The sequence below is a fragment of the Cibotium barometz genome, chromosome 56 (assembly GCF_041138505.1).
Source record: "Cibotium barometz isolate CiBa-2024 chromosome 56, ASM4113850v1, whole genome shotgun sequence".
Classification (NCBI taxonomy): domain Eukaryota; kingdom Viridiplantae; phylum Streptophyta; class Polypodiopsida; order Cyatheales; family Cibotiaceae; genus Cibotium; species Cibotium barometz.
This window is the reverse complement of record NC_141101.1, coordinates 1,100,088-1,172,176: the sequence shown is the minus strand read 5'-3', so window position 1 is coordinate 1,172,176 and position 72,089 is coordinate 1,100,088. Positions and strand designations below refer to the sequence as shown.

General features: G+C 39.3%; 1 protein-coding gene across 1 annotated transcript; it reads right to left on the bottom strand.

The window, feature by feature from the left end:
- Window positions 1-17,184: 17,184 nt before the first annotated feature.
- On the bottom strand, window positions 17,185-28,684 carry LOC147606775 (GDSL esterase/lipase At4g01130-like). Its single transcript, XM_086791440.1, has 5 exons — window positions 28,198-28,684; window positions 27,891-28,100; window positions 19,260-19,426; window positions 17,673-17,943; window positions 17,185-17,552 (listed from the first exon to the last, which is right to left on the bottom strand). Exons 1-5 carry the CDS (start codon window positions 28,592-28,594, stop codon window positions 17,287-17,289), a joined length of 1,311 nt encoding a protein of 436 aa, XP_086647566.1. The 5' UTR covers window positions 28,595-28,684; the 3' UTR covers window positions 17,185-17,286.
- Window positions 28,685-72,089: the final 43,405 nt, after the last annotated feature.

Here is a 72,089-nt window from a genome sequence, read left to right as displayed (position 1 = left end):
AAGTTCTTGGCATATTGAATTAATGGATATTTTTATTAAAGAAAAGAGGAATTTTAGATAAATTTATTTGATGATAAAAGAGGAATTTCCATGACATTTAGAATTCAAGCAATTAAATGTAAAAAGAGGAATTCCCGTGATATTTGAGATCCAAGAAATTAAATGGAAAAAAGAGAAATTTTTAGAATAATTCAATTTATGAATATTTATCAAAAGTGAAAATATGGGTAGAATTAATTTTTATAAATCCCATGAATTCTTTTATTCAAAGAAGGAATATTGAATATAATTCATGTGAGAAATTGAGAAAGAATATGGAAATAGTCGTTGAGAAAAAGAACCTTTATCTAAGCCAAACAATTGGCAGAAATTTAGAAAAAGTCCCACTATCTATCGAAGTAGAAAAATCTACTAAATGGGAATAAGATGTGAATGGGATGCGATAGGATGTGAATGGATGCGATAAGATGTGAATAGATGTGATAAGATGTAAATGGGATATGATGGGATGTGAATGGATGCGATAAGATGTGAATGGGATGTGAATAGATGTGATAAGATGTAAATGGGATGTGATAGGATGTGAATAGATGTAAATGGGATGCGATAGGATGTGAATGGATGTGATAAGATGTGAATGGGATGTGATAAGATGTGGTGTGATGAAAAAGAATGTGGATGAGATGTGAAGTAAATGGATGTGGATATGAATGATGAGATGAGAATGAGATGAGAGGATATGTGAAAGGGTGAGATGGAAAGTAAATGGATGTGGATGTGTATGTGAAAGAATGTGATGTAAATAGATGTGGATGTGTATGTGAAAGAATGTAATGTAAAGGGATGTGGATGAGAAAGTCATGTGGATGTGGATGAGATGTGATGTGATGTAAGGGAATGTGGATGTGGATGTGGATGAGATGTGATGTGATGTGATGTAAGGAAATGTGGATGTGGATGTGATGTGGATGTGAATGAGATGTGATGTAATGTAAAGAGATGTGGATGTGGATGAGATGTGATGTGATGTAAAGAGATGTGGATGAAATGTGATGTGATGTGAATATATGTGGATGTGAAGTGATAGATGTGAATGTATGGATAGATGTGGATAGTCATGCATGTGAATGATTGGATGGATGTGGATGAATGAGATGGGATGTGTATGAATGAGATATGATGTGGATGTGATGTAAAGTGGATGGAATGAATGAGATATGATGTGGATAGATGTGGATGTGATGTAATATGGATAGAACGTATGTGATGGAATGGGGATACAATGAATGTGATGAATGTGAATGGATGTGATGTGATGAATGTGAATGGATGTGATGTGATGTGAGTCGGGATAAGTGTGAATGGGTGAGATGTGATGTGAAATGAATGTGATGTGAAATGAATGTGATGTGATATGATGTAAATTGGGATATATATGAATGGATGATATGTGATGTGAATGGATGTGATGTGATGTGAATCGAGATAGATGTAAATGAATGAGATGTGATGTGAAATGGATGTGATGTGATATGATGTTAATTGGGATAGATGTGAATGGATGATATGTGATGTGATGTGAATTGGGATAAATGTGAATGAATGAGATGTGAGGTGAAATGGATGAGATGTGAGGTGAAATGGATGTGATGTGATGTGGATCGGGATAGATATGAATGAATGAGATGTGAATGAATGTGATGTGATGAGATGTGGATATGGGTAGATGCGAGTGGATGAGATGTGATGAGTATAAATGTGGAAAGATGTGATGAGATGAAAAATGATGTGATTGGATGAGAATTGATGAAGGACGATGGGAATACATATGATTGGACTTGGATTAAGTAATGTGGATTGATGTGGAACAATGTGGAAAGACGAGAGTTCGTTATAGAAACTGTATTTATGACTTGTTTTTAAATGATTGTTTTATGTCAAGAATGCTGGGGAAGCATTTTGACCGTCTTGTAAATGAGGTCATGGAGACCTAAGTGATAAAGTTGCAACAGCTGACGGAGAGTCAATGGAGGACATCTCGGATAGCACAGTCGGCCGAGGTCTTGACCAGCCTCGATTCAATTTAAATGGTGAGCTTCTGGTCCGGTGGATGAGGGACCAAGGAAGCGGCCTATGAGTGAAGCACAAGGTGACCTGCGAAGGATCCTAGAGGGTGCTGACCATACGGTGCTCGGGGTCGCCGAAGATACCCACGTGTGCGTCGAGGAAGATATTGGAATAAGGAGTAAGAGTTATTCTCTGAATTCAGGCATGGATCTGGTTGATTGACCTTGCTAGTCCTCAACGAATGAGTCCATGGCTCTTTTATATGGATCTGTTGGTTGATCTTGCTATAAGTGAATATATTTCCGGGTACTATGAGCTAGGAACTATTGAAAAGTCCCCTAAGTGGACAGGTGGTGAGCGTTCTGGTTGCCAATGATGCCATAGGTACACCGATGAAGGAATGATTGGAAATTAGAATTCAATCGGATATTTTGGAGGAATTGCCCGTGCTTTCTGGCCGAGGGAAGTTTTTCCGGGTTCGGTTTTGGAAGAACCGAGGGATTAGTCTCTTGTCCAGATATCCATGGGCAAGGCCCTGAGTGAGAGGCTCTGCGCCCTGCGCAAGAAGTGCTACTTCCGCTGCTAGCACCCCTGAATTCGTTGCACGGAGCAGGCAGGGATCTCGGGAAGAGGCAAAAGGGACTTTCAACCTGATTCACTGCCTACGTGCCCTTTACGCCTAGTACCGCTCACAGTTTGATGAGTTTGATCTCGAGAATGAATTATCATTTTGTTCTGATAATTCATTTGTTGGCCAGAATTGACTAAAAGTGAAATGAAAGATTGACGTCTTTGTATCCATCCCTTTAAATGATTCAAATGCATGATTTTGAGATGCATGCATGCATTCATGTTGGAACTGTTGCACTAACAAGGCCCATGTGTAGCCTTGGGATTATCATCGTATGGTGCCATTGTCTGATAATGGTGAGGTCCCTTTAGATGAGGTCGTTTGGATATGTCAAATTCACTTATTAGGGCCACTATGATGTGTTAAGAGGCACTTTGTGTATTGGTGACACTTTTGCGATAAATCCAGATATGCGACAACCAATGATGTGGATGCAGATTTTTACCTTGTTAAGTGCATTATAGTAAAGGAGAAGGTAGACAAGGGGTGCATTGATGAATGGAAGAATGTAATTGACAAAGGTTCTTATTTTGTGCAAGGATTTTATTACAAGCAAATAGATTCCTACTTCTTCAAACTAGATAACAAGCAACCCACTGTCCACATACTTTCAAATCTTGTACGTTGTATCAAGATACCCATGGAGCACATGCCCAAAAAGGAGGCAAGTGTACACAATCACTCTAGAAAGTTATGAAGCAATTTATAGCAACATGCCCTTTGGGATTTAACATGTAACCTACTAGTTGTAAATATTCTTTTGTTGATGCCTTGTTTGTCAGTTAGTGGTATACTAGTTAGCAGTTTGGGGTTATGTTAATAGTTTTCTTGTTGACAATATGTAAGTAGCATACCTATGACTGCTATAACTAGCACCTATGTGACTGTTAACTAGCATATGTTCCAGAGAGCTATTTCCAGACAGATTGCTAACTAGAATATATTCCAGAGAGCTGTTTCTAGACAGACAGCTAACTAGCACAATTAGCAATAACTAGTACTTCTCGACTGTAAACTAGCACATGTTTTCAGCACCTATAGACTGCTAATTAGAAATTGTGTGATTGTTAACTAGCATATGTTCTAGAGAGTTATTTCTAGACAGACTGCTAACTAGCATATGTTCCAGAGAGCTGTTTCTAGACAGACTGCTATAACTAGCACATGTGTGACTATTAACTAGCATATGTTCCAAATAGTTGTTTCTACACACACTGCTAACTAGCATCTATTCTAGAGAGCTGTTTCTAGAGAGACTACTAACTAGCATAGTTAGCAATTGCTAATTAGCACCTGTAGACTACTAATTAGCACATGTTGTCAGCACTTGTAGATTGCTCATTAGCACCTGTAGACTGCTAATTAGCACATGCTATTAGAGATGATGACAATAAAAGACTTGTAATAAAAATAGATAAGTAACCATGTATACTATTTATAGAAAAAATATGTTCCATTTAAAACAATGCTTCAAATTACAAAAAGTTGTATCATTACAAACAAGTTCCTTCAATTACAAGGGTCCTACCTTTGTAGCTTTTATTTCATAATAGGATGTTTATACTTTTGTGGTTTCATTTCCTCTTTGTTTCTCTGAGATCTTTCTCTCTCCTCTTTGTTTCTCTGCTCACTCCCACTCTCCTGTAACTCTTGTTCGTGCATTCACCTTTCCCTATCCACCCTTTCCGCTTCCATTTGCCTTCAACGATTTTTTTCTCTCCACCTTTCTTCATCTCGTACTCTTGTTTCATATTCCACATGACTGAGCACCACACCTGAGAATTTGTCTTCTCCTCGTATACTCTTAACGATCCATGTTTTGTAGCCGCAAAAATAGCCAATCTTTTAATGTTTCTTCCAATAAGTGTTCTCGTTTGAAAGGCAATTTGGTACTCCATATGTGTAGCAATCGTCCAAGTCCCTTATAAGTTTTGACACACCTTGTATTTATTGTCATCCACTATCAGAGAGTTTTCATGCCCAAATCTTGGGTTAAGATTCCAAAATCTATTCAGTGTTTTGAAGAACACCGGTTTATTTTGAACCTGCCAATTGCTACCACGACAATCCTCTTGTGATAAAACACCTGCTAACCAAGATTTTTTGGGATGAAAACACCATTTCGAGTATGGCATTGGCTTTGGTGAATTGTCTTGTACTTCATATGAACACATGGAAAAAGAAAAGGCACCAATCTAAAAATCGGTGAGCATATTTTTGGTAGAACACGTAACACCTGCCATTAATGGGTTGCTTTACCAAGTCCTGGCTCTAGGGAGGCGATTGTTGACCAAAACAGCTCTCAACGACCTTGACCAGTAACCCATTAAGGTCAAGGATTAGAGACCATCTTTCATCTTCCAAGCTCTTGGGCACCATATTGGGTTGAGTAGAGGGTGCCAAGAAAGGATAATTATCTCCCCATATGGGTACACATATTGCAAATAAGCATAAAGTCTACGAAGGCGCACAATTAAATGGTCAAGCCGCCTTTCGAATTGAAGACGTTGTCTTTGGAATTGCCTAGCCTTCTTTATTCACCACTTTTAGCATCTAAGTATTTGGTTTACAAAGAGTAAGTCCAACAATTGTTGCAAATTGTCTGACCCTGTACAAGAAAGTTACTTATTCAACAAATTAAAAAGGACATAAGATAAAAACAAAGAGTAACATGCCAACAGTATGAGATGAAAATATTTTCTATTAAAAATATTGGATGCATTACATCATTGCGCGTTCAAGGCACAACGAGATACATTCAGTAAAACAAGGCATAAGACACAAATTAAGTAAATGAGGGCATAAGAGAAAGGATGCACAAAACAAGGCACAAAAGGACATAACAGAGTTGGGTTCATCATAATTTTTTACATGCACGGGAGTGAGTGGCTTTCTGTGCACCTTGAGTCCCCAGCCTCAGGGACTTTCCTCTTTAGCATAATCCTTTTCACAAGCCTTGCCACCAGAGGGCTATTATCACCAACATCCTCAACTAGATGTTCATCCGCACTAGTGAGGAAGCTCCACATTCTGCTTCTTCAGCATCATGACCTCCACCCACATTTAGAACATCCCCCCTTCAGCACATTTGGCATTCCCTCCACCTCCTCTCTCTCCACCATGCCCTCCCTTTCCTTATACTCAGTCTGCATTTCATTGGGAAATTTGGCTTCTGCACTCCCTCCCTTGCCATGCTTGTCAGGTTGGAAAATTTTGTCTACAATGCTCTGTTTTGACATACTTGTCCATGGAGATGTGGACTCGTGCACGATTTTAGCATCCGTAGACAAATGCATACAAGATGCTGGTCAGCATACATAAGTGCTAGTTAATTAAACAACAGTGTGAGTTGTGCACACAAGAGTACCTATAATGCTAAAAGGAATGCTATTCAACAAACGTCATTGTTAATAAGCATACACACGTGCTAGTTATCATATAGAAGTGCGAGGCAGCATACGAGTATCACACTAGTGTATAAGTTAGAAAATCTGGATGCTAGTTTAGCATAGATAAAATACAAGAGTAACAACTATTCGTATGAGATGTCTAGTAAGCATAAGAGATTGCTAGATACCATAGAAGGGTAAGCATACTAGAGTGGTTGTTAGCATACAAGATAGCTACTTAGCATATAACAATGTTACTTAGCATTCTAGATATGCTAGTTCGCAATCGGATATGTTAGTTAACATACAAAAGTGCTTGTTAGTGTACAAGATATTTAGTTACCATAATATAGTGCGAGTCAACACTCTAGATATGCTAATTAGCATACTAGATATGCTAGTTAGCAAACAAGATATCCTCGTAAGTATACTAGATATGCTAGTTAGTATACTTGATATGCTAACTAGCCAGCTTTTTTATATGCCAACTAACAATCTAGTTTGCTAAATTTTCTATGCTATGGTATGCTAGCTAGCATATTTGGTATGCTAACTAGTATATATAGTATGCTAGTTATCATACTAGATATGCTAGCTAGCATATTAGACATGCTAGTTAAGCATACTAGAAATGCTAGCTAGTATACTAGATATGCTAGCCAGCATACTAGATATTCTAGTAAGCATACTAGATATGCTAGCTAGAATAGCAAATATTCTTGTTAGCATAGAACATTTAGCAAACTATATTGTTATTCAGCATATAACAAAGCTGGCTAGCATATCAACTATACTAACAACCATATTTAGTATGCTTTACGAGCATATCTTGTTTGCTAACTAGCATATCTAGTATGCTAGTTAGCATACCACCAAGTGTGCTAGCATAGAAAATTTAACATACTACATTTCTAGTTGGCATATAACAAAGCTAGTTAGCATATTGAAGTGCTAGTCATTGTACTAGATATGAGAAATAGCATAATAGATATCTAGTATGCTAGTTAGCATACCACCAAGTGTGCTAGCATAGAAAATTTAACATACTACATTTCTAGTTAGCATATTGAAGTGCTAGTCATTGTACTAGATATGAGAAATAGCATAATAGATATGCTAATTAGGATAATATATATATGCTAATTAGCATACTAATAGTGCTTAGTAGCATATATAATTATACTAGTTTGCATTGTTAGCACACAAGAAACTTGCTTCATTAGCATATCTTGATCTACTACTCCAGTAACACTTACCTGAGTTTGGTGTGACTGGATCCCTTTGTCTGACAACCTTACACAATCAGTTAGAGGGTATCATTTTCCCACATCTTGTAGCCCTATATATCCAGGCCGCCTAAGCCAGTATGCACTTGCAAAGCATAGCGAGTGATACCTATGCTTACAAGGCAGCATGACCATGGCAATAAGTTGTTCAACTTCAAGAGACAATCCACAACCAGCACATTGGTTGTGGTCTATCCCTTTTGCTGAATCTGTCATGGTTTCTTTTGTTGAGATATCGAGCTCAACTAGTTCTACACACGACGGACATTGATGACCCGCCTAGGTGGACCCGCCTAGGTGATAGCTTTCGCATCTATATCATTGGCATGGTTGGTGAGATTATGGGTAATATGTGGCCAGTGGGATGACAGGCTGTGTGATAGCCATTTTGGATTACTAGAGACTGGCATAGTTAAAGCATTAGCTCATTTAGTCAGGTTTACATTATGGACCGACCCTTGTATGTTGTAGTTGAGTACTAACCTACATAGTGTGTACTCTTATCTTTATGTTAGGTTGGTTGAGTAGAGAAGAGGAAGATAGAAGAAAATTCAGCTATCCATCTCTCTCTTGTGACTTGCTCTCTCTTGTGTGTGTGTGTTTGCTTGCTAGGGCTTGAAGCTCTCCCTCTCCCCCACATTCTCTTTACGGTATTAGAGCCTAGTTCGTGTGAGAGCTAAGGAGGCAAGTAAGAGGCAAGAACAAGCAAGGAAGGACGTGGTACTACATGGGTAAGAGCACCACCATCTCTTTCCCCTTCTTGGTTTAGGTACAACACCCCCTCAGTAGCTCTAGGAGCTACACATCTCTGATTGAGGAGCTATCTTCGCAGTGGGAGCAGAGCTACAAGGAAGGTATGTTGTCCTATTAGACAACGGTTTTTCAACCAGATTCGCATTTTGGGCGCGTTACGGGCCTCGATTCATCACTGCAGGGTATTTTATTTTCTGGAAGTTCTAGTAGAGAACTATTTCTGCTCAAAATCTGGTTATTGCAGTGCAAGAGTGCATTTTGGAAGTGCAGATAGGGTTTGCACATGTATTGTTGATATACTGGGTGTATGTACATGTACTCTGGTCACATTTGGTGACACAAAGGCTATGCTTAAGTACCGCTGCTACAACTGCTTTGCAGCAGTTACATGAGATACTGTTGTATTACAAGTTACATACATAATTTGTGTGTTTGTAGGTTGCTGCAAGAAAACATGTCTGACGGAATTAATCAGATTGTTAGTGAGAAGCTGGATAAGAATAAATTCCATGCTTGGAAGTTCAGAATGACCAATTTCCTAATGGGTAAAGGATTTTGGGATTATGTAGAAGGTGACAGTGAGGAGCCTCCAGAGTTATCTGAGGAGAATGCCACTCCTGCAAATATAAAGGCATTCAAGGATTGGAATCGGGTGCAAGAAAAGTCATGTACTCTCTTTCAATTAGTGTCACAGACACTATGATAGGACACATGGTGATCAGTCTCGCTTAGACATAAAATAAATATCCATCTATTAACCCAATTCTAGGGTTAACAAGAGCTACCGCCATTATCTTACATCAAGGAGTCACGGTAGATATACCAAGGGTCGTACATTCAAGATATGAAGCAATAGTGTCCAAAGCTACAACTTGGACGGGTGCCCGTAATGGTGTGATGAAGTATTGATGGTGATTCCCACTTCAAGAGCATGTGGAAGCAAGTTAGGATGAAGTCCTAAGTGATGTACTTCATGGATATATTATGAGATTAGTCATTGTAATAGCATTAGGCTTCTTATGAGCCTAAAGTGCTCGGCCAGCCACAGTTTAAGTGACTGTGAACAATTATGGCCTTGTATATAAGTGAATTTCTCTCATAATACAACATACTCTCCCATTGTGAAATTGAGTCTTGCTCTTGCTAATCCTCTTGCTAATCTCTCTCCCCAATGCATGCTAGTGAGTGTGTGTGTGAAGTGAGGTGAGAGGAGGGACGAGTACCCGTAGTGCAACGCGGCGGTGTGACAATGCTGGTGGGAGCACGGTGGAATTGCTTCTCAAGGAGTTGTAGAGCTTGGAGACCTCAAGGGTTACGAACTCGGCCATTAGAAAGACCCTCCAAGAGTTGCGGTTCACCAAGTAATCTCTTTTTGGACGTGTTTCAAGGAGGGTTAGGGTGAGCCATAACATTTTTGGCACCGCTATCCGGAGAACCATTCCTTGACTTTTTCCATCATTTTTTCTCTAATCTCCGCATTACCCATTGCCCATAATCTGAATTAATGGTTTCCCATGAAAAAGATATGGATTTGATGGTAATTTGTGTGAGATTTGGTGTAGAATATCTCTCCTTTTTGTTCTTTTCACGGAAACATCATTTCATAGGATTAACTCTCAGGGATTAGGCCATCTCACGGATCTACTTCGTCTATCGTACCATAACAGAATTGAGTCTTATTTTAGGGATCCATCAGTCCAGCCTAACCCCATCCAGTCCCATGGGTTATAGCCAACTGCCCAACCACTGTAGTGATAGAATCCGTTTAGGAATTTGGTTATGTTTTGTCTCGGGTGTACCACGGAAAAGAGTTCCTAGGCCCCCTAGCCGACGCTTCATGCAAACTTCAAGATAGTCACACCACTTAAACACCCAATATGAAATTGCCTATTTCACAGATTCAGCTAACTTTAAAACAATCTTTTAATGAAATCATAGTATCACTGATCATAATCCTCCAAAATATCCAGTTGAATTCTACTTTCCAATCATTCCTTCATCGGTGTACCTATGGCATCATTGGCAACCAGAACGGTCACCACCTGTCCACTCAGGGGCCTTTTCAATAGTTCTTAGCTTCTCATAGTACCCAGAAATATATTCACTTATAAAAATCTAGATGGACTCTCCGTTGAAGATCAGCAAGATCAACCAACAGATCCATGCTCGAATTCAGAAAACAACTCTTACTCCTTGTTCCAATATCTTCCTCGATGCACACGTGGGTAGCTTCGACGACCCAGAGCCATGGACTCATTCGTTGTTGTTGAGGACCAGCAAGGTCAATCAACCAGATCCATGCCCGAATTCAGAAAACAACTCTTACTCCTTGTTCCAATATCTTCCTCAACGCACGCGTGGGTAGCTTCGGCGACCCAGAGCCCAGCACCGTATGGTTAGCACCCTCTAGATCCTTCATAGGTCACCTAGCACTTCACTCATAGGCTGCTTCCTTGGTCCCTCATCCACCATATCCGAACTGTTGTAACTTTATCACACTTAGGTCTCCACGACCTCATTCACAAGACGGTCAAATGCTTCCCCAGCATTCTTGATATAAAACAGTCATTTAAAAATAGGTCATAAATACAGTTTCTATAATGAACTCTCGTCTTTCCACATTGTTCCATATCAATCCACATTACTTAATCCAAGTCCAATCATATGTATTCCCATCGTCCTTCATCCATTCTCATCCAATCACATCATTTTCCATCTCATCACATCTTTCCACATTTATACTCATCACATCTCATCCACTCGCATCTACCCATATCCATATCCATATCCATATCCACATCTCATCCACTCGCATCTACCCATATCCACATCTCATATCCACATCTCATATCCATATCCATATCCATATCCACATCTCATCACATCACATTCATTCACATCTCATCCATTCAGATCTACCCCGATCCACATCACATCACATCCATTTCACCTCACATCTCATTCATTCACATCTATCCCGATTCACATCACATCACATCCATTCACATCACATCCATTCACATCTATCCCAATTTACATCATATCACATCACATCCATTTCACATCACATCTCACCCATTCACACTTATCCCAACTCACATCACATCACATCCATTCATATTCATCACTTTCATTGTATCCCCATTCCATCACATACATTCTATCCACATTACATCACGTCCACATCTATCCACATCATATCTCATTTATTCCATCAACTTTACATCACATCCACATCATATCTCATTCATCCACATCCATCCAATCATTCACATGCATGACTATCCACATCTATCCATGCATTCAAATCCACATATATTCACATCACATTACATTTCATCCACATCTCTTTACATCACATCACATCTCATCCACAACCACATCACATTCACATCCACATCTCTTTACATTACATCACATCTCATCCACATCCACATCACATTCACATCCACATCTCCTTACATCACATCACATCTCATCCACATCCACATCACATTCACATCCACATCTCATCCACATCCACATCCATTTACATCACATTCTTTCACTTTCACATCCACATCCATTTACATCACATTCTTTCACATACACATCCACATCCATTTACTTCACATCTCATCCACATTCATTTTCATCACACCACATCCTATCACATCCCATTCACATCTTATCACATCCATTCATATCCTATCGCATCCCATTCACATCTTATCACATCCATTCACATCCTATCGCATCCCATTTACATCTTATCACATCTATTCACATCCTATCACATCCCATTTACATCTTATCACATCCTATCACATCCCATTCACATCTTATCACATCCATTCACATCCTATCGCATATCCCATTTACATCTTATCACATCTATACATCTTATCACATCTATTCACATCCTATCACATATCATTTACATCTTATCACATCCCATTCACATCTTATTCCCATTTAGTAGCTTTTCCTACTTCGATACCGATAATGGGACTTTTTCTAAATTTCTGCCAATTGTTTGGCTTAGATAAAGGTTCTTTTTCTCGCCGACTAATTTCATATTCTTTCTCAATTTCTCAAAGGAATTATATTCAATATTCCTCTTTTGAATAAAAGAATTCATGGGATTTACAAAAATCAATTCTACCCATATTTTCATTTTTTATAAATATTCATAAATTGAATTATACTAAAAATTTCTCTTTTTCCCATTTAATTTCTTAGATCTCAAATATCATGGGAATTCCTCTTTTTACATTTAATTACCTGAATTCTAAATGTCATGGGAATTTCTCTTTTATCATCAAATAAATTTATCTAAAATTCCTCTTTTCTTTAATAAAAATATCCATTAATTCAATATGCCAAGAATTTCACTGTTACTATTTAAATGGTTGAATTTCAAATGTCATGGAAATTTCTCTTTTATCATTTAAATATTTCTCATGCATAAAATAATTTTATCTAAAATAAAATATCTATTAATTCCAATATGCTAAGAATTCCACTCTTCCTATTTAAATGATTGAATTCCAAATGTCATGGAAATTCCTCTTTTATCATTTAAATAAGATTACCATAATTTTCTTGTTTCTTAATTATTTAATTATACATAAACCTTAAAAATTCGTTTTCCATTGAATGTGATGAAAATCATTCTTTTAGCCAAGGATATTCAATCCTAGAATATGGTAGGAAGTCCTCTTTTCACGTTATGCATAAGAATGAATTATGTATCAATTTCTTAAAAATTTTACCATAGCTCCGCTATTACTATAATTTTCAATATTTTTGAAAAGAATAAGACTTAGTAATGTGATTATGATAGTATAACTATCTTTTAACCTTAAATCCAATTTATGGATTTAACTCATTAGATTACCATAATTTACTAGCATATAAGTATAAAAAATCATTTTCTTAACCTCTAGCCTCACAAGCGTAGAGTTTGATTTGTGAATTGAGAATTTCTCCATGAGAAGCATCAATTGAATAGAGAATTGGTCATAGGAATAACCATTCTTTGGGGGAGAGAGAGATAAACATAAAAAGCATCCTAATTAAGCATAAATGTAAACTTTTCTTAATTATTCATTACAACTCTTAAGAAAAGCTTGATTTGCATTATAAACACTTAATTTAGAAACTTCTCAAGCTTGAGAGGGATTGAGAAGTGAAAACATTGAGAATAGTAGAGAAAAACCATAAAATTACACTTAACCTCTTATTTTTTCTTGCTTCTCTATCTTAGAAGAAGCCCCCAACCAATCAATTGGTTAGTGTGTTGAAAGGAAAGCTCCAAGGATGGTTGAAGAGAGAGAGAGAGAGAGGCTCCACTCTCTCCAAAAGTAGAGGATTTTTAAGGGATAATAAAAAATATCATTATTTTAATGTAATACTGGCATGGTATAGTTCACAAATTTTTTTACAAAAGGCTAAGGATCTATTTATAGGTGAGAGAGGCCTCTAACCAAGTCCAACACGTTGCAGAATTTTCCAGGTTCAGTTTTCTAAATTTGAACCTAGTTTGTCTCCCTTTTGATTTGGTTTGTCTCAGGAGAGAGGAGAGATAAAAATATCACAATTTTATTAAAATAAAAACTCCACCACATGTGTGAAATAGGCGCCTCCTTGAAGTCCCCCCTTCTCCTTACCAAGGTGTCAAAAATGTATCATTATACCAAAATATCTCATTTTTTTAGTAATATCTCATAGTTTTTAACTAATAAAACTTGTACTCAGTCAACTCTTCATCTTATGTGGGCATTTACTCATTTTTGGGTATTTTCTTTTTTTCATTGGATTGATCTCCTCCCCACACTTGGATTGATCCTATTGGCCCATAGAAACCTTAATTGGACCATAATCCAAAAATTTCTGAAAATCTAGACCCTTAGGCTAAGGTCCTTTATACACATTTCAAATGCACATTGGAAAGTTCTTTTTGAAATTTTGTTTCAGGGGAAACCATTTTAGACACTAGGAGGATTTTTATATCCAAAAATATCTCAATTTTGGATTACCTCTCGCTAGACATTTTCTCTCTCCAGGTCAAAAAATAGGGTAAAACAAGATCTTTCTTTTATTCCAGAGAGGGGAATAATTTCAAGAACAGGAGGGGAGGTTCTTACACCTGTATACCTCAAAAGCTGGAGGGAGGAATCTTACAAACGGCCTGCACTTTCACGGAAACATCATTTCATGGGATTAACTTTCAGGGATTAGGCCATCTCACGGAATAACCCTTCACGACCAAAAAAACTACAATCTCACGCGTTCAAGTTTCTCACGAATTATAGTCTCACGACTTAAGAACCTACACTTTCACAATTTAAGCCTCTCACGGATTAAGCCATATCATGCATTAACACTTTCCCAATGATCTTCAATAGCCATTATATATTTGTTAAGATTATTGCTTACTATTATTTTGGCTAAATTAATGTAGCAGTTGCTCAATGAGTGCATATCCATACTCATGCACTGGAGAACATTTGCACTAAAGCCTCACCATCAACAACTTCCAAGTACATTCTTGGATGGGGGAGGCATGGTGGGCGAAAGCCTGGTCAATGGTACAACCCATTGCCTTAAATTTCCCTTCAAATTACAAACCTCTCCAAACGACACTACCATCTTCACAAATCAATGATCTTCAATCCTTCGTGAAGATATCTATATTAGTCTCGCAAGTCGACGTAATTATTTCAATCCTCACCAAACAAGTGGCTAATTCAACACAGAGCAGTTAAATAAGAGTCTATCTGACTCAATTCTTGTACTTCATGTAAATCTGCTTCATAAGAACACTTAAATATAAATAAAGACATAAAAAGCACATGGGTAGAAGAAGATAGGAACAGGTCCTACTCAACAACATTTGACAAGAATCCTTCCACACAAAGGGACATCATCTGTTTAAAAAATATGGCATGTGATCAAGTGCAGACCATGAACTGGAATTCTGTGAGATGTAATTCCGTGAAAGTGTAGGCCGTGAACTGAAATTTCGTGAGATGGAATTCTGTGAAAGTGCAGGTTTTGACCCCGTGAAAGTTGCAGGTTTTGACCTTGATGGTTTTTTTTATTTTAATTGATTTTATGGGACAACTAGGTTCTGACTTGCAAGCAACAGGTCCTTGTGCAGTTATTTCTCACATCCAGAGGGGTGATAAGAGCATTGTTATTTTTTCCTTGATACACTCATAAGTCTCCATTGCAGTCGTGGGTATTGATTCTTGAATTTGTTGCTCAGATGTTGTCAAGGCAATATGGAATACTGCTGATTATTTGCTCTTGAACACACAAGCTCTTGTGTTGGTGCTGAATGCACAAGAGTGGTTGAGTGATTTGCTTGTTGTTGCTTGGGCATCCATTCTTGTACCCACAATATTGAGAATAAATACAATACTGTTCATCAAGGGGTAATACAATCCCAAGGGTAGCCTTCTTCAATTAGCAAAATTATACAATTTGGAACCACCACTGAGCTAAATATTACATATTTTCCTACAACTTAAACCAAAGGTTGGATGTAATTAAGAAAAGAATCCAAGGGTCAATAATAATTATCTTGTCCAAATCTACTTATCACCATTGCTTCACCACATGTAATTCTTAATACTTACATTTACATAATTTAGTTTACTCTTGTGTCTCAGTTGCTTATTCTCACATAGAAGCTAATTTTCTAGCATAATGGAAAACACTTTTCCATTTGCATATTTCAGCCTCTTCTCTTGTGTCTCTATTGCTTTATCTCGCATAGAAGCTAAGAGAGTGAGAGGTGGATGCATGAGCTCTCATTGTTGTCTTCTGCTCTTGTTTCTCTTCTCTTGCGTGCGAATAAGTGAGATAGGCAATTCATGATTTGTGAGAGAGCTACACAACTCTTGTGGAACCATTTTCCACCATCTATTGTGATTGAGAATGGTACAAGCTAAGATTGGATTACTGACATGATCTCCATGACACATAGAGATAATGATTAGAAAATGGTGGAGTGCTTACTTTAAATCTCCAAGTCCTCAGGCCTCAAGGACCTCTAAATCTTGGATGATAGAAAGAACTTTCATTCACACATAAGATGCATAAACGTAGGGATAAAACAATCAGTATGAGGAACATATCATGAGTTGGATGTATCAAAGGATCATCTTCAAATCTAAGAACCGATTAATCACACAATTGTGATGAAGGGATATCCACTTGATATTGTTTCGACAGCTTTCAAAAGGTAAGTTCCATTGATTTGAAGGGGAAAAAATCTCCAAAGAGGTAATGAAAATGGTCCAAATTTGGTTGCAAAATGCCTACCAAAAGTACCTTCATCAAGACACAAAGAAAATCTCACTTTTTGGCTAACAATTTTGGTGTTCTGTATACACCTAGAGAAGACAAGGTCCATTGGTTGTGAATACATTAATAGCACTTGAGAAGGGAGCCTTTTTATATATTGAGAAGGCAAGGTTCATTGAATGTGAACACAAGATAAATGCTAAAGAAAACATTACAGGATTGTAGTGCCAAATGCCCACTTTTTGTGGGATTGCTCCTTCAGCCCTGAAATAGAGTCCGAAAATCGCGAGGCTTTTCTGCAATTCATGGGTGGGTATGAAGAATATGGATAGAGGAGACTCCCCATCCATGAACTTGGAGGGGGGAGATATCCCTCACTATCTATTCGGGATTCTTGCCACTTTTTTCCAAATTTTATGCAGGTGAGAAAAGTGTGTAAAGTTCCCCATTAATGTAAATCTCTATGTAACTTTGATTTCTTTGATGATAGATACAGTTTACACTTTCTTGGAGGAATGAATCGGAGCGTAATTTTTATTCACATGCCCTTAGTGTAAATCTCTATAGTGAGTAACTTTTATTTCATTTGATTGGCAAAAATACATGCACTCTCTTGGAGGCAGTATTCAGGAAAAACCAAGGTTTAGTGTTAGGTGAAAATTTTGAAAAATAACTTTTAAATTTTAAAATAACAATTTATAAAAAAACTACAAATTTTAAGGGATTTTAGTTATAATTTTGCTTAAAACCTTTAGAATTTAGGAAAAAACCTAGAAGAAATTTGAGGTTGAAGGTTTTTTGAATTGTTGGGAAAAATGTTTTGTGTGCGAACACTACTTGGAGGAATAATTGTGAAGGTTATTGCCTAGAAGTGGTGTACATGGCACATTTGCTTCAGGGCGAACGGAGGTTGAAAGAAGTTGCCGGACAAGATCTCAGCAGCTATGAATCGGTTGGCGCTCTGAGTGAAATGGACCCCGTCCCAGCTCACGTGCGCAGAAGGATCCGAGCAAGACGAGGCGACAACGATCTGTCCGTTCTCCACTTTGCTGTTGGTACAGGTAACGCTGGAATCGTAGTTGTAAGGAGGGCCTCCGACGCCGCAGCAAGCCGTGGTGGTGTAGGTGAAGCCTGAGAATTAATGCATGATAATCAAATTATATCTAATTAAGCTAGTCAAGAAGGCGGATATCCATGATCAGCTAATTAAGGCGCACAAAGGCAGCTGCGTGAGAGGAGTAGTAGTAGTACCGTTTGAGGTAGCATTAGCCCACAGGTCGTACTTTATGGCGTTGGAATCGACGTAGACGACGGAAGCGCCGTAGAGCTCCGTCTGGAGTAAAAAGGACTTGTTTCTCAGCAGCTCGTTGAAATTGCCCACCGCTCGGTTGAAGGAAAGCAAGCACCCGTTGGCGTCCACGTCGGATGCATTGTGCGGGTTATTTGCCAGGGTGGCAGGGTAGCAACCCAGTGGCCCAAGGTTGGTGATAAGGAAGAATCGCGCACCGTCGGTGTAAAGGCTCTGCCGTCGACATTGGTGACCCTCTATATGTAAATTTTGAGAAATTCTTGAAGAAAAAAAAAGCAATATTCTTTAAAAATAATCTTTATATATAGGTAATACTATATACACCTATCTATTTCCCAAAAAAAAAATCTTTCAATTTGAAATGAAGGTTCATTAATTTTATTATATTTTAATAACACAAGGATCAACTTCGTGTAATCAAGCACATACAAACCCTGCCTAGTTTACGTGACAAGCTCCAGCATGAAGTAGTTTACTTCCACAATGTTCAGTCTATAGACATATTCATTAATTAGTCTTACACGCACTTTTCTTGGGATCAATAATAATTATATATTATTAACTAAGAAACTGTTCAAAAACTGCACTACAACCAAGTCAGTACTACACTATCCATATTTACAGATCCTTCTTAACTTCATTCAGAATTTTACACAAAAATTCGCATCTCTCTTCCTCCATCAAAAAGCAGGACTGCTCCCAAGATATTTGGTATCCCAAAAGTATGCTAGCCTCCATCTAGCTTCTGTAGTGCATCCACGAGGGGATTGTTTTTCCCACATTCTCCCTTACAGGCACTAATTAATGAATATGTTAAGGTTAAACCCAAGCCTCCGTCTCCATGATACGCCACGTGAGAAAGCCTTTGAACGTGAGAGAGACCCTGCTATGTCCATGATATGCCACACACGAGAGAGGGCCTACTCTCTACATGAAACAACGCGCAAAAAACAAAGCCTACTCTCTCTATGATACGTCGCATGAGAGAGACACAGACGTAGAAAAAAAAAAGCCCACAAAAGGGAGAGAGAGACGATGAAGCCACGAAACCTCTTGAAAAATCCCATCGCCTTTTGAAAGTATCGTAAGTTTTTTTTTGGGATCAATAATAATTATATATATTAATTGAAACTGTTTATTAAAAACTGCAGTACAACCAAGTCAGAGCTACAGTATCTATCCATAATTACAGCTCCTCAACTTCATTCAGAGTTTTACACAAAAATTTCGTGTGAGAACCAGACCCACTGTGAAAATATGGTCCAAGAAAGGGGGAATGTTGGAAAAACAATCTCCTCGTGGATTCGTGGATGCACTATAGAAGCTATGATGGAGGCTAGCATACTTTTGGGATATCACATATCTTGGGAACAATCCTACTTTTTGATGGGGTTTAAAAAATAATAATTAATCAACCTTCATCTCAAAGTTTGGAGCCCTTATCATGAATTAATTAATAGCCAAAACAAATTTACACCGAATGAATATATATAGTGAAAAGAAATTTGGCACCCAATATGTATATGTACCTCCACGATGTTACCAATTGCATCGACCACCTCTGAGAAGACCCCAGATACTTGACTCAAAGGAGTGCCAGATGACAATTGTGCCGTGAAATCGTTCTGGCCTATATCAAAAGTGTATAGCGCATTGTCGAAAGACGATGGAAGCGGTAGAAAGTCCAAGAATTTCCCTGCAATTTGTTGTGGCAAAACATATTCAATGTGCGCAAATAACCATTACATAACCATAGTTAATAACTAATTAATTATATTAATTAAAATTATAATTATTTAACTTGATTAATGCAAATTAATGGACGCAATCCCTCAAGGGGTGCAACTCTCCAAGCGTACAGGCTCTTCTTTATCTTTGTAATTCAACACAATCAATATGATCAATTGTTCATCTTGAGTCCTCTAGGCATCATCAATATCTTTTGTAATCTCTGTGTTGCTGAGATATATGTGATAACATAATTATGGTTTAATATATGATTATAACTAATCATCATTGATACTAATTATAGTTAATTACAAGATTCATAGCCTTATCATCAACTAGACAATATTTGAGTTTGTCTATCTGATTCTCTTCTGTGCACATTGTCTTATTTTTCCTCTCTTGAGTCTCCATCGTTGTGAATATGAGTTGGTCACGGTCTCTAAAATCCTCACATGTTATCACAGCCTCGCATAGCCTCACAAGGCTCCCAATAGTTTTCGTATTCTCCTCCTTAACTTTTACTTGCATTGCATGGAGCGGAGCCCTTTGTCTAGTTTTCATATTCTACCCCTTTGACAATTGCTCTAGTCACTTCGGAGGTAGTGCTGGAGAAAATGTGGACACCTAACTTCAACGCATGCAAATAATCTACTGTGGACAGATTTGCCATCATGCACTGGACTCAATGCGACAGCCCTTCAAGTATCACAAGTGTTGGCATCTCTTTTTAGACAAAGGTCGCAAAATAAGTCACCAAGTCACTTTCCTATGCTGACACTCTGTCCTTTACCTCTGTGGTGGATACTACTACCATGCAAAGCCTCCAAGAAGCAATGGATGCTAACCTCAAACCCATAAAGACATGGCAAATCGATGAGCCATAGTCCTTGGCTATATCAAGAAAGGCTTTCAGTCTTAGGTCTCTTTCCCCATGGACAAAGCGCCTTCCTCGAGTTCAAGAAAACGACTGACTCGGAGTCTATCTGTACTTCACGAGGCACATACCCTCATAGGATGGCTTCAAAAGATGGTTTGCAAGGTAAAGCCTCTCTTGTCTGCTTCTACTTTTGCCAGCAAGGGAATTTTCCATGTCCTTGTCGAATCGTCTACTCGGAGAGACGCTATTTGCGCTCTGGTCCCTACGGGTCATCTCATCCCCTGGTTACCCTGCTTTCAAGCCATAACATATTCTGCAAACAATGGCCAGGTATGGATTAGCTTCCCGGGCTTCCCATACTACCTATGGGCATAAGTGCCCATGAAGGCTAGTGTTCTTGGAAAGGTTATGTATATTGTCCCTCCATTGGAGCTTGATGAAGGACAAGGGTCGCATGATGCTACATCTTCTAGGATAGGTGGAATTACACCCTGGACATCCTCTCCCTCTCGACTCTAGAAGAGCTCCGTAAGGTATTAAATTCAATGTCTCTATCAAATTTGAGACCTTCCGGGATTCTTGTTTCAAGTGTAAGCAATCGGGACACTTCGCCAAAGATTGCCCGCAAACAACTTCCACACCTCTAGCTCTATTGGGTCGGTGTCAAAGTTCCTTGCAAGGCCTCCTGAAGCCGCTCAAAAATTCTCTCTATCCCCTCGAACCTATCACTACACCCATCCCACAAACAATGGATGTTGACTCCTCCTGAAAGAGAGAGCGTGAAGCTAACATAGAGTAGGGTTGTGCTTCAGAAGGTAAGCTCCCACTCCACCACACCCTTTTATAGCCCAAAGATACAAAAGTCTCCCCCCCCCCCCCCCCCCCCCCCCCCCCTCCCCCCTCCCAAAAAGGCCAAGGTAAGGGAAGCCCGAGCCAAGGGATAAGTGCTCACATCTTGGGCAACAAGTATGAAGCTTTGGTAGCTCTTGACCCCATTAATTTGGATATGTCTCAGGATACCATCAATGTTGGTTAATATGTCTCTCTATGCCAAGATTAAAGTTCTTTCCTGGAATATCAGGGGACTATGTGTAGCCAAAAGGTGAAGAGAGACTTTAGCTCTTTTTCAAAACTTACAAAATGAAATTTTATGTTTGTAGGAGCTGAATACCTAAGGATATTGCCCTATCAATCTCAAGAAGGGTAGAACTTCTTTCTTCATTAATGCACCACAGAGCAGGTCTGGAGGAACTACCATCCTGCTCAAAGCTAGGTGGAAATGCATGCATGCAACAGTACACTAAGGAAAATAGGCATGCCCTTATCCTCAAGGTAAGCAACTGATCTGTCAATCTGACTATATTCCTCATGACTCCGTTGAGAGAGCTACGCTTTAGGATCACTAAGCTCAATTCTGGAGGTAAGAGAAGAAGCTATCTTTTTGGGGATTTCAACGTGGCAGAGTTTCTTGAAGATCACTCCCACGGACATGAGTCAGGTGGAAAGAGTTGCATGGCAGAAATTCACCTAACTATGCTCGTGGTGGGTAGATGTCAAACAAGTGTGTGAGTACAACACTGCATGCACTTACACGTAGTCCAACAAACAAGTGGACAAGAATGGCAAGTGGAAAGACTTGAGGGAGGGTACATTTCTAAAGAAGGTTGGTCGATAGCCCTGCCATAGGCCATTTGGAGCCTCCCGGACCAGGGGTGCTCATATCATTAGTCTATCCTCCTTTCCTTTGCCATGCCCGGTCTTGCACCTCGAAAGACTTCCTCCCTCCCCCTTTCAACCTTAATGTATCCCACTTAGGGAAGGAAGACTTTGATGCAAAAATTGTTGTTGTTACGTTGGGTGGTGCTGCAAAGGCCCTTAGTGTGCTCCCCATTGAATGCTAGGATAAAAGCATAAGGTATGCCACAAACTTTTGTAAGAAGTTTGGATGACAGGAAAAGGCCCCCCATCAAAGAAAGAAGTATTGTATGACAACGAAAAAATTGAGAGAGACTATGATGCAAATGATGTAAATGATTACAGGAGGGGTCGAACCCCATAGACACCACACTTGTCAACAACATAGACACCCAGCTACTCCCTAGCTACATACCCAGGCCCAAGCCAAAGAAGAAGCACTAAGGGTCCATGTGCATACCAAATGGCTCTCCAAAGGAGATGACCTACCAGCTTTTTTCGACGGGTGAAAGAGCAACACCAGCAAGAGCATATTAGCAAGCTACAAATGCTGTTGATGACTCTGTAACAAAAGATGAGAGGGAGATAGATTGTGACACAGTTCACGACACATCTCTCCTTGATCAACAAGTCTATCCCGCTGGTGGAAGTCAGATACCTTGATCAACAAGTCTATCCCGCTGGTGGAAGTCAGATACCTTGAGAGGCTGGGCAATTTCCTTTCTCTTGGATTACTATAAAGGTGCAGGATCCCTCCATCCCTGTTTTGAGTAGAGCTTATATAGTGGATGTTGTTTTGAGTAGAGCTCATACAATGGATAAACTCAAATTTGTTGCTGGCAGTGGGTGAGTAGAGCTCATACATTGGATGAACTCAGATTTGTTGCTGGCAGTGGGTGAGTAGAACTTATACAATGGATGAGTAGAGCTTATACAATGGATAAGTAGAGCTTATATGGTGGATGAACTCGAATTTGTTGCTCGCAAGATAGGCAAGGACAAAACCCTAAGACTTGACTATCTCCCTATTTAATTTTACTGGCACTTTTGGCCTCTTATCTACCAAGATTGGTGCTCTATGTAGTCTAATATAGTTGTGAACTCACTCATGAAGTGAATAGAGGCCACATGAAGCTAATCATGAAGAAAGCTAGGGGATTGGCACCCCGTCATGATGCTTAGCACCTCATACAAGATATTTGGCAAGGCCATCTCTCTTTATATAAAGTACATTCTACCAAGGTGTTGTAGACTCCAACCAATTTGGGTTCATACATGGCAGACCAATTTTTGAGGTTGTGCTCAACATACAATGTGGTATGGATTATGCACTTTCCCTTAACAAACCCACCCTACATACTTCCTAACTTGGACTTAGAAAAAGCATATTAAGGGTCATATGTGATCTTATGCTTGCAGGTGCTTGCTAGAAATGGGGTCGGAAGAGGCTTGATATGGATGGTTAGAGCCATGCTCGGGAGCCTTGCTCAGGAATGCTAACTTAGAGGTCATTATAAATGCTAACTTAGAGGTCATTATAAATAGTGTTGTAGGTGGGGGATTCTCTTTGCAAAGATTGGTTTTGCCAAGGATGCCCTTTGGCACCTTTGCTCTTCTTAGTGGTAATAGAATTTACCTTTGCTAATGTGCGATACTTCCACGAGCAAGGGCTCCTCAAAGGCCTTCTGCTTTTGATAAATGATCAAATGACCACATAGTTTTTTGCTGATGATAATAGATGGATCCTCACCTATGAAGAGACTAATGTGGATACTTTCTTAGGTTGTAGATGAGTTTTGTCTGCTATCTAGGTCATTCAATAGCACTGAGAAAGTAGAAGGCCTTTTATTGTACTGAGGAGATCATGAACACTAGGATCTCAAGTATGGTTTTAAGTGCATACCTCATGAAACAACCCTCAGGTTGTTAGGCTACCCCATTGGGCAAAGATGTAAGCAATAAGCAAAGATTCAACAGTTGGTTCTACCCAAAGCTCCAAGTTAAGATAGTCTACTGGGATAAGACCTAGCTTTCATTTTCTGGGATACTGGTGATTATTAAACATGTACGCACATCCTAGTCTTCATAGCATCCCTCTTCACCTTCAACAATACTGACTGGAAAAAAGCAGAAAAGCTCTTCAAAGATTTCTTGTGGAGAAATTCTGAAGGGAAGAGTTGGCATGCCATCGCATGGGATCAAGTTTGTGCACCCAGATATAGAAGGGAGGGATTGGAACCAAGAAAAAAAGCTCTTCACATGTGTGAATTCTTATGGAGCAATTCTAAAGGAAAGAGCTGGCATGCGGTCACATGGGATCATGTCTTTATAGCATCCCTTTGTACCTTGAGCAATACCAACTATAACAAAGTGGAAAATTTCTTTAGAGATTTTTTGTGGAGAAATTCTGAAGGGAAGAGTTAGCATGCCATCGCATGGGATCAAGCTTGTGCACCCATACAGAAGGGGGGATTGAAGATTACCAACTTGATTACTCATGCTAAATTCCTCATGCTGAAGTGGCTACAGAAGATTGAGATAGATTGACCTTGGGGGGTAAAACCCTTGGGAGGGTCACTAAAAAATATTTAAGATAGCACATGAGTCCAATAAAAGGGCTTTTTCTCTCCTATGGAGTTATATAAAATTTACATACATAAGGGGATTTTTAATAGAAATGGTGAACTTTTTGGTACATAAGGGGTACTTTTATTGTAAAAAGTGTTACAGAAGGGGTGTTTTTAAAAGTCAAAAATCCGTAGATAGGGGGGGTTTTAAATATCCCAAGAACGCACGTGCTACATTGGGTGTTAACGAGTGACCCCCCGAGGTAATAACCCGAGTCTTTCTACAACAAGCTAAGGGCCTACCAAGAAAATGGCTATGCCTAACATGGAGACACTGTTTAGCCACAAGTTGTCAATGTCATATCAACAAATCACCTCTAATCACTGGGTGGCAAGAAATCTTCCCATGTCTCTAATGGGGCATCGGCCAATGCCCGCTTTACCAAAGATGGCGCCCTTAGGGAAAGTGTTTGGTGGTCTTTTTGCAATGCTTCAACTAAGCCTGGCTCGCAAGCTCTACAAAAGAGGAGTCTACATGTGGCATGATCTATGGGACGCCAGGACTGCTTAGTGGTGTGACTGGGAGGACATCATTCTATAATTTGGTCTGAACCCTACATCACTTACCATCTTCCAAGGTGCTATTGAGGCACTCCCACTAGGTTGGCCCATAGAAACATCCCTAAGTCTAGCCAACTAGTTGGAGAATTGGGCCTCTTACATAGGGAGACCCTGACTGGGATAAGGTACTACACTTGCAAGTGTAGTAAACTAACTAGTCGGACAACTCTCACAATGTTGGAGCACTCAGGACTCGGTGGCAATGTGGACATTTCACACAACTGAGGTGTGGAATTCTATCCATGCTTCAAGATCAATGTTTTCCGCTACATTAAAAGCTTGCCACAAATGATAGACTAGCTAATTGGATCGCTGTTTCACACCTATGTCTACTCTGTAAGACACATAAAGAATCTATCTTTCATCCAAGGAAAAATTAGGAGCTATTTTTATCCCAAGTTCTATTTTGGAGGGGTCTTTAATATTGTCAGGCTATTTCACTAGAAACCTTCTTTAAAAAATCACCGAAAATTTTCTAGTTTTTTAGTGGGTTATGGAGACAAAGTCGCCAAAATTACCCTATATACTGCCATATAAGATAGAAAATTTTAAAGATTCACCCAATTCTCTAAAGTTTTAAGCTCAACATTCGCCAACCCATTTGTACTTTTACTTTTTTATTAGTGTCTTATTTTTTTACCTTGCTTTCACTTATCCTCATGCCCAAACCATGTGGAATGGAGTCAGACTGTGGCTCAAGTTGGTAGGCATATTGCAACATCAATTCACATGGAAGCAAGCATTACTTGGGGATTTTAAGAAATTGAACCTTGCTAGCATATGGCCTTGGATTCGCTTCTTTCACATCATGGCTCACACGAAATCAAATAGTATTTCATCTCACTATGCCAGTACCCATCACTTGGAGTGGAAGCTTGACTAATTTCTTGTTGAGATCAGAATTCTCACGGAGCCCTATAGTTCTTAGCTTTTGGATGGCACTAAGAAACAACTTCTGATGGTTGGCCTGTGGTTGATAAGCACTTTTTTCCCTTTTTTGTAACAAAACTTCTCTATATAATATAAAGTTAACTTTCTCTCATTTGAAAAATAATAATAATAATAATTGTATTGTGTGGATGGCCTCGATTCCTTTCTCTAGTTCAACTCCACACATTGTTTGGAAATGCCAAGGCAAGGGTTGTAGACCATGGTCTACTCTTTGATCCATGCAAGATGTCTAAGCAAGGTGTTTCCACCTAGGGAGATATATGGGATTATCAAAGGCACAAATAGATGTCTAGAGCTAAACTCAGAGAAGCATTTAGGCTAAATGAGCATGACCTAAACCTCCTTATCCTCAAAATTTCCCGTCAGGATAGGAACTTAGAATCTGTCATTCAAAGGGGTCTCTGCATGTTAGAGTTTTTGTTTGGGAAGGGAAAGAGTCTATTACCAGTCTCTTATTTAAAAAGGTGGATCCCCCTCTTCACACTAAGCTCAAATCCAAATGGAATCTCTCTATGCCCCCTAAAATATCACGTCACAAAGCTCTTTGGACCAATGAGGAGAGGGCTCCCAAAATTGGCATAGGGGATTGTATATGCCCAAGGTGTAGGGATGAGCTGGAATCAATTCCCCACCTCTTTATAAATTGTCCCTATAACTAAAGAAGCACTAGAATCTATGTCAATGATTAGCTCATGTGGTTACTCTTCAGATTTGAACTAGAAAGAAATCCTTTAAGAGAGGCAAAAGGGTATTCAGCAGGATTGTGGAATTTGATTAGATCTTCATATTTGTGGACAATATGGATAAAAAAGAACTTGTATGTCTTTTAGGGTAAACGGTCTGAGTCTAGTGCAAGGACTGAGATTGCTTTTGAATGTGCAGATGAGAGTTTCTCTCAAGGATGGCTCTCAAAAGGATGCCAAGGCCAAACCGATGGCTAAATTTTGGATTTATAGACCATTAAAATGAAAAAAATGGAAACTAACCTACTTAATCTCACAAATGAAGCTGGAGAAGCTGAGAAACCAATAGAGCTCAAGAAAAAAGAAATCAACCTAGATAATGGGACTTTTTGCTAGAGAATGTTCAATGCAACAAAACAAGTCCTCCATGCATCAACCAAACTAGATAATGGGGCTTTTTGCTGGAGAATATTTTTGAAAAGAAAGTCTTCAATGATAAACAATAAAGGAGTTGGGGAAGAATGCAATCCAATTATTTGGATGCAAACTATAATATGATTCAAATGTCCCGATGTTTGTTTACTACTCGCGTGAACTCAAAAGGTGTGCAAAATCTCAATAAAAGGTGGTGCTAGCAAAAGGTGCATAGTCATAGATGAACATGACAAATAAATTAGATAATGATCAAATTGTTAATTACATTAAAAAGCACAATAAACAATAAAATAAAACACAAAAAAGAACAAACAAAAGACAAAATTAAATAGAAAAGAAAAACAAAAAAAGTTTTCCTTTGTGAAAAAGAAAATGGGAATGTTCACGTAACCATAATAATAATACTTGATTAACTAATTACACTAATCATAATTAACAATTAACTAACTTAATCTTACCTAATGCGAGAGATTCTACAAGTAATTCAATCAATAGAATCAGCTCTCATCTCCATGTATGTATCAACTGTGTATGAGTTCGAGGGGTCTGAAAACTCTTCAATCAAACAATTACTTACAAATTGATTAATTTCCGGCAATTCACCTTGGCTGTAGAGCTCGAGAGCCTTTGATTTGAGCTGGTTGAATTGGTTGAGCTGCACTTGGAGGTAGAAGGGGCTGAGCCAGCCATTGGGGAGGGAGGTGTTCGGCAGCAACACGGAGGCGCCGGCAGTGGCAAAGTTGGCACCGCCCGTGAAGTTGGATCCGACTGCTTGCAGATACGGGCTCAGCAGAGGCAATCCCAAGCCCTCAGCTAATCAAACAAAACAAATCAAGTTTATAATCACCATCAAAACAGTAATCATGATCTCTCTAATCGAATTTTAGGGGTTCTATATGATATTTAGTACCCAGAAAGTCGATCACCACCCTGCCGTCGCTGAAGCGGCCGGCTGGCTCTTTGAAGAAGGTCTCGCCGTTCGGGCGAGCTTCGGACGGAAACGCCGCCACCAGACCGCCCGTGTCGGAGTTGGAATCACCGAAGTTGAAGATAGCGGGGAAAGGGCAACGTGCTGCTGCTGCTGCTGGTCGACATATCATAAGCATAAGGCAGCTGCAGAAGATGTGATACCAGCTCCTCCTTGACCATTTTGCGAGACTAATCTGCATATTGTTGCTTAATCTCTGATCATAAAACAAATCAACCTGTTTCGACTCACCCTGTCGTTTAACTCTACCAAGTATACATGTACTGTGCCATGAATGTGGGTTATCTCCATCCGTGTGATTTGTATTGCAGGAACGCATCGCGAGTAGGTACCCTCTCTACATCGACTGGACTCTTCTCCTTGCTCTTTCTTCTCTGTCTTTTCCAGTACAACCAACACATCATTGACTGTTTCTATGGGCTACGATCTTCCACAGAGATTGTCAACTAACCTTATATCACGACCTTCTGTCCAACAATGATTGAGACAAGCCCCTTCGGATAACCATCATATATACTTAAGTTTGCATCCTCGCCAATGTATGGCAACGATAATCTACTTTACTTAATCACTTAGATAATCTATTCTAATCACTTACTTTCCTTAATCATTGCATTATGTACTCAAAGACAATGCGCAGGGAGACTGTTTAATACTAAGTGACTTCAAGGCTCAAACACAAGGAACTTATGGCAAATTTCGTGGGATTTCCCATTTACCTTAATGCTTATTTCGTATATATAACTAGACAATTGTATTCTGCACGTATCCTAATTTCTATGTAGGAAATAAAGGCTATCAATTAAAAAATTACAAACTTCCTATATAGGGATTGAGCTTCTTACTTAGGAAATTTTGATTTCCTATGTAGAGAATGTAATGTGTGTTTTGGAAAATAGGAAATTACAAACTTCTTATATAGGAATATAGCTTCCTTCTATACAACTTTTCAATTTCCTAAGTAGAGAACCTATTGCTTAATTTATTATTGAAAGAAACACACTAACCACCTTTATACCTTATAAACAAGTAATAGTATAAGGTGAAATGTTTAAATCCTCAACAAGTAATATTATAAGTTGAAATGTTCAAATCCTCTCTCTCTCTCTCTCTCTCTCTCTCTCTCTCTCTCTCTCTCTCACACACACACACACACACACATTTGTATACATAAATGCATTCATGCATGTGAATGTGTCCACATGCACGCGCACACACACAAAAGCATATGTGCATGGACTTCTAACATTATGAAATAATTTTGACAGTTAATTAATCTTTTTTTGAAGAGATGGGTACAAAAATTATGTTGTATAGACACATGTAGGTGCACCACCTATTACATCATACTATTTTTAAAACTTGTTGACACACTTATGATCATTTATGTTGTATAGACACATGTAGGTGCACCACCTATTACATCATACTATTTTTAAAACTTGTTGACACACTTATGATCATTTTTTTGAGTGAACTGTTTATTATTAATATAAGAAGGCATGATTTATATAGTGCTCTTATGCGACATAATTACACTTAACTATTTGAGCTAGCTAAAGCTCTTATTATCCAAGAAGGACCAATTTAGGATCCTACAAGATTCAAATAAAATCTCGTCTCCATCCAGGATAAATGACCATGATGGGGCCTTGTTGATGATAAGCCGGCATAGAGTTGTCCATGTTGAGCCTTAATTATCTCAAGTAGTAAATCAATGGATCAATGTAATTCAAAATGCACTAAACTGATCTAGATTAAAAAGCAAAGAAACTTTCATTTTTTACTGTAAGAATAAGAGCATTTGTCTCTCAATGTGCACATGCACACACACAAATGAACATCCACATCTATTAGTGTATAGAGCGCGCATGCACTTACACACACACAAATGAACACCCACGTCTATTAGTGAATAGAGCGTGCACACATGTACACACACACATGTGCATACATATTGCACATACACATATATAGCATGCATACATACAAACACATACACACATGCTTATACCTGTGATGGTGCCAAGCATATACATCAACCGTATGCATGCATGCACACAAAATGGGCACCTGCATGTACATATGTACAGATACACACATGTACACGCACGCGCGGGCATGCGCACACACACACGCGTGCGTGCGTTCATGGGCATACACATGCGCATGGCACATACACACATGTTGCACATTGCACAATTACACATGTGCATTTGCTCTCTCTCTCTCTCTCTCTCTCTCTCTCTCTCTCTCTCTCTCTCTCTCTCTCTCTCTCTCTCTCTCATTTGTAAGATTTGTCATGAATATATTATCATAGTCATATTTCAACAAACTTTGGTAGGAAGATATTATGTAAGTAGCTAGGTTGATTTAATACACTCTATAATAGAATTATTATTCATGAACAAATTTGTTAGTGTGAATTGAATTATAAATCTTTAGTTCTTCTTTTATCATATCCTTCTCTACAAGCCATACCATTTTTCTTTATAGAATAAGGTGTTCACACACACACACACACACACACGTTCATGGGCATACACATGCACATGGCACAATTACACATGTGCATTTGCTCTCTCTCTCTCTCCCTCTCTCTCTCTCTCTCTCTCTCTCTCTCTCTCTCTCATTTGTAAGATTTGTCACGAATATATTATCATAGTCATATTTCAACAAACTTTGGTAGGAAGATATTATGTAAGTAGCTAGGTTGATTTACTACACTATATAATACAATTATTATTCATCACGAATAAATTTGTTAGTGTGAGTTTAATTATAAATATTTACTTCTTCTTTTATCATAGCCTTCTCTATAAGCCATACCATTTTTCTTTATAGAATAAGGTGTTGACGCTAGATTTGGAGATATGTATGTCATACATGATATTTATTTAGCAACTTGTATGCATGAATCCTTGAAATAGAAAAATATCTAGTTGAACATGATGTAATAGAATATATTAACAAATCTTTTGTTTCTCCTTAATAAACTTCGTAGTCCTCAACCTATTTGAAGAATTATTGGATCTTTTAAATCATTTTGCAAAGTTTAGTTGATCAAAATTGCACATGCCAAGCCTTTCATCTTGGTGTTTCACTATCAGTAATGATGATAGATTCAAGGATTATTTTCTTTACACTATGAAAGAATACGTATTAAAGAACCTTACATTCCTAGATGTATCATTGACCATTTATGGAGCATAAAGTTTTACCCACATGTACATGTGGCTTATAAAGATCTTGCCACCATCATATAATACCATTGTGCACATGAAAGGTACATTATGAAAGGATTTTCTTTATGTTATATGAATGAATATGTCACTTGAAGAACCTTACATTCCTAGATGTATCATTTGTTGAGATGTCAAGCTCAATATATGAGCTAACGCTCACAAGGTGCATGCATGATTGTTCGACATTTACATCATTGGCAGGTTTGGTACATATCTTCACGAGAGATTCTACAACTGGACTAAATCAACTAGTCCACATCTACCCACTCCAATTAGCGTGTTCACATTATGGATTGCATGTACATAGTAATTTAGTACTTATGTTGTATTTTTCTTATCTTTTCTATGAACCCTTATTTTGTTGTGGAGGAGAAGAATAATAAATTTTTAGCCTCTCACTTTGTGTGTTCTCTTCTAGGGTTTGTGTGAGTGTGTGTGTGCTTGCAAGAGCTCAAGCTCTCATCTCCCTTGCATCTTTTCATGGTATCAGAGCCTGGTTCATGCCAAGAGCTGAGCAGCATGCAAGAGAAGAATAGGAAGTTGTACGAGGGTAAGAGCTTCATCTACTCTTTCCTCTTTATGTTGGCTACTACACCCTTGTCGGGAGCTCTTCGGGAGGCACCGGTAAACGAACTCCAATTGAGGAGCTTTCTTCGCAAGAGCAGAGCTATAGGGAAACTTTATTATCCTATGGATAAAATTTTTTGGGCCGAAAATGTGTTTCGAGCGCATCTAGACCTCCGTTTTTCAGTTCACAAGCGCTCACGAGCACTGCGGGTAAGTTTTGATTCTCTGTGCAGAACTCTATTTTGGAGCTGTGTAGAACAACGGGCGATTGGTTGTGCAAACACTGTGTGTACTGCAAAGAGATCTTAAAGTTGCCATTGGGTGTATGTATGCAAAATTTGGGTCACTTCTTGTGACAATTTGGGTTCAATATAGTACTGCAGAGAATATAACAATTGTGTAGGTCAAACAAGAGTGTTGTTTTTGGTGAGTTTGTGTTGAAAACAAGATGTCAAATGACGGAATTAACAAGATTGTTACAGAGAATCTTGACAAAAATAACTTCCATGCTTTGAGTTTTAGATTGACAAATGTTTTGATGGGTAAAGGCTATTGGGACTACATTGAAGGTGAACATGCGAAGGCACCAAAGATACCAGAGATTAATCCAACTGTTACATATATAAAAGAATACAAGGACTAGAATCAAGGAGCAAGGAAAGTCATGTATTGGCTTTCTATTAGCATACAGGACTCCATGATTGGGCATATACAAGATGCCAAGTCACCCAAGGAGGCATGTGACACCTTATGAAACTAACACCAAGGCATGAAGGATTCAATCGAAGAATGAGCTTCATACTGTGGAGAAGAAAAATATATTTGTGAATGATTATGCCTTGAAGATCAAGGGCATTGTGGAATTCCTTGCATCTATTGGTGTTTCTGTTGATGATGATAAGGTGGAAGTATGTCTACGTGGTCTCGAGCCATAATACAAGGCATTCAAAACCTCTATTCAAATGCATGAACACAGTCCCAAATTCATAGATTTGGTGTCGATGCTGATTATTGAAGAGAAGAAGTTGGGTGAAGATCAATAGTCTTCACAAAACAAAAACAGTTCAGAGAACCAGGCCTTCTACACAAGTTCAGGTAGTAGAGGCCCGGTTGTGGATGTGGACAAGGTGGTGACTGAACATGTAATCGGAATTATGGTCACCAGTAGCAACAGTCCCAGGATTCACAACAACAACACACAAGTGGAAGAGATCAGTTTAGAGACAGGGGAAGTCAAAGAGGTCGTGGTAATTGGCAAAGGAAGCACAATGATACACGAGGTTGTTTTTATTATGGTAAGCATAGACATGTGCAGGTTGATTGCTATAAGAAGCAAAATGACATGTGAAATGGAAAAGTGCAGCAAAATAACTATGCATTCTCTAGCAAAAATAATGAGGATAATGAGAGCTTCTTTGTTATGCAACATGTAGTTAATGATGTGTCTGGAAATGATGTAGTACATGTAAGGATGATGTATGGTATGTTTATTCAGGTGCTTTGAACCACATGAAAAGTCATGGTGAGTGGTTCAAGGAAATGAAGGGTCTTGAAAGACCAGGTTTTGTTGAAACAGGGGATGACACTGCTCATCCAATTGCCCATGTTGGAGATATGCCATTGTCTATACAGGATGGTAAGGTGAAGTACCTTGTAGATGTACTTCATGTTCTGAACATTATAAAGAATATGGTTTCTGTTGGCTAGATGATTGAGCAGGGTTTGCAGGTGCGGTTCAACCCCAATTGTTGTTTTGTAGAAGACTTTGAAGATAAGTACAGGTTGGTTGCAAAAGGCAAAAGAGTGGGCAGAATGTTACATTGAATGTAAATATGCCTAGAGTGAGTGCTGCAATGTTTGCAAATTGTTCAAGAGTTGTTGCATATACATACATTTGGCATAAGAGAATTGGGCATATAAATATGCAAAGAATAAAGTCTATGCAAACTAAAGAAATTGTGATAGGGTTGCCTAAGTTTAAGGTTAAAGGTATGCAGAAAGTATGTGAAGCATATCAATTTGGAAAGTAAACAAAGAATGTATTTTCATATGACAGAAATGTGAGCAGGAATGTGATAGGGTTGCCTAAGTTTAAGGTTAAAGGTATGCAGAAAGTATGTGAAGCATATCAATTTGGAAAGTAAACAAAGAATGTATTTTTATATGACAAAAATGTGAGTAGGAATGTACTATCTAGATGTTGTGCATTTAGATGTATAGGGTCCTACGCGAAGACTATGTCTATGGGTGGGTCCAAGTAGTATGTAACATTCATTGGGATAACCACACGAGGTAAGTGTGGGTGTATTTCATGAAGGAGAAGAGTGAAGTTTTCACTCATTTTTAGAATTTCAGAGTGATGGTGTGAAGTGCCTAAAGTTAGATGGAGGAGGAGAATACTTCTCCAATGAGTTCTCTGATTTCTTGTAGAAGAATGGCATTCAGAGATAGTTTACATATAGATACACTATGCAGCAAAATCGAGTTACTGCAGCAAAAAAATAGGCACATTGCAGAGATAGCAGGAGCATTAATGGTAGAGAAAAATATGACGCATAGCTATTGGGTTAAGGCTGTGTCTACAGTAGTTTATAACATGAAGCCCTACTACAGCCATACATGATGTAACATGAGAGGAAAAGTTTACTGGCAAGAAACCTGATTTGTCTCACTTGAAAGTTTTTAGATGTATTGCATATGTGCATGTGCCAGATGAGTTGCGTACTAAGCTGGATCCAAAGGCAAAAAAATGTATGTTTATTAGGTATTCCCTTGAGCAAAAGGGATATATATATTATAATCCTACTACATGTGAATCGAGAGTAAGCACGGATGTTATATTTGATGAGATGAGTAGCTCGTATGCTGCTGAAGAAGATGTTGTTGGGCTGATGAAATTTACTGACAAGAAACTTGATTTGTCTTACTTGAAAGTTTTTGAATGTATTGCATATGTGCATGTGCCATATGAGTTGCGTACTAAGCTAGATCCAAAGGCAGAAAAATGTGTGTTTTTTGGGTATTCCCTTGAGAAAAAGGGATATAGATGTTATAATCCTGCTACACGTGAATTAAGGGTAAGCGGGGATGTCATATTTAATGAGATGAGTAACTAGTACGCTACTGAAAAAGATGTTGTTGGGGCTAATGTAAGTGGAAATATGGTTGCACAAAATGCAGGTTCGCAACCAATCACAGTTATTGAGTGGACTAGAAGAGTCCTTGTTAATCCCATTTTGGATTAACAATTATGCTCCTCCATTTGAGGACATTATAAGCGTCATGCAAAGGCACTAAAAAGTTATAGCATCATGCGATACTAGCCACACAAGGCCTTAGTTAGTAAGTTTTAGACGCCCAAGTGTGAATAAGAGCCAGTTGTATATAAGGCATTTTCTCATAGTGAATGGACACAATGTCCCTTTTTGTGCTATGAGAGCTCTTGTCTTGTCTTATGAGAGAGTGTGAGAGTGTACTCTAGTGCATGTGCCTTCTCTATTATTCTTGTGTAGAGGAGTGAGAGAGAGAGATTGCCTTGTGTAGTGGTATGAACGACTCTACGGTGACAGCATGGAGGATTAGAGCTTTCGGAAGCGAGCTTGGAGACCTCAAGGGATGTGAGCTCGAAGCATTAGTGAGTACCCAATGATAGTTGTTGTCTGCTACTTCTTTCAATGGTGGTGAATGCTTAGAGTTCTCTCTTGGGAGAGGTGTGGTAGCCCATAACATTTTTAGCACCACTGCCAGGGAAACACCATTGTTTCTTTCGTTCTCTTTAAGTTTCAAAAGTTTCATCATTGCCCTTGCATTAAGGAAGTGCATTGTGTAAAGAATGAATGCACGAGGTTTGAGTGGAAGTGAAGATTTGTTAGAAATTGTTTGTTTTTGGTGTGTGGGTGAATACTTGGGTGATCCTAGAGGAAAGCTACACTATTTTTTCTTTTAATTTTGATGTTTGTACCACAAAACTTGCTAGTGTGAACGAGAAAGTGTGATACTCTATTTTTTGTTTTTTCAAAAAATCCACAATAACCACAAAAATAAGGAGCCATTAGTTGTGCTTTGAACTTCACTACAACACATCGGAGGAACACATCGGAGGCGTAGCAGCATTTTTTGCAATGTTTTTGGAATGAAAATATCGGGGGTTTTCATGATGCTCAACAACGATATATCGCTCCTCTGCAATGCTTTTTCACTCTACTAGGCAGTGCTTTTTTGTTACTCAGCAACGCAATATCGTTGCTTAGCAGCAGCGAGAAAACGCTGCTATTCTGTAAAAATATCTCGCTTTTTTTGCTGCTTCTTTTGCCGCCGCGTAGTTTTATCTTTTTTGAATACAATAAACTTGTACTCTGAGTTTTATTTTACATGTTTTTGCCTTGTCCATCACTTCTACCTCTCTAACCCTATCCTCCTCAAGCTCAAGCAAGATATGTCTATTGTTTTCCTTCATTTCCTATGCAAACAAGCTTTCCATTAAAGCTTTCTTATGAGTATTTCCCTTCTCTTTCTTCTCTTTTAAGTTTTTCTTTTCTTCTTTTTTCCTTCTCATTGAAGCTTGACCCTAACCCTAGCTTCTACATAGAAACCCTAATAAAGAGTTTTGATGGAGAGCTCTCTATCAAAGCTCTCTATTATGTTTTCTATTTAGAAGCTAGGGTTAGGGTTAAGCTATAATGAGAAGAGAAAAAGAAAGATTTAATAAGTTAGGGCAAAATCTTTCATTAAGATTTCTGTTAAGATTAGGGTTTTGTATATGCTTTCTATTAGGGTTAAGATTAGGATTACTAATACATTTTTTCTTTATTTGGTTTGATTTTGTAGGTTATTCACACATACAAGTCCCATAAGGTAAGAGATCTCTCCCTTTTATGTTTCCTCTCTTATGCTTTTACATGTTTTATAGGGTTTGTAAGTTTTAGGATTTGTTATTTTTTCTTCCCTACATGGATAGCATAGCTCCTCTCTAGAGGTTTCCATATGCCTTAGCCTCATGTATGAGGCTAGTGCATAAAGATAATGCATTAGCCTTATGCATAAGCCTCATACATAAGGGTACTGCATAAACTTCATGCATAAGACTTATGCATTACCAAATGTATAAGCCTCATGCATGAGGCTTATACATAAGGTTTATGCATGAGACTTTTGCATAAAGCCTCATGTATAAAGCTTATGCATAAGCCTCATACATAAGGGTAGTGCATAAACCTCAGGCATAAGACTTATGCATTACCAAATGTATAAGCCTCATGCATGAGGCTTATACATAAGGTTTATGCATGAGACTTTTGCATAAAGCCTTATGCCTAAGCCTCATGTATAAAGCTTATGCATTAGCGATAAGCCTCTATGTATAGCCTTATACATAAGCATGAGGCTTATGTATTAGCCTTATACATAAGCTTATGCATGAGGCTTATGTATTAGCCGTATGCATAAGCCATGTATAAAGCCATATACACATGTCTTATGTATAAAGCTTATGCATATGGCTAATGCATAAAGCTTATGCATATGGCTAATGCATAAGCCGGATACATAAGATTTATGCATGCCGGTAGCAACCTACGTATGCCGATAGCTTCCTATGCATGTATAGGTTGCCACCCGCATGCGTTGGTAGCTTCTAATACATACTGGTGGCAACCAACGCATGCCAACAGCTTCCTATGCATGTCGGTAGTAGCAACCAATGCATGCCGGTAGTAGCAACATTACACTTGTTCATGATGATGTGAAGTTATGTTAGTTTTATTGTGTCTACATTAGAAAAAAAACAGTTGGGGGGGAGACAGATTGGGGAGTTTTGTGCAAACTCCCTAGTCCCCAGCTTTTTTTTATTATGCAGTACATTCGCTACTCAGTAGCAAAACTAGCAGCATTATTTCGCAACTGAGCAGTGAAATAGCGCTACTGAGCAGCGAAATATTGCTACTATTGAGCAGCAAAAAGCACTGCTAGTTTCACTGCTTAAGCAACAGCAAACCCTTGTAGCAAAAATAGCAACGTGTTTAGTAGCGATATAGGCCCGACATCTCCACACACTTCTAGTTATAAAAGTGCTGCTATTTTTGTTGCTAAACCCTTATTCTATTGTAGTGTTTTCATTACACTCTTTACTACTAGCACAACCATTTTGGAGCATCTGGATAGGTAATTTACACCTAATCTTCACTCTGACCGCGAGAGCTTAACACGTGAAAGTGCAAGAAAATGGTTCACAGCGTGAATCGCTTCTGCAATAACGCCATAAATTTTGGGATTACCTTGCTAAAAATAGTGTATCTTATCCTGACACCTTTGACACAATGGATCCTACGAAATTTTATCTCGTGAATTAGCATAAGATAGTTCACAACATGAACTGCCTACCTTTTCACGGCATGAACTATTTTGATTTCACAACGTGAACCACTTGGCTTTTATGGCGTGAACTATTCAATACTTCACAACGTGAGACATTTCCAGTTTCATAGCGTGAACCCTTGCTTACTACTTCACGATGTGAACTGACTTCTGTGGTTTCATGACGTGAACTGTCACTGACGGATCTAATTCACGTACCAAGGATTGTTAGGTTAAAGTTAGGAAAGTGCCGCTATTATGCAAATTGAGACCAACCAACTCAGATCAAGACAACACACACCTAACATTCGAAGTGAATTTTGAACACGTGAAAGTGTAGAAAATAATTCACAACGTGAAGCATTTATGGATTCACAACATGAACCATTCCCTACTATCTCACGGCGTGAACTGCTAGATTTGCAATCTCACGACCTAAAAATTCAGATCGAGAAAAACCTATGAAAAATCATTTGGGGTAGTGATTTAGCCTATCAAATCCTATTCTCATGCACTTGAGGTTTGGTAAACTCATTGGAGATGATCTTACTCCCGACGATAGTGCATCGAACCACCCAGGATCTTCCTATCAAAAGAGTGTTGGTTTAGGCTACTCTGCGAACACTCAACTGAGTGTTTTAGCTCAAAGAAATCTAACCACACCATTGATACAAGTAGTGAAGAGTCCATGGAAGAAGGACAATGATTCTTTAGGATTGGCAAGGAAGAAAAACCATCTTCCCCTACAAGATCCAATGGTATCTTTGACATAGCATGGGGATTTTCGGTCTCCAAACTAGTAACGATGATGAAGCACAATATGTGGATATGAGCCCGTCAACAAGATCCAAGACTAGAAGTACCAACCGAACCTTTAAGTTCTAGGCTATCTAACACTATGAGGCTTAGTGGAACTCCCAAGGTGAGGAGAGACAAGGAAAGTGCACGGTCAAGGCTTCTTCCCAACCTCAAAAGAAGAAGAATTATACTTGAAGAGGGCTGCTAAAGTAGAGTAACAACTGCAACTATTGAGCTTAAGGAAACAAGAGATAGATACTCGAAGAACAAGGGTTGAACAAAAGGAAATGGAAAATGTAAATCCATTTCAATCATGTGGTAAGGAACCATAAATGTTTAGGAATGCCACTGATGGTATGGAGATGGGTATGACTAAGGGAGAAATCCCAAATCTAGAACCCATTAATGAAGAGCCAAGAGTAAAGCAAGGATTTGATACCCAAGGTAAAGGGGATAATTTACCCAGGGAAACTGTTGAAGTTGAGAATCACCTGTACACAAAGGAAGACATAGAGCAAATGATCAATCATCCCATGTTCTTGCAGAACATGGAACTCTTAATTCAACAAAGACGGGCGGAGGCTGCTAATAATGAGCTAGGCCATGATGAGTTGGCAGGACCTACCCATAGACTCGAAATGCCTAGAAGAGGCAATGCAAGAAGAAGACGAGGTCTAGGTATGGGGGGAGTAGCTCCTCCAAGAACAATGGCAGATTTGAATGTAGATCTTAATGTGTCCACAAGGCGAGATTTGCTTAATATAGTTGTGTTGAAAAACAAGTAGAGGGAGAGGAGACACACACACAGGAGCAAACCCTAATGTATATTGCAAACCCTAACCATAGAGGGAAGCCATCTCCCTACTCCCACAATGCATAAAGCCATAATCCATAATACACAAGACACACTATGTGTTGTGTCCACACACTACTAACCCTAGCTAATGTCCACACACTATGACCTCACTATGACCAGCTAGACGTGGTCATTTATGTCTCACACATGCTGCTACCTAACATGCCAGCACATAGCACAGCTAGCACATGCTGACATTGAGCTTGAATCTCAACAGCCCCTCTCAAGCTCATGATGTACTGCCATAGATGAAGATGTAGATGAGCTTGGGCTATCAAAGCTCTCAACACTCCCCCTCAAGCTCATCCCACGTACTCCCAACATAGTACGGAAGTACTCAAACTTCTCCCTGCTAAGTGGCTTTGTAAGATGTCTGCCACCTGCTCTTCAGTCTTCACATACTGCAGATCCACTGTACCATCCAACACTTTCTCTTTGACAAAGTGATAGTGGACCTCTATGTGTTTGGTCCGTGCATGAAAAACTGGATTCTTGGCCAACTGTATGCTGCTCATGTTGTCACAATAAATAACAACTTTGCCATCAATAGGCTCACCCAAATCAGCCAAGAGACTTTTCAACCATACTCCTTCACATGTAGCAATGGCTGCACCCCTGTATTCAGCCTCTGTAACTAGATAAAGCAACAGTAGGTTGCTTCTTGCTACTCCAGCTCACCACGACACTTCCAAGTGTAAAGGCATAACCACTAGTAGACCTCCTGTCATATGAGCTACCTGCCCAATCTGCATCTGTGTAGCCATGTATATCCAAGCCTTTACCATGCTCATAAAGAAGACCATAATGTGCAGTGGTCTTTACATTTAAGAGTAAGGCCACTACTCTATTGTGTTCATTGTTTGAAATTAGGGAACCATGAAACTTCCATGTGTAGGTATTCGAGATTCCAAATTGTAGCACAACTATCGACACCCAAAATGCCACTGGCCTTACCAGCACCACTAGTGCAAAGCACTGCGGCTGCAAGATAGCCAAACCTATCCTATTTATCAAGAGGGATGTTTCATATACAAGACACAACGCCTCTGCCCACCACCTGTTCTACTGCTACAACCACCACAGGCTAAAATCAACCAAGTGTTGATTAAGGAGGCATTGGATGAGGGTGAAATGGTGCATGAGGTAGAAATCAATAGTGAGTACTATGAGGAGGCCACAAAGATTACGCTAGAATTTTATATCTTACAAAATAACACACCAGTACCAATGTTCCAATCCATGGTACAGTGGTGGAAAGGTAAAGACATAAGCTCAAATATGAGAAAGGGGCCACTACAATGTTTTGGTTGCGGTGGACCTCATCGAATATAGCAGACTGTCCCTAACAAGAATGTGGTTCATGCGTATCAAACTCAGTCAATGGCAGCACCGCCTACTAATGACATGCTAGTACTTACTTGTACTAAGTGTGGGGTTGATCATTTAATCAAAGATTACCCATATCGCGCTAGTGGTTACTTGTACTAAGTGTGGGGTTGATCATTTAATCAAAGATTACCCATATCGCGCTAGTACTTACTTGTACTAAGTGTGGGGTTGATCATTTAATCAAAGATTACCCATATCGCGCTAGTGGTTCAGCCTCCACTTCTAACTAGGTCACTATCAGGACCATAAGTGTGCGGCCTGGAAACATCACGCCACTAAATGTCCTAACACGAGCCCAAGCCAAACAAGGGGACAAAGGAAAGAACCTAGCAGGTGTGCCAAAACCTCTAGAACTGAAAGAAGGAGGAGAGTGAAAAAATTGGGTAAAGGTGATACCATGCTCACAATCTAGGATGGGACCAAAGAAGATACCATTGACACCAACAAATCCACCCAATCAAAGGAAGAGAGCAATCAAGTGCTTAAATCAGATCAGCTTACCCAAGAGGCACAAAGAGAGAGACCAGAAACCCTTAAGGGGAATGGTGAATACCCAAATGTTGAAGAAGAGATAAGAAATCTTGAAGCATCTAGGGCCCTAGTGGAAGAGTGCCAACGACTTCATGAAGACAAATTAATGGCTAATCGGGTCAGGGATACAATGTGTCCAAGAAATGAGCTGATAAGGGAAAGAAAATTGGATGTGCCTACTCTAATTCCAGAAGAGTCTGAAGGAGGAACTCAAAGTGACCTCATGTGGCAAGGATGTTTGAGGAGGCTAAGCAAGATGTGTCCATTCATTCCCTAGGGGTGAATAGCAGACACACACATGGAAGGAGCCCTCACTTGCTAGAGAGCCAAGAGACATAGGTAGTCTCATAGCCATACTATCCACTCTCGTCTCCAAATTCCATTGGGACAATTGTTATGCAGTTCATCGACATTGTGGGGAGACATAAAAGAATGGGTAGAGGGAGGATTAAACCCAATGACCACTGCGCAAAGGAGACCCAATCACCTCTAGTAGAAAGAAACTTAAAACATGCAGGGGTAAGAACTCCTAGATTTGTCAAGATACCAATCAATCAATTGGGCCAATATTATGAGAGTGATGAACTAATGCTACAATTTCAATTTATCATATAGGTACCAAGCATTGGCTATCCTGGATGGAGGAGCAGGAGTCAGCATCATTACCAAACGATGCTGGGAGAATTAGGGACAATCAGATCTGTAAAGAGCATATCTAATTGTCAAAATGGCAAACAGAACATCTTCAAGACCCATGGGGCTATGGAAGAATGTACGACTTAAACTCTTTACATTCCACTACCATCATACATTTGTTGTAATGGACTTTCTATGCCAACCGAACTCATACAACATCATCTTGGTGGGAAGACCCTTCATAAGGGAATCCAAATTGGTGCATGATTGGGCATTAGACCACGTGTATGTTCGAAGGGACTCACAAATCCTAAAGATAGATCTGCAAACGTGGAAAGCGCATCCAATGGAAGGGCAATTATTTGGCAATGATTCGGTCACCACTAAATGGACCACGTCCTTACAAGTCTTCCAAACCAATGGTAGAATTTTCAAAGGAGAAGGAAGAAGTTGAATTGTATGCATCACTCCCCCCTCCAAACTTCAATGAAAACTGAATGCATGCGTTGGCCATGATAGATGTTATGCAACCCAAAGGAACCCAATATGTCCAATCTGGGAACATTCCCACCGCCTCAGTGTGTATGGTCAATGTGCAACCCACGAGAAGAGGATTCGGGGGATGAAGCCTCCATTATAGATGGGACTAGATCACAAGGTTGTACCAGTGCCAACGCCTTAGAAGATGGAAAAATCAGAAGAGGTATATTACTCGATGAAATGCCCTCTTATGAAGTAAACCCATAGACGCCTAGTGGGGGCTAAGATACCTCGAAGCCACTAAGGTGCACAAAGAGGTTTCTAAGAATTGGGGTGAAGAGTTGAGTAAGATATCCCTATAAGGCAAACATAAGGAGGAGGTCATCCCTCAAGAATCGAAAACAAAGCTCACAAAAGTAGGGTGGGGTGCTGAAAATGAAACAAGGCTCGAGTAGTGAAGCCAAGAAGGTGATGGCTCAAACAACAAGAGAGCATGGAGATAAACCAGACCTACTCTCAATGCCTGACCATTTCAAGATATACACGATTAACGAACAAAAAAGTGGTGCAATTTATGGACAAAAGAGTAAAGGAAGATGGTCTATCCACATCTCTCAAGGCTCGAGTAGTGAAGCCAAGAAGGTGATGGCTCAAACAAAAAGAAAGCATGGAGATAAACCATACCTACTCTCAATGCCTGACCATTTCAAGATATACACGATTAACGAGCGAAAAGTGGTGCAATTTACGGACAAAAGAGTAAAGGAAGATGGTCTATCCACATCATACAATGGTACAGTTGAGGTAAAAGAAATTAATATTGTAGAGCCAAGGGAAGAAACCAAACCTATCTATATCGCTAAGGACTTGACTCCAACTGAGGAAAAGGAACTCATCGCTCTCCTCAAAGAATTTAAGGATTACTTTGCTTGGAAATACATGGAGATGAAGGGTGTACCACCTGAAGTGGTATAACATACAATCCCAATCATGGAAAAATCAAGACAAACTAGGCAAAAACCATACTGGATGAATCCAAAATATGCAGCAATTATAAAGGAGGAAATTGACAAACTAATTGCTATGGATTTCATCTATGAGATTTAGCACACCGATTGGCTATCACTAATTGTGATAGTGCCAAAGAAGAATGGGAAACTAAAGAAGATTGGCTATCAAAAAGGTCAATATGCAGACTAGAACAGACCATTACCCACTGCCCTATACCAAACACATATTGGAATAGGTAGTTGGTGAAGAAGCTTACAGCTTCTTAGATGGATTTTGAGGTTACAATCAGGTGTCTATAGCACCCGAAGACCATCACAAAATGGACTTTAATACTATGTGGGGGACATATGCTTACAAGGTTATGCCATTTGTCCTTACCAATGCCCCTGCAACTTTCGAAATGATTGATGTGTATAGCCTTCAAAGACTACTTGCAAAAGTGATTGGAGGTATTCATTGATAATCTATGTGCACACTCACTATGGTTGGACCATCTAGCTTGTTTGAGGAAGGTGTTTGAGCGATGTTGATTGTATCGTATATCCTTAAACTCTTTGAAATGCAATTTCAGGTCAAACATGGTGTGATCTTGGGACACATCGTCTCTAATAAAGGTATTTCCACGGACGAAAGTAAGGTCAAACTAATCTTGGAATTACCCCCACCCACCCACCAATTACAAAGGTGTATAGAGGTTTATGGACCATAGGTATTATCACCGTTTCATAATATTCTACGCTGAAATTGCAAGACCATTGTATATACTACTCATTGTCTTTGAATGGACTTAGGAATTCCAAGAAGCGTATGATAAGTTAAAGAAAGCACTGGCCAGTGCACCAATTCTGAGACCACCCACTAGGATCTTATATACCATGTGCACATCGATGTATCAAACTTTACAGTAGGATGTGTATTGGCACAGCCTGGTGAGTTAAAATTGGATTATATTTGGTGAATAAGCCTTGTACCATGGGAAGAATCACACATTGGTTGCTATTACTCTTGGAATTCGACTTCACGGTCACAGTAAGAAAAGGAACATAACATGTGTTGGCCGATCACATGTCTAGAATTCCGAATGGGAAACCTGCAGCAGCAGCTGGTGTTGATGATGATATCGTAGATTCTTGTTTGTTCAAACTAGACATGATGCCTTAATGGAGTGAGGAGAATGACCCTTGAACAAGGATAAAATGCATGGCCTTATTAAGTTGGTTGCACCTTATCAATTAATTACTGGAGAATTATACAAGCTAGGTAAGGACAATATCTTAAGAAGATATGTGCGACAAATTTGTCATCACAATACTAGATGAAGCACACTCAGGAATAGCCGAACGACATTTTGCTAGGGAAATTACAGATCTCGTAAGGTGCTTCAAGCAGGACTATAGTGGCCCACATTATTCAGGGATTCTATGGAGTTTGTAAAAAGATACGAAGAGTGTCAAAGATTTGCTATTCGACAACAAAGAGATTGGATGCCACTCACCCCTATGATTGTAAGAAAACCTTTTGAGAAGTGGGGTATTGATTTTGTCAGACCCATTAGTCCAGTTGCACATCCGTCTCGGCGGGCATTGTAAGCATGATATGTGATCGTGTGGCCATAGACTATTTCACAAAATGGACAGAGGCAAGAGCCTCTAAACGAGCTGATGCATGAACGACGGTTAAGTTCTTATATGAACAAATCATTTCTAGATTCGGTTGCCCATTGAAATTAGTCAATGATCAGGGTTCACATTTCATTAATGAGGTGATTGATCACTTATTACTTGCTAGATTCCTTGTAGTCCACCGAGATTCGTCACCTTATTATCCACAAGAAAATGGTCAAGCAGAGAGTACAAATAAGATTTTATGTACTATCTTGACAAAATCATTAGAAGCAAGCCGCACGGATTGGGAACATAAGCTGACTGCACCTTTATGGGTATATCAACAATCATATAAGGTAGTGAGACGAGATATACTCCCTTTCTTCTAGCTTATGGTGTTGAAGCAGTGATGCCTATGGAGTACTTAGTTCCAAGCCTATGAATTGTGGTGCAAGAAAGGTTCACTAAAAATGCATTAGTTGAAAGATTAATTGATGTAGAAAAACTTGATGAAACTTGACTAATTGCATCACATGGGCTTATGGTCAAGAAATTTTGAAGAAAACATTGGTTTGACCATAACCTGAAACAAAAGGAATTGGGTCTATTTATAGGTGAGGGAGGCCTCTAACCAAGTCCAACTAGTTTCTAGAATTTTCCAGGTTCAAGTAAGCCGAATTTGGACAAGATTTGGACCAGTTTGGCTCCCTTTTTTATTTGGTTTGATCCAAGAGAGAGGAGAGATAAAAATATCTTATTATTTTTTAGTTTAAAACTCCTCCACACATGTGAAATAGGTGCCTCCTTGAAGAGACCCCTTCTCCTTTACCAAGGTGTCAAAAATGTATCATTATATCCAAAATATCTCATTTTTTTTAAATATTCATAGTTTTTTACTAATAAACCTTGTACTCAGTCAACTCTTCATCTTATGTGGGCATTTACTCATTTTTGGGTTTTTCTTTTATAAATTGGATTTATCTCCTCCCCACACTTGGATTTATCTCCTCCCCACACTTGGATTGATCCGATTGGCCCATATAGGAACCTTAATTGGACCATAATCCAAAAATTTCAGAAAATCTAGACCCTTAGGCTAAGGTCCTTTATACCTATTTTCAATTAATTCCAATTGCACATTGGAAAGTTCTTTTTGAATTTTTGTTTCAGGGGAAACCATTTTAGACACTAGGATGATTTTTATATCCAAAAATATCTCAATTTTGGATTACCTCCCTCTAGACATTTTCTCTCTCCATGCCAAAGCAGGGTAAAACAGGATCTTTCTTTTATTTCAGAGAGGGGAATAATTATAAGATCAGAAAGGGAAGTTCTTACACCTGTACCCCTCAAAAGCTGGAGGGAGGAGTCTTACATATAGTGCTTCACACTGTGAAATAATAAAAAACGGTTCACGTCGTGAACCGCCTTTGTGCTTCATGGTGTGAAACAGTAAAATACCATTTGCAAATCACAAGACTCCACATGGCTTGCTTCATTAAGTTAGCCACCAAGGCCAATGGATGATTCATAAAATCAATTTCTTCTCTCTTTTGTGCGTTTTTACTTATGCAATTTCTGCATTCAAGCTTCCTTATCGTAATCGTGCTCATCAGTCATGGATTTGTGCTCCAACACTTCCGTCTATCTTAGCTTACGACTCTGATTCCAGGTGGGAGGTCTTGCTTTAACCCTGTTTCTTTCCTTCTCTCTTTTGTAAAACGTTGGTACACAATAGCATGTTATGATTCAATCTTGTGAAGTGTAACACTTCATTGCGTGTGCTCTATTTGTGTTGTGCGGGTATGTTATGTATATGTTCACCCATCATACATCTTTATGTTGCTGCTATGTTGTCTATATGTGCATAAAATGTTTCACTCTTGGCAATGGATTTTCCCTGTGAAATAGTAGTCTGCTATTTCACAGAATCCACTTCAATCCTTAGAATGGACCTACACACTCGTGCATCTTTGTCAAAATATCTAAACCATGCCCTTGCTTACCCATAATATCATTCTTTTTAAGTTAAAAAATCATCAGGGTAACCTTGCTAACTCACGGGTTAAACCCTCCTAACTCATAGTTAAAACCTGCTATCTCACGGGTTAAAACCTGCTATCTCATGGGTTAAGATCGTGCACTCTCATGGCTTAAGCATCTCACATGCTAAGCCATCTCACGGCTTAACCATATCATGGTGATATGGTTAAGCATCTCATGGATTAACCATCTCACGTGCTAAGCCATCTCATGGCTTAACCATTCATGGGTTAAGCATCTCACAGCTTAACCATCTCACATGCTAAGCCATATCATGGGTTAAGCATCTCACGGCTTAACCATCTCATGGCTTAAACATCTCATGTGCTAAGCCATCTTACGGGTTAAGTATCTCATGGCTTAACCATCTTACGGGTGAAGTATCTCACGGCTTAACCATCTCATGGCGTAACCATCGCACGAGTTAAGCATCTAACGTGCTAGCAGTCTCACGGGTTAAAACCTTGAAACTTCACCGGTTAAGATTCTAGACTCTCACGGCTTAAGTCTTTTAGCCTAAATCCTCATGTATTCTACACCTTGTTATTTCTCACCCCACTAACACCCTTCTCATAAATATAACACACACACACACACACACACTATCATCAAAAAAAGAAAAAAAGGGAGAAGATCACATGCTCTCACCAGTCATTATTATTGACATTCTTATTAATGTTACTGATGTCATCTTCCACGACCCCAGAACCGGAAGTAAAGAAGACTCTGGCAATCACACAAGACAAGTACCACAGGTTCACCTATGGACAGAAGGAAAAGAGACCCAAGAGGTACAAAGCTCAGTTATTTGGGGCAGTAGCATAGATGTACAAGGGCTCCATGATCAGCAAGGATGTCCAAACAATACATGTCAAGATAGCCCTACAGTATCATAGCCCATAGTGTCTATAGATTTTGGAGGATTCCAAATTCAAGGGGAGAAGTTGGAGAAGGTGGGGGGGGCTGGGACAAATGTCTGAGTGTCTCATCTCAACACAAAATTGCAGAGTACTTGAAATCCTATGAGAGGTCAACTAAGAGGGGGAAGGTAACAATGGCAGATGGCACAACTAAACAAGTCCTCCTCTCCAAAGAACTGATCCGTGAGGCTTTGCAGCTACCGTCGCCAATCAAGATACATTCTCACAACTTTGAGAAGATGCCCTTGGGTGATGCAATGCTTAAAAGGATCTCATACAATTCAAACGGGGCAAAGTATGAGAATATCAGAGATGAAGTGACAGAAAAAGCCTGCCATCATGCAATGTACTTAATTATGAAGCTAGTTGATAGGTACAACAGAGTGCCTCTAAATAAAATAGCCAAAGTGCATGAGGAGAAATAAGATGAATGGGCTTGGTACATTCACATAGAAATGGAGAGCAAACTGAAGGCGCAAAAATCCCAAGTATGCAATCCATACTTGCTTACCAAGGTGCTGAGTCATGCAGCAAATTTTTCGATTCCAGAAAAAATGCTAGAAGAACATGTACAACAAGTAGCATACGTCGAGCCATCAATACTTACCTCTAGAGAGCTACAAGAAGGGTGGGCATTATTAAAGGACACAAAGGAGATTTTGAAGGAGATGAAGAAGAGTAGAAGAAAAAAGACATATAAGAAGATGAGGGGTATCATTCTAGGAGTCACTGAAGAGTCCGAACGCCTAGAAGCGGAGTTGGCCCAAGACATCTCATCTTTCAGCAAGTGGTTGAGCACCAAGAAGCAAGGGGGATTTGCCTTTTGGAGATACCTGTGAGAACAACTTACAAATTGCCTCAACAAACACCTCCTCCTAGCCCAACTCATATGGTTTTCAAAAACCTATCACCGCTTCATAATTCTATTATATCATATTAGAATGCATCAGTAAAATTGGTGCAAATCAAGCTCCTAAGAGAGATATATTACAAGAGGATATAAGCCACAAGAATGAAGAGGCAACCTCTGCATGTCCAAAGGCCCCATATGAAAGCTAGGAAGGGGAAACAAGAAAGAGAGACGAAGAAGCAATAAGCCCCAACAACAAGCAACAACGACTGGATGATGAAGACCAAATCCTAATGGATTCCTTCTTGCATAATCTGGATGTTGACTGCTTCCTAACAGAGACTATGGAGGGCTTGGAGAGCTCGCTACAATTATCACTACACGATTTAGATGGCACAACTTCAACTAATGCTTGCATCTAGGAACAGGAACAAAGGGTATGGCACTGCCACTTATTAACTACTCACATCCTTAATGACAAAAATTCAATTCACATGTGTGCTACAACTTTCCATTATTTGTCCCATCAGATTTTTTAGATATAACACAACAAAGATATCAAATGCTAACCTGGATACATGTGTGGCACGATATTCTAGATCCAGCTATTATGGCCAGTGTCAGATTATTAAAGATGATTGTGGTGCTTATTGATCAACCAAAAGAAAGATATGATGGCTTTAACATAGATCAACTCCTCTTCGACATGAACCAAGGCCTAAGTGAGCGAGGCTTGATGCTGTACTACCATCACCTTAGGTGTGGACTTCCCACTCCGCATTCCAAAGAACCCTAAAAAAGCTTCAGTCCCGCCGACACTTCTATTGACATAAGTTAGGCGACCAGGTCTTTGACCTTAGTAACAGATTCTGAGGGTAGAACCTACATCAGGTAGGGGGGATGTTAATCCCATTTTGGATTAACAATTATGCTCCTCCATTTGAGGACATTAATAAGTGTCGTGCAAAGGCACTAAAAATTTTGTAACATTATGAGTTACTGGCCACCCAAGGCCTTAGTTAGTAAGTTTTGGGCGCCCAAGTGTGAATAAGGGACAATTGTATATAAGGCATTTTCACATAATGAATGGACACATTCCCCCTTTGTGCTATGAGAGCTCTCATCTTGTCTTGTGAGAGAGTGTGAGAGTGCATGTGCCTTTTCTATGCATGTTGGTGTATCTATATCACAACTAGTAGGCCGAATTTGAGCTACAGTGTTGGCTTAGAGAGCCAGTTCATAGAGGTTCTGCATAAACCACATCTTGACAGTGTGTGACATACACTTCAGTATTTGAGGGACACTATTGATTATGCATTGTTTTATGCAGCAAGTGTACCATTGTTTTATGCAGCTATATGGGTACACAAATGCAAATTGGGCAGGTAGCATCTCAAACAGGAGATTTACCATTCGATTTATGTTTTCATTGGGGAGTGCTGCTGTGACATGGAGCAGCAAGAAGTAGCCCATAGTTGCCTTGTCACGTATAGGGGCAAAGTATAGAGGAGCTGCGGTGGCAGCATGTGAGGTAGCTTGGTTACACAATTTACTTTGCTGATTTGGGGTTGCATGTGGAGAGAAAGGTTGTCATATATTGTGACAATCTTAGCAGTATATAGTTGGCCTAGGAACCCAGTTTTCCATCGGCGAAAAAAACACATTGTTATAAATTACCACTTCATTAGGGAGAGAGTTTTGGCAAGCAACATTGAGTTGGCCTACGTCAACACAAATGATCAGGTCACTGACATCTTGATGAAGGCCTTGGGAGCAGAGAAGCTTCGTAAATTTTGAGATACGCTTAGAGTTCATAAGCTGGAGTTGAGCTTGAGCGGGAGTGTTGAGATGGCAAGCTCAACATGAGTTGACACTCATGAGGTGCCTACGTGACTGCTCAACATTTACATCACTGGCGGGTTTGGTAGTTGTCACCGACATATCTTCGCTAGAGATTCTACAGCTGGACTACACCGACATATCTTCGCTAGAGATTCTACAGCTGGACTACACCGACTAGTCCACATCTACCCACTTCACTTACTAGTGTGTTAACATTATATGGACAACATGTACATAGTACTTCAATGCTTATGTTGTATTTTCCTTATCTTTTGTGTGAGCCACATATACACATGTCTTACAAAGGTTTTGCCACCATCATAAAATATCATTACGTACACAAAAGTGTAACTAGACTACCCATTGTACATGAGAAACTACAGATAAGAACACTTAAATTCCTATGTCCTTTTTGTTAGGAATCTAAAGAATGGAATTATATGCATGTTATAAGCTAATAGAATGGAATTATATGTCCTTTTTGTTAGTGATATTAAGAATGAAATTGTATTCATGTTATAAGCTAATAGAAATAACCTCTCTATGCTGAAATCTCTATGCTAAATGCAATGACTTGGTCACTTGTGTAGTGACTTATTCTCCATTTATGATGGAGAACTTGTATGTGGATAGCTCTATGTGTGGCAAGATACTCTAGTGATGTTGTATACCAGTGAGGCTAACATTTTAGAAGCATAAGAAGTAACTATCAAAATCAATGTCACCAACTTAGCAACAACATCGAGTATCCAGTTGTCCTACCTAAACAATATGTAGTTGCAATGTGTGACAATCAAGGCTTCAATTCTAAGTGTTATTAATGTTTCTAAAGCTTCGTAAAGGCTATCACACATCCATATCTAAGTGTTACATTAATGCTTTATAAAGCATATAAGATAATTATATTATGAAATTTAGTAAATGCTATCATGCCTCCATATCTAAGTGTTACATTAATGTTTTATAATTATATAAGGTAATTATATAATCAACTTTAGTAAATTCTATCACACCTCCATATCTTACTGTTACATTAATGTTTTATATAGCAATTAAGGTAATTATATTATGAACTTTCATTTCAATCTTGTGAAAAGTGTTTATAATATTTGAAAATGCACATCTTAGTGAAATCAAAAACAAAATGTGGGAGGAGGAGATTTGTTTGTGTGCATCTTGGTGGCATGCATGAGTGTATTATTGCACACAACATCTCAATGAGGCTTTTGGACATCAACTTTTTTCTTCCTATATTTTTTGCCTTCAAACAAACTTGTAATATAGTCTTTATAGCTAGAGGGCATATAGAAGCTATGTGAGTCCTTGGTAATTATGCCTTGCATAGTCGTTTGTTTACTCTAGTTGTTTGTTTACTCGAGAGAGAGAGAGAGTGTTGAAAATTTGTTATCAAGCATTTTTGTGTCCAAATTTCATTATGTGTGTATTTGTGTGTGTGTGTGTGTGTGTGTGTGTGTGTGTGTGTGTGTGTGTGTTGCTACAACATGTCTGTGGGGGCATAGTAACGTTCCAACAATGTTTATTTTATCACGATGTCTAGGATTTCAATTGCTGCCCCACAGCAAAATATCATTGCTCAACAACAAAATTTCGCTGGTGAGGATCTCCTATATAACAAAATTATGCTACTGAGTAGCGAGTATAGCAACGAAATTTCGTTGCTATACTATAATTTTACTGAGCAGCAAAAATAATAGTGAAATTTTGCTGCTATTCTCACTGCATAAAATTCCAGAGAGTTGTTATGCTGAATTTAAGTTATACATGTCACATACACACTGAAAATGATTATAGTTTTTAAGAAAAACATCCATCAGAATCCTTGGAGCCATGTTTTGAGTATATAAAAAAAGATAGTTGAAAACTTTTGAGAAGGAAAACAATGTCAGGATCATGAATCTATCCCATCTTGTAATATATTTAAAGATTCGACCTCCACATCTTGACCTTGAAAGATATGTTTTAACAAGGGAAAACTTGTATAACATACTACCACTTTGCATCAATTCGATCGGTGTGAAACACAACCTAATATCACAAAGTAAAGGGGTTACACTTTTATTATACTACATCTAGATTTATTTTGGGATTGGTTGGGTTACTAACCTATTGAGTGTTAAGGTAGTACGAAAGTATCTTTTTCATCATTCCAAAACTTGGTGGAATCAATTTGAAAGAACCCATTTGGATGTTTCTTCTCACGGTTGCTTGAGCACCTTTATATATCTCCTTAAACCATTTGGCATCAAAGATGAATAGACTAAATGCTCTAAATCCAACCTCAAGAATATCTTGAATAGTTCCACAATACTCAAGATTTTCCTCTATGACATTAGGATCACGTTTGCTAGCTTGACTTTCTTGCTCAAAAGTTGCCATCACACCACAATCAAATGTGTTTCTTTTAGAATCCACACACTTTGTGCAAAAGTGCCTTCCCTCCTCTGACCATATTTCAGTATATAGTTTGTACTAATATTAAACAAAAGCATGGCATTTATTATAGTGCATTAAACAAGGTATATAACGATCGAAGCATGAGACATAGATGAAGAATGTACTTACTTGAGGGTCACATCCTCTTGCATACTCATAATGTTCTCTTGTGATCATCTCTCCATTTTGCGATGCCATTGATATTGCCATACAAAGCCATTCTATCTTGATCACATTTGGTAGAGGTTCCAAGTTGGGCGGGAATGGCAAGTGTCTATTTGCTCTTCCAAAAGATCTTCTCTCATCCTTTTGTTTATTGATTGCATACTGGTATCTCCCAATCCACTTCTCCATGATGGGACTATTTAGAATGAAAAATGGATTCACCTTGTGGCGTAATTCTTCATCCAGTCTTTGTTGCTTTCCTTTTCCTTGTGGCACATTAGTGATTAGTTGGTCATCCTCCTCATTGCTCCACAATCATGGCATAGAAGGATCTATGCGAGATAGATGTTTTAAGATATATACAAGAGACTCTTGCATCAACCATCCCTCTGCCATGCTTACTTCTAGCCTTGATCTTTGTCTCAAAAAGTCCTTTAAGGTTTTCATGAACCTTTCAAGGAAAAATGTCCATCGAACATGAACAACACCACAAAGCGCCACTTCATGCACCACAAGATGCAATTGGCTATTGAGAATTGTTCTAGGAAAGTTGACCTCAATCATACACATTTCCTCAATAAAATTGAGATGAGCCATCTCAATGGATGTAGAATCTATCTCCTTTAAGGATATGTACCTACATACATAGCAATCATGTGTACTATTTACCAATACATCACTTGTGAGCGCATGAGAATACCAAATATGTAATATAACGTAGCTAGTGAATTGAAAAAAAGATTCATACCTCACCAAGCTTCCCATTTTGTAAATAGCCTCTCTCGTCTTCTTGTCTCACAACCAATTATAGAAATTGGAAGAATAAACTATGCATAGAAAAAAATGAAAGTTATTATATGAGCCTAAAAATTATGAACCATAAAGAGAAAATGAATAAGTGAATATTTATATACCTATAATATCTTGTTCCAATCATGTGTCTTGAGGCCATATAATTGTACCTTTCCTTTCTTTTTGGTCTTTGTGAAGGCACCCTTCAATGAATGCATTACTCTCGTTGTGGTGTACAAAAAGAGACAATCACACTTTTCACCTTATTGTGCTCCTTTGTGGTTAATACCCATACCACTATCACTTTCAATTGGCCATGCACTTTGAGGGCGTTCAATGTTTTGTAAGTCATCCCTTACACCCTTTGTATCTCTTTACCAATTAAATAGTGCCAAATATTTATTGCCACATTCTTGAAGATATGCATGGGATCTAAGAGATGATTGATCTTCATGCCACACCAATATGGAAGTTGAAAGAAGATTGAGTGTCTAGATATCCCATAGGGTGGTGTATTGGGGGTGCTTCTCCATGCCTCAAACCAATCTCTACCTCTCATCACAAGTGGTGAGACATCATTGGCACATACTTAGGATGTGAAGGAGGGAGAAATTGACGATGTTTGTCATACACCACCTTCTTAAGTGTAGAGGGTCCTTTCGAAACAAGATATGGTCCACAAATCAGACATGCATGATGTCTAGAGGTTGCCAAATCTATTTTAAAATTGATATGATTGAGAGGTAGAGATATAAACTTAAAGTTTGAAAGTTAAAGCTTAAAGTTATCCGGTTCAAGTATGTACTTAAGCACGCTGAGAACCTGGGATAGTCATGCATTGTCCAAAGCGAAACTCATTTCACCTCTGCCTCACATCTATTTATTGGCCTTGAAACATCATACACTTTGATATCTTGCCATAGTGTCTCAAGCTCCTCAATCAAAGGCTCGAGGTACACCTCCATGTTTTGCCACCTTATACTTGTCTGCTGGTACAAGGATAGCGAGCGTTGATATGACCTTTCTTGCTTGCCACCCATGGAGGGAGGTTGTAATTCACCAATACAATAGGCCAAGTATACCATGATCTGGACTTGAAGCCAATCAGTTAGTACCATCCATGCCCAAGCCAAGACGTGAGTGATAGGGCTCATCTTTAAACTTTGGCCACTGACACTCCACTCATTGCCATGCCAGTGAATCTACAATCCTCATGATGCCATCGGTTAAGCGATGAGTACCATGCCATGTCATGAGTTTTGCAATCTCCTTACATTTAAACCTGTGTTGGATGTGAGAAATGATAGGGAAGTGTCTCAACACCTTCCAAGGAACTTTGTCTCCTTGCAAATCATACCTATAGAGCGGCTCTCCCCACATTGTAGACATTGTGTTGCATCTTTATTAACCCCTATAAATAGCATTCAATCATTGGTACATGCATGTATTTTTGTGTAATCAATACCTAGCATAGAGAGAATTTTATGACACCCATCTCGTGAGTATGGAAATAGATTTTGAGGGGAAAGAATATTCTTGAGAAGCCAACATAACATAAGAAATCATATGTTAAAATATTAGTAAGAAGAGTATATAAAACATGAGACATTTTCTATTTAAGCCAATAGAATGAGGCAATCTTACCTAAGAAGACTTGTGACACTTGCATCACTCCATCCATAAGTTTTTTGTAAGTTTAATAGCTCCAATTTTTCTCACAGTGTGGAGGACAAACATCCCTCATACAAAGGGATGCTTGACTTTCTATGCAAGGTTTCCTTCTCTTGTGAGATTGGAGCTTGCTCACTATCATCTATAACCTCCCGTCCAAATAAGTCATCCACCATGTCATCCATGATGAGATTCAATATCACTATCATCTATGACCTTCCGTCCAAAGAAGTTATTCACCATATTGTCCATGACGAGATTCTCTTCCTCCTCATGTGGAAATGGTGGAGGCACCTCATTCATTGGTTGGCAAAGATGAGTCTCAACCCTGCTTTCCATATGAAGCCTTGCCATATTCCGCACTCTACCTGATATATAAGTGAATGGTGTGGCATGTTATATAGCACTCTCCTATGGTTCTCTTCCATGTCATCATCTACACTTGGTCGTGCCAATGCCTTATGAAGCCCATACATCCAAACATGCTGAATTGTTATACAACGTTGTTGTATATATTGGCCCTTGCATTCGATCACACATACAATAATTTGTTTCTCTCAACCATGCCTCGAAACCAACTTCTAGCCCTTGATCACTATCAAACATCTCAAACCTAGCTAAAACTGATTTAGGATTAGTGAAAAAACACTTGAGGTATCAAAAACGCATGACAAAAAATTGCCCAAGATTTTGCTACTAGACAACGACTACAACATTTTTTCCACTGCTCAGTGCAGCGAAAAAACATTGCTATGAACAACGAAATATCGCTGCCCACCAGCAACAAAGTTAGGTAGCGAAATTTTATTGTTGGTGGGGCAGTGACCTGGAAACTGGGACTCTTGCCTAAATCACCGTCTCACAATGGGAGTCTTTTTTTTCTACCTACTTTTGACTTGCACATGCGAAGAGGACGCTTGCATAGCAACATTTCCTCCTACCACACCTCTTCCCTCAAGCCCCTCTTCCTCTCCAAGGTAGGTGACCCTTTCCTTTCTTGCTTTCTCCCAAGCTTTCATGGAAAGTTTCAATGCTTTCTTTCATGGAAAGCTTCTAGCTCTATGTAAGCTTTTCTTTCCCTTCCCCTCTCTTTCCTTTCCCTTTCTCCCTTACCCTAGCCCTATCCCTATGTATATATATCTAATAGAGAGATTTGATTGGAGAGCTGTCCATCAAGCTATCTATTATGCATTCTATGCATAGATCTAAGGTTAGGGAAACATAAACCAATTTCTTTCAATCACTTATGCATTAGGAATAGGGTTTAGGGTACTCACCTCTTTTTCCTCTTCTTCTCCTTTCTTGCTAATATGTTAAAATGAACTAACTTTTTGATTTATTATGTTTATTTTTTATAGGTTTATTCAAGTGAACAACTAATAAGGGTTTAGGCCAATCCTCTCCTACGGCTTCTCAAAGAAGAGATAAGCCCTCTTTTTCCATTCTTTGTTTATGCTTCTTCTCTGTGTGTTATTGAACCCTTAGGTGCCGGGGATTAGGGTTAGGTTAAGTTATGCATAAACCTATGCTTAAGGCCTATGCATAATCCTTAAGCCTGTGCATAAGCCCTATGCTTATGGATAAGCCTTCTGTTTATGGTTCTACTTAAGGCTTAAGGCTTATGCATAGTCCTTATGCATAGGCCTTAAGCATAGGGCTTATACATAGGCCTTATATATAAGGCTTATGCATAAGCCCTATGCTTAAGGCTTATGTATAAGCCCTGACGTAATAATCTTATACATAAGCCTTATGCATAGGTTTATGCATAAGCCCTTATGCATAGGCTTATGTATCCATAGGCTTATGCATAAGACTTTATGCAATAGGCTTATACATAAGCCCTTATGCATAGGCTTATGCATAAGCCCGTATGAATAGGCCTTATGTATATGCTTTATGCATAATCCCTTATGCAGTAGGCTTATGCCTTAAGCCCTTATACAACATAAGCCTAATGTGTAGTGCTATGCATGCATGAATGCATGCATGAAGTTTAAATGTGTAACTAATCACGTTTTCTCATGTTATATTTTGTAGGTCTTACATTGTTGTCCTGTCCTTCGGCTTAACATTATCGAGGTAAGCTCTCTTATTCATGCAACCTCATGTGTATTGCACCCTTGGGTTCCAGGTTTAGGGTTTAGGCTTATGCATAGAGATATGGGGCATTATTATAGGCCATATAGAATGCTGATTAAGTCAAGTCAGGAATGGTTATCTGTGAGTGAGTAGGTGGTTATAGTGGAGGGAGAGCCCTCGATCGTTTCACTATCCTAATCTTTTAAAAGAGATGTTGCCTTTGGCTTTAATGGTGGAGAGCATGTGGAAAGTCCTCAGAAGCTATCATCCAAAAAAGGGGGCATTTTCCACCCTTCTTATCTAAGCAATATTGTAGAAGGTCTCAACAATGTTCTAATATCGCATGTTGCCTCATTTGTTTAAGCTTTTGTTAGAGCATTCTTGTGTTGTTTTCCTCTCCTTCGTCTTGACATTGTCGAGGTAAGCTCTCTTATTCGTGCAACCTCATGCTTATTGCATCCTTGGGTGCTAAGTTTAGGGTTTAGGCTTATGCATAAAAATATGGGGCATTATTGTAGGCCATCTAGAATGTTGGTTAAGTCAAGTTAGGAGTGGTTATCCACGAGTAGGTGGTTATAGTGGAGGGGAAGCCCTTGATCTTTTCTCTATCCTTCTCTTGCAAAAGATAAGTTGCCTTTGGATTTAATAATGGGGAGCGTGTGGAAAGTCTTTTGAAGCTATCATCCAAAAGAGGCACTTTCCACCGTGCTTGTCTAAGTAGTATTGTAGAAGGTCTCAACAATGTTCTAATATCACATGTTGCCTCGTTGGTTTAAGTGTTAAGCATTTATCTATTAGAACATTCTTGTGTTGTCCTCTTCTTTGTCTTGACATTGTCAAGGTAAGGTCTCTTATTCATGAAACCTCATGTTTATTGCACCCTTGGGTGCCAGGTTTAGGGTTTAGGCTTATGCATAGAGATATGGGACATTATTGTAGGCCATCTAGAATCCTATAGTAAGTCCAGTTAGGAGTGGGTATCCCGCGAGTAGGTGGTTATAGTGCAGGGGGATCCCTCAATGTTTTCACTATCCTTCTTTTGTAAAGATATGTTTCCTTTAGCTTTAATAGTGGGGAGTGTGTGGAAAGTCCTTAGAAGCTATCATCCAAAAGGGGCATTGTCCACTTTGTTTGTATGAGCAGTATTGTAGAAGGTCTCGGCTTTATGCGTAGGTTTTATGGATAAGGCTCTATGTGTCTACTCTATGCATAGAGCTTTAAACATAAGGCTCTATGCATAAGGCCTTTATGTTTTATTCTTCAAGAAATTGACTCTTATGCATGTATATATAGGTAATGTCAATCGACCCATCGCAAGACCCAGATGTGGAAAATCTGCTATCTATTATAAACAAACAATATGGGCAGCAAGCTTAGTCTCAATTTACTCAAAAACAGGTATGGTTCCATCAAACCTTTTCACACACACAAAGCTAACCTTTTATGTATTCTATAAGTCTTATTGTTTTATCTTATATAGAGGCGGGCTTACCATCGGGCCAGTTGATGCCATGGGGGAAATCTACCCCACTTGGCTAGTCAGGGGTAGACCATGCCTTTGATGGGCACATGTCTGAGTGGCACAGGTCCGAGTAGTGCAAGCCCATCATGGTATGGCTGTGATGAGCTTACACCACATACCTCGACTAGACCCACCCTGCTCCCTCACATCCGTCTTCACCATGGTGACGACATATTAGGGACTGTAGGGGACTAGTATGAAAAGATGTAGGGGAGAAGAGAGCTTCAGCTCTTGCAAGCACACACACTCACACAAACCCTAAAAGAGAACACACAAGGTGAGAGGCTAAAAATTCTTCTTCTTCTTCTTCACACAACAAACGAGGTCTACAAAAAAGATAAAGTGACTAACACACATAATAGAGTATATACAAGCAGTCTATAATGTAAACACGTTAAGAAGAGTGGGTAGGTGTGGACTAGTCCGTGTAGTCTAGCTGTAGAATCTCTGGTGAAGATATGTTGATGCAGCTACCAAACACGCCAGTGATATAAATATCGAACAGTCATGCGCAAACGTAACTCATGAACCATTTGCAAACATTGCAGCACTCACTTCAGGAATATTTGTAAACATTCTGTCCACTTTGTTGCCTTTTTCAACCAACTTGCACTTATCTTTAAAGTCTTCTACATAACAACCATCATGGTTAAACCAGACCTGCAAACCTTGCTCAATCATCTGGCCAACTGAAACCAGATTCTTTGTGATGTTTGAAATATGAAGTATATCTATAAGGTACTTCACCTTACCATCTTACATAGACAATGGCACATCTCTAACGGGGGCAATCGGCGGATGAGCAGTGCCATCCCCTCTTTTAACAAAACTTGGTCTTTCAAGACTCTTTATTTCCTTGAGCCACTCACCATTACTTATCATGTGGTTTGAAGCACCTGAATCAATATACCATACATCATTCATACATGCTGCTACATCATTTCCAGACACATCATTAACTACATGTTGCATAACAAACAACCTCTCATTATCCTCATTATTTCTACTAGAGGACGCATAGTTGTTTTGCTGCACTTTTTCATTTCGCATGTCACTCTGCTTCTGATAGTAATCTGCTTGCACATGTCCAGGCTTACCACAATAAAAATAGCCTTGTGTATCATTATGCTACCTTTGACAACTACCATGACCTCGTTGACTCTCCCTACCTCTAAATTGGCCTCTTCCACCTGTGTGTTGTTTCGAATCCTGTGATTGTTGTTGCTACTGATGACCATAATTCTAATTACATGTTTGGCTACCACCTTGGCCACATCCACGGCCTCCTCTACCTCATCCTCTACTTGAACTAGTGTAGAAGGCCTACTGCTCTGAGAACTGTTTTTGTTTTGTGAGAAGACTGTTCAAAATTCTTCTCTTCAATGATCAGCCTTGACACCAAATCTGTGAAGCTGAGAATATTCTCCCGGGTCTAAATAGACGTCTTGAACGCCTTGTGTTGTGGCCCGAGACCACGTAGACACACTTCCACCTTATCATCATCATCAACAGAAATACCAATAGATGTAAGGGATTCCACAATGCCCTTGATCTTTAAGGCATAATCATTCATACACATATTTTTCTTCCCCACAGTATGAAGCTCATTCTTCAACTGAATCTTTTGTGCCTTGGTGTTAGTTTCATACAGCTACACCAAGGTATCCCATGCCTCCTTAGGTGACTTGGCATCCTGTATATTCCCAATAATAGTGACCTGTATATTGATAAAAATCCAATACATGACTTTCCTTGCTCCTTGATTCCAATTCTTTTTACATGTGCAGAGTAGTTGGATTAATCTCCGATATCTCTAGTGCCTCCTCATGTTTACCCTCAACACAGTCCCAGTAACCTTTTTCCATTAGAAGATTTGTTAATTTAAACCTCCAAGCATGGAAGTTGTTCTTACCAAGCTTCTCTACAACAATCTGGTTTATTCCATCATTCGACATCTTATCTGCAACACAAATTTACCCAAAATAGCACTCTTGTTTGACCTGAACAAACTATTGTATTCTCTGCAAAGCGGTGCTATACTTCACCCAAACAACCAGTGACCTCACTTTGCATACATACACCCAATGGCAACTTTAAGACCTCTTTGCAGTACACACAATGTCTGCACAGCCAATCACCCTTCCTACGATTCTCGTGAATGCTTGCGGCCTGAAAAACAGAGGTCCAAACACGGCCGAAACGCGTTTTCGACTAGATTTTAGATGATAGTTTAAATAAAATAGTTGTCATGTTTACCAAAGCTCTTTTTATGGTGATATTCGTTAGGGTGCAATTACCTCCTAGAGGGGTTGTGATATACATTCACAAATTGAGTGTTCATGTTTACCAAAGCTCTTCCTTTATGGTGATGTTCATTAGGGTGTAATTGGCTCCTAGAGGTTGTAATGTTCATTCACAAATTGAGTGCCAGAAGCTATAGGGATGTGAGTCATTTCTAAAACATGCATCTATTCTACTCAATCATTTATCTTGGGCAAAGGTGCCTATAGCTCGCCTACACTCCTTCCATATGGACATCCACCAATAATGTGTAGATATTCTATTAATAATGATGTCAAAGTGCTATGTCAATAGAGGAGAGCTCATCATTAGGAAAACTCGAATAAGATTTGCTTTGGTTCAACATCATTAGTCCCAACACATTGCTTGAGTTCAATAGGATTAGTCTTAACACATAGGCAAGAAGTGCATCACATTTAATTCCACAAAACATTTATGAAAGGGCAAGTTCCACGAGGAGGGATAAAAATAGACGAGCTTGGAGCATATTTATAAGTTGTCCATATGCACAATGAGGAGAGTTGAAGAAAGTAACACCCTCAACTAAGGAGCTCCAAAATTTTATTAAAAGATTTGAATTTGAACATCAAGACCTGGAGCCCAAAAACACATGCACGTTTAGTTTAGCTTCACTAGAGCCTACCCATAGTATTTCTACCCAAAGTATGATATTATGAAGAAGATTTCAACAAATATACAACCCCAGGGTTTGGACCCAAGGACTCACTCAATTCAGATAAGGAGAGCAAAGCAATTATTCTTATCAAAGAGGAGTATGAGAAGGATGAGAATGATTAATAAAATTAAAGATAAGCTTCTAAAGACAAATGGTAATGATGATAATAGTTAAGATAGCTCTAAGATCAACAACACAGAAGGAAAAGGGGGAGCAAGAGGATTATATGTTAAGGGGCATCAAGAAGCTCGATGGTAGGCAACAAGACCCATGGCGAGCCACCCACAAGAAAAGAAGCTACCATTGAGGATGCAAAATCTGAGAGAGGTTAGTTGTACAACTCCCACAAATTAGTGGCTTAGGAGTAAGAAAAGGAAGGGGGCTACCATTTTTAAAGCTTAGACCCTCTGGATTTTGAGATTTGTACATTTGTTATTTTTCACAAAACACTAACACAAACACACCCTTTGTCAAACTGCTCGGGGCCAAAGTCCCTATTGTCCACAAGGGACAATGGGGACTTTTAATTGTAATCTCCCTAGCAAAAGGGTCTAGTGTAGCCTTACTTTACACCTTTGTGATTCATCCCCAATGATCTTTTTTCTAGAAAAATGGTGCTAAAAAGCCTCAACCCATGCAGTCAATGAATCTTGATTTCCTTTTAGGCGTATGAAAACAAGCTCGATCAACCACCTATCATAATGTATGGCCGCTAGAGAGTGTGGGTGTGGTGGGAGAGTTTGTTGAGGGAGCATGGAAAAATCGCCCTAAGGATTACAGTAGTGATTGGGAGAGCTACACAATGTAAATAAAAGCTTCCTCAAAGCGATAACATTAACATCCACCAACACCCTTTTGCTTGCAAAAGGGTTTTAAGACACATGATTATTTAGACTTGAAGAAAGCAAACGTATACCTGTCTTTTCCAAAACTGGCAGACTACTAGAGCTACTTTATGTTGGAATTAATGCATAATGTCCGCCATAATGCAAAGCACCAAAAGGTGAGAGTATGAATGGGCATCAAACAATTATAAATATGTAAAAGCTTCTATAAGGAAAACATCTACGTCGAGCGCGCCTCTTTCCCTTCTCGCATTCTGCTACAGCCATGGCAACCCCAGCATGACTGTTATAGCACCTCCTCCTCATTTCTACTACATGGTATCATTCGCTTCTTCTTTCCTGGAGCACCTGGTGTGGTCCTCCACTACCTTCGCAAGCCAAAGTCTACCTGCCACCAAAGCCATTCCCCTATTGACCGTCGTTCGTGTTCTTTTGCTCGAGAGAAGCTTGAACTCAATCGAGTACCCAGCCATCGTGCCCAACAACGTGGAGCAGGACCTCTTCTACACCCCTGTCTTGGCTCAACAATCTAGACAAGTATGCCAAACAGGGGGCAAGTTGACCGCTTTCATGAACACCTCCACATCAACCTTGTAGCGTAAGAAAACACTCCCTTTAACATGAATATTAATACATCTTAAATATTTTAATATACTACGTATATATAATATATAAATATAGTATATATTATTAAGACTCCCATATTAAGAAACATTTATTTTACTATATAAATATTATTGATACGAATTATAATATCTATCTCATCAACAAGCCAATAGTTATTATTCTTTTAAAAAAACCATCATCAAATATTCTAAATCTTTTTTTTATCACACTTTTACTAACAATAATTATAACTTTTAAAATACATGAACCTACCTAAATATTAAGGCTATTTGTGGATACAAACGTGCCTACTTTCTAAGGCTATTTGTGTTTTTCCATTAGCATAATTACTAATAACAATCAATAAATATATAAAATTTTTATTTAAAAAAATCAAAAAGGGCAATGACCCAACCAATGGGCAAAGACCCACAAATAGGCAAAGACCCACCAATGGGCAGTGACCCGGAAAAGGACCCAAAGAGGTTCGCCCACACTAATATAAGACCCGAGCAAACAAATAAGACCCGAAAAGTCAACCCAAAGAGGAATCAACCCGTTGGAGTTTTGGCCACAGCCACTAAGTATGAGATTTTAAAAAAAAATATGGGTGATATAATTGTCCACCCTAAGCGCCCAAAGTGGCATGAAATAGCAACCCTAAAAGGGAAATGTGAATCCCCAAGAGGGAAATAACTATACCCAAAGAGACAATTGAGGCCATTAGAGTGTTTGCAACACCCATGAGGCCAAAATTAAACATTGGTCTTCTTATAAATATCATGTATATACTTACACACGCGCAAGAAGATACAGTCCGAGAGGCGATGAAGATGGCACAAGAAGTGTGTGAATTAAAGCATCCCTAGAGGCGCAGAGAGAAGCAGCCCAAGAGGCGCAAAAAGAAACAACCCAAGAGGCACAGATAGAAACAACCCAAGAGGCACATAAAGCAATAGCCCAAGAGGCGCACATGAAGTCCCAACCCACGCGTTTGCAGATGGAGTAGGCCACAGCTGCATCAACCTGGGCCTTAGAGCGGCATTTGTAGCAGATTTTTACCATGAAATTGGGGAAGCAATCGACCCTATTATGATTGTGGGAAAGAACCTTTTTGGGCTGAAGTAGAAGGCCACGATGCAGATGGCGCTGAAACTGAAAGCCATGATATTGAATATAGATGGCGATGAAGATAAAGGCCATGATTTAGACGATGCAGACTCAGAAGGTGATGGTCATGAAGGCCATGATGTAGCAAACCCAATAGAGCCAATGATGCAGAATCTGCCATGCATAATGAACACGATGGTGACGAAGGGGCCACGGTGCAGAATCTGTAAGCCACGGTGAGCACGATGGTGCATCGGACAGATATGATGATGATGCATCAGGATGATGTAGGAAACGCTGCCTCAGCTGGTAATGATTTAGAAGATGAAGCATAATTATGATGATCATTTCTCAGATGACCCTAATGTTGATGATTGATGATGAAGACAATGCGGATAATGAAGATGCAGATGGTGATGAACCTGAGGGTGATGCTGAAAATCTTGTTGATGTTTCCTTCACTCTCCCTCTAGTCATTCCATTGGATGTTGAATCTGCGAAGAATCCATTTCTCTCCTTGAGGGGGGGAAATTGGAGTGTCAAAGAAAGTTCAAGAAATGTATCAGCCAAAGCTGATGCAGTCCAAGACCAAACCTTGAGCTCGTGTGAAGATGAAAGGATCAATGCAGAACTACCTCAAACACAAAACGATCTTCAACCCTGGCTAAGTACATCGAAGAAGTAGAGCAGCCGACAGGTGTGTAGGGGGGTCTCAAGGGTCAAACCGGCGATGGAAGACCACAGGCTGCAGTGGAGAAGAGCAGAGAAGCGAGCAGCCGACCAGCAGCAAATCTGAGAAGAAAAAACACAGAGAAGAAGAAGAGGAGGGAGCATCCAACATTGCATGTCACCGGCACTCTGATACCTCGAAAAGAAGGGTAGACTTTTCAATTTTTTTCGCTTTCATTTCCATGTGTAATTTGTTACATCTCTTTTATCCACCTAGCAGCACTCAATATAGTCTCTCTCTTTTTCAGCCATGCACCATTGCCCACTTGGATTGCACTTCTACCATTTGATTTTGCTATAGTACAAACATATTCACTCTCAATGCGCCAATTGCCATTTAGGGGGAGTGTTGGTGGGCGTAATGCCTATGTGGCTGCCAAGTGTGGCCGGTCGCCCAAATGCCAAAGGGCACATCTCCAATAGACACAATCAAAGAACACACCCCATCGTGGGGTATTAATGTTAACAAGTTGAATCATTAGTAAAAATAATAGTTACGTGCATCATATGCTTCTGTGTGTGCAACTCTATGAGAGCAGAGAGGCTATACAAGCTTTTCTGTGTGTGCAATTCTGTGAGAGTAGAGAGGCTATGCAGGGTTTTCTACAAAGGGTGCAACTTAGGCTATATTGGAGTCTTGGACTCGAAGAAGAAAAGACAAAAATACCAAGAATGAGACCACTACCTTAAAAGTTGACTAGTTGACCCAGTGATATTATGGAGGTCGGGTGTGCAAGAGCTAAGTTAGTTCACAAGAATTGTTTGAGTGGCTGCTAGGGCTATATACACCCATATCTATCTATGAGGATGAGGTGGAGGGCTGTTAGAGAACAAGGCATGGAGTTGAACACTTAAGTAGCCACCACGGAAGGTTCCTTAAAAGTTTTACATGGGGGATCACTGTAGTGCATGCAAGAGGACAGGACTGTGATAAGGACGTTAAGCCTAGATGGCTGCCACTAGTTTTATTGAAAGGAGTGGCAAGGTGCAATACCACATGGGTGGAACAACACCTCCAACATATAAAGGAAGTGTATGATGAAGGTGTGCACCAAGTGAAAGAAGGAAGATTTAGTTTTTAGTTACCAGGTTACAAGTGAAAAACTATAAAAACATAAATCTTTCATTTAATTTGTGTTTTTTTGTGTATTTTCATATAATTAATATACATCTAAGCACTATAACAAAAAGGGGGGCTTATCACTCTAAATGTCCCCATATAAGTTACTATAATTGAATAGAGGAATAGATATATGAGTAGTTGGGAAACTTAGTGTCATTTTCATATGCTTTGAAGATCACCACACTCGACTATTGGCTAAGCTATTGGCTTGGCTACGGGTGCTCGGGCTAGTAGTCGGGCCAATAGTAGCCGTGATAGTAGCTAAGCCAAAAGTTGGGCGAGGAGCCATGATAAGACTGCAAACAAAAAAAACAGGGGGCTTCCCTTACTTGCACTGTAGAAACTATAGTGCATGGGGCAAGAGTAGGCCCCTGTTTTTTTACTTATGCATGTGTAAGTATACAAGTGAAAGTGAAGACAAAAAAGTATACAAGTGAAAGTGAAGACAAAAAAGTTGCATAATATTGAGGCCAAAGCATAGAGCAATTAAAGGTAACTATTTTTACACAAGGTTGAGACCAAAACATAGTTTGTATTACTTAATTATTGGCAAAGTACATCTTGGATTATAGAAAAAAAAAATCATTATCATAGGTAAAGTAAAAAGACAAAAACATAATAAGGTGTATAAGCACCAAGCCTAGGGAGTTGGCGTTGTATCGAGATCTTTATCATGAACGGAGTGTTTCTCATTATCATCTTCACCTTCGTCATCGGCAGTGTCGAGAAGTCTCTCATCCTCTCTAGAACCACTAATAGCTTCATTTAGTTACTCTTCGGAGATAACTAGGCCCTCAAGAAGCCATTGCTAAGTCTCATTGTCTAGATGGTAGCATCGGTAATCCCCTTGCATTGAGTATAGTGCAGGCCTTCTTTGCACGGTGGCAGTATGGCTTTGATCTAGCGTCTAACCCATTGGCTAGTGTTTCGGGCTTCCCAGTGATAGTTTGTTTCCTAGGCCTTAGGAAAGAGTACCTTCCTCTTCTCCTGGGGTGATAGGTGGTGTAATGGGGAGAGTGATGGAGTCCCCCCCCACCACTACTGCCATGGCCCTCGCATGGGTAGTTGGGATTTGTGTGGCCTCGCCCGAGTCTGTGCCACATTGTACCAAGTTGGCAGATCGTAGGAGGATTCGTTTTCGTCAGAGAACCATTATGAGCATTTATTTTAGCATTTTCCCATTGGTGACATGCTCTCTCCAGTCCCAGAGAGCGGCCCCTCCGTCCCCACCAGTATGGCAACCGGTCCCTCATTGAGATTCCCCTCTGACCCCCAGTGTTTTGAGAGGCCGACAGGCCTCCTTGAGCCCTCGGTAAGCCCCTCCCCTCATCTTTCCTCTCCGCCGATGGATCTCCCACACCAGCACCCCTCACCCCTCTTTCCTCCTTCACTTCCTCCCACCCTCCTCTCCCAGCCTCAATACCAACTTTACCTACCGCAATTCACTCTAACCCGCCTTTATCATCCAAGCCCTCCTCTCCCCCCATCTGCCTCTCTAGATCACTTCTGATGCCCCCCACCAACAGCCCCTGACCCAGAGCGGAGGTAGATGGCGAGATCTATTCACATCACTTGATTCACCATTATTTTAAGCTGGTTCAGATAACCATTACCACCTCCCCGGTGAGGGATCTCCCACCAAAGTCCCCAGGTGTGGGGCCCCCAGGATCCTAGGACAACCTGTGGACTATAGTTTCTTTCGATGCCTGCCAACAGAAGGGACGTACATATTTGAGAAGATAGTAGCCCCTATTTGGGTATGTGTAGGGTGGTTGCAAGATGAGGTTATATAGTTTCATGTAGTGAGCGCCCTTGGCTTTAGCCGAAAAATATGCATTTTTTCAAGAAGAATAGCCAATCTCTCCTAGTTAGCCAAGGAGTTTCACTTCAAGGTCTTCTAATGAAACATCATATGCAAAGTTGGGCACCTAAAACTATAATCTGATCGAATATCCAATAATTGCAAATCCCCTTTTCTTTGGAAACCAAAATTGTATACAGGCCCTATTGGAGGTTTAGACAGGTACAGTGAATGTGAGTAAATTGCCTTTAACTTTTACATTATTGCTGATATGATGTTCCAACTTTGCATATCACAAATACAAATAACATAGAGCTTAACTTGATTTATCGAGTAATTTTTGATGTGTTCTACTATTTTTTATATTATTTAAAAGGTATTAGAATTGTTAAATAAACATACTATTTTGTCCTCCAAACACATCTACCATTTACAATGCTCAAATTGTATGGATCTAGTGATGATTAGATTGGGAAAGATTAGTATAATGTGGGTATAAGGTAAAATTACAAATCTAACGGTTGGATTTTTGTAGATTTACTTTGGAAAATTTGTTATGACTGTTAGAGATCCATTAAATCAATTGTAATTTAATTCTAGAAAATAAAATATTGAATCTTTCAATCTAAAAACTCTAGGGATTAATACGCTTGCTGCCATGAATTTATTTAAAAAAATTTGGCTTAATTTGAGTATGGGAAGGTCCATTTTCAATCCTCCCAAGTGAAAATTCCCATATTGTGTCCACTCTCCCCTTTTCAAGTCTAAAACCAATCCTAGTTAAGTTTGGAAATCTAGGCTTGGTAAACTTCAAAGCTTAGATATCATTCCATGTGTGAGGCTTGGGTAGGCACAAATCTTATATATGCATGCCACTTTATGTCCACATCAGCTTCGAGAGAATCCACATAAGCAGCTTGCCACCTCACCTTGCCACCTCCACCCTCCATGTCAACATGGTCAACCTAGTTGACTCCCCACCTCATCATCCTAGTCATCATTAATGCCACATCTTCTTGCCACCTTTGCATGCCACCTCGCACTTGGTGACATGGCATGCCATGAAATTGCCACATCAACCATAATAGTGCCACATGTCAAGAGAATGCCACGTGTCATGCACGTATGTGACACGTGGCACCTCCTTCCCACCTCTCCTTTTTTTCAAAAACATATTTTTTTAAAAGTTTATTTAGTAATTTAGAGAAATAGAATATAGAATTTTAAATAATAACATATATATAACTTATTAAATAAAAGAATTTAAAATCGCTAATTTTAAAGGATTATATTTTGGAATTGGATCAATAATATTATTTTTAAAGTTCATGTTATTCAATTTAAAAAAATAAATTTTTAATTTTAATATTTCTTAAAAATATTTTATGTAGAATAAACCTTTGAATAAAATTTTAAAAAAATACAGTTATATAATTATAAAATAAAAGATATATTTAAAGATATGTTTATATATCTAGTAATGATAAATATTTAGACTTGTTAATAAATATTATTAATAATATTGATTTTTAAGTGGATAATAGTTTATCTTTAATTATCTTTATGTTTATCTTGATTATCCAATCAATCTTAGATAGGAAATCCAATGAGATTTGAAGTGGATAACCTATTTTTTCTACATAATCACACATCTCTAGTACTATCCCATCATTGAGCCTTCATAATTTTTTCTCTCTTAGCTTCCTTGAGAATGGGTTCTCAAAGTCGTAGGAGTCGGAAACGTAATAGGACTAGACTTCCCCCCATCCACCAAGTTCAAGAGGAGGAGAGGAAAAGGGTAGCTCGTGCGAGAAAGAGAGTGGAGAGCACGTCAACGAGCAACACCTTCCGTTTAGCGATGATCCAAGCCTTGCTCCTCCTCTTCCACTTCCTCTCCATCCGCCCTCTTCCCCCCCACTACCCCGTAGTTTAGATAATCCACATGAACCCGCTCTTCCTGAGTCCCCTTCTCTTCTACAAGAACCCACCCCCTCCTTTGGGCGCCCATCGTGTGGATAGGAAAGAACTATCAAAGTCAGGGGCAATCTTCCATTCCTATTTCAAAGACCTCACGCCTTCATCAGAGGCATGTGTGCTTGATGCTTTGATCGATCTGCCTAACATGGCCAACTGCAGGGCACTTTCCGACATTCGAGGTCGAAGAGAGAGGAGAGCTGGCATGGCGGTGCTACAAAGTGTTCGTCATTCCTATATAGTTAACAAGAAGAGGAACTCTACGGACGCTTTGGCTGCTTGACGGGCTATTGTGGCAACCCATAAGTAGCTCCCAAATGAAGGGTAAGGTGAGTGCCAAATCTCGCATCCTTTCCATAGCACCACACGCACTTAGAGTTGGGTCTATTAGACGACAAAGTTTAGATGCCACTCAGGTTAGTGCTTTGTGGACGAGTAGTGGTCGTGTAACTAGGCATGATCGCCTACTAGATGAAACCACTAGAGCCTTGATAGAAAGTTTTTGGGAGGAGAATTGTCGTGCCTCGCCAGTTCAAGAAAGCTTTGCGTAAGAGAGTGACAAGAGGAGTGTTCATTGAGCACAGTTTTTGCATTCTTGAAATGACCCAAACAGAGTTGTATTCTCAGTTTGTGGCTTCGTATCCCAGAGCTTAAAATTGGGCAAAGGTCATTTGAGAGGTGTAAACCTTGGTTTGTGAGGTACTCACGTCAGCGTGACACATGTTGTTGTCGCTATCATGTTGAGTTCAAACTTTTTTATGATGTGTTTCGTTCTCTTAGTGGGCATAGAGAGTTGCCTCGTAGTCCTCGTGATTTCATCCACTCTCTTTTGTGTGCATG

Excerpts from the sequence above, each read along its gene's own strand:
- LOC147606775 (XM_086791440.1), bottom strand. The coding sequence starts at position 28,594 with ATGCGTTCCTGCAATACAAATCACACGGATGGAGATAACCCACATTCA. Across the intron at positions 28,101-28,197 it reads GGTGGTGATCGACTTTCTGG|CTGAGGGCTTGGGATTGCCT; the intron begins GTACTAAATATC and ends TTGTTTGATTAG. Across the intron at positions 19,427-27,890 it reads TCTCGAGCTCTACAGCCAAG|GGAAATTCTTGGACTTTCTA; the intron begins GTGAATTGCCGG and ends AACAAATTGCAG.